Source organism: Amblyomma americanum, chromosome 9, assembly GCF_052857255.1.
Source record: "Amblyomma americanum isolate KBUSLIRL-KWMA chromosome 9, ASM5285725v1, whole genome shotgun sequence".
In the NCBI taxonomy this organism is placed as follows: domain Eukaryota; kingdom Metazoa; phylum Arthropoda; class Arachnida; order Ixodida; family Ixodidae; genus Amblyomma; species Amblyomma americanum.
The window spans coordinates 114460721-114513037 of NC_135505.1; the positions used below are offsets into that span (position 1 = coordinate 114460721).

A 52317-nucleotide genomic window follows, 5' to 3' on the forward strand; every position below is an offset into this window, starting at 1 on the left:
GAATTCGATTTCAATTTAACTTTTTTCTTCCGCTGCTGCCTCGGCTTCTGTTCGGTGAAGAGCTCATGGAAAGTGGAAGTAGGGGATATAGAGGGGGGGGAGGGGGGGGGGGGCTTCTGAAGTATAATGTTTGGTGGGTGAGTGCATGGTGCATTGCGTTTTTGAAGGGTGGGGGCTTCACTCATTCATTTAGACGACTCCGGCATTTGGCATTGCTCTGGCACTAAACGTATCAGCTTGTTAATGAGAGCGTTAATCAGGTGAGCCGGGCTGTCACTACTGTGCATCATGCGTTGTTCTGGAGGAAGTGCACTTGAACCTAATGAACGGATTTTTCGAATTTGGAAGAGAGTTCCATAAAACATTCACCCGGCCAACTTTGAATGACATGAGAATTTATCAAAAAATAAAACCATGCTCACTATCAGAATCGACCAATCAGATTGCGCCCAATGAAAGACAAATGGGTCTTAAAAGGATCTCATATAAAAGAAAGGGAATACGCTCTACATGTATCAATTAGTGCGGACACCTGAGCCATGTGGTGAGGCACTCAAAGGGGCTTGAAAGCAGAGAGAAAGAAATGGTCTTTGTAGTAGGGAGTTTCGCATTTTGGTAAATTTGACCACGTCGGTTTGCTTAACGCATACTGGCAACGCTGAGTACGGTGACATTTTTTTTGTTACCATTTCGCCTTCCTCAAAATACATCTGCCGCTGCCGAGAATTGATCCTGCGGCCTCCTACTCAGAGGCCAAGCTTGATATTGTCATAGCCACTGAGGCAGTGCGCCCGGTCCTTCCAGTAGGAGCTTAGAGACGGTAATTCTCACGCTTCCAGAAAAGGGTTGTAGCGCCGAAAAAGACAAGACATAGGAAGCGAGACGGGACAGGCGCCTCGCTTACTATATGCTTTCTCGCTTGCTATGTGTTGCCCTTTTCGGCGCTACAACCCTTTTCTGGAAACATGCAACAACTAGCCTTTCCAACAAGTTTTACTCAAGCCCGACGCATTTATCTTCCTCCTTCTTTCCACTTTCTTGTCCACTCGCTTGGTGTCGTGTTCCGCCGGGAGTGTCATGTCTTGTGTACAGCGCACTATGGCCTTTATCATGAGTAATAAATCGCTCTATTCAAAGTGTTCGGTTTCTTTCTCTGATTTTATTAAATTCTCACATGGGCATATTGCATGGTGATGCTGCAGGAAGATAATTATTTATTATTGAGTGGCTCGGTCCATGACCCTATTCCCAAACAATTCAACCCAGAAAAGCCAAACACCATGCCGGTAGAAATATTCTACCCATTAGAAAACCGGTGGCTACCCGGTGGCACATGGGATTTGAACCCGACACCTCTCGAATGCGAAGCGGATGCTCTGCCAGAAGGCCATTTGCCGTTATGGTCCTCCGGTTAACATGTCTCTGCTACCTGTCACGGCGGGGAGTTGGTACCGACACATGATGACATGACTAAGGTGGCAGGTGGACCAGCTGCTTTGCAGCTCGCAACGTCACCGACGATAACGACAACGCCGACGACGCCGGATTTCCCGCTGGACGGGAGCCGGGATTGATATGCATGCATAGAACGACTGCAGGAAACATTGTGTCATCTATGTACTATCGCGCTCAATGAGTAGCAACGCGCCGTCATCGACCGGAGCTGGCTCCCTCGTCTGCATCCTCCAACAATCACTCGGAATTCTGGGACGAACTGCCATTCCAGGAAACGACCACACTCCCTCTCAGGAAACAGCTTAGTATAACTGAAATGCATTCTATTTGACTTTGGTATTCTACTGCATCCCAACTACCATCGATAAGTTCATTATATATTTCCTGTTATTGGCCCAATTAAGAATTGGACGAAATAATTGAAACTGAATTCGCTTGCATGAAATTGAATTCAGCTTGGGAAATGGGTCTTTGACCCCACCTTGAGCAGTCGAAAATACCACGTGCCATGGCGCTCTTTGGGCGCAGATGCCTTTGCGCGATATTTATCACCAATTCTGAGGCCATAAAGTTACCCGCCTTATACTTTCAAGAACAAATAGTCATCACTTCATTCAAACTACGGTCAAACCTTCTCCGACCTACACTTGGGGGCCGCCATATTTCTGTACTACAGCTGCACTTCCAATTCCGAGAGTGCAAGCCAACCAAGAACTCATGCTGCATTAGGTTGGGAACTTTGCAGAACGTAGACGGGAGTGCAGCTTGGCGTGCGCTGCACTGACAAAACGAAGGCGAAAGTGCTGCACTCCTTGAACTGGTCACTCCTTGAACTGCATTCCTTGACCTTATTACTCAGCTTCGACAAAGCGCATAAAATTTTCTTGCTGGAGGAAATTCGTGAAGGGGCGTCCTTTAACATGACACGTGTACCGCGACTTTATTAGAGCCTCTTTCTGAGCACCGTAAGTCAGCCGTCTTGCACTGGGGCTTTTGCGCCGATTGTTTTTCCGTATTCCCCCATCTTGTACCCGGGCAGCCGCAGTGGCTAAGTGGTTTGATGCTCGACTACTGACCCGAAAGACGCGGGTTCAATCCCGGCCGCTGCGGTCGAATTTCGATAAAAGGGAAATTCTAGAGGCCCGTGTACTGTGCGATGTCAGTGCACGTTGAAGAACCCTAAGTGGTCGAAATTTCCGGTGCCCCTCACTACGGCGTCCCTCATAGACTGAGTCGCTTTGGGACGTTAAACCCCCGTAAACCATAAGTCATAAACTTCATTCGCACGAGTAAGAAAACCGACCGTCAGGTTTTGTATGTCATTACTCTGAGGACATGAGAACGCTACAGAGGAGAGTGGGCTTCTTTGTGGTTCGAAGGCTTGCCATGTGACATAAGAAGAGGCTGTCGAAAAGCTAGACTATGTCGTGAAGCCTATTCTCTTCAATAAACCTTAGCAGACTCCGGCTCTGAGCGTTGTCTGTTCACCACAAGGACCGGTGTTTCTCTCTTGCAGCCGTAAGTCCAACTTCCAGTAATCGTCTTCTTCTTGAGTCCTGCGTTTGTGGGCAAGTCTCCAAAAAGGGGCAAAGATCCACTTCAGCTGCCGGCGTGGAACACTTGGAACATGTGCTGGGCACTGCGTCTTCCTGATAGCCCCATCGCCACGTCACCGACGGGGTGAGGGCCGTCCCAGCCCTTATCCTTCTAAGGGATACCTTCTCCAATCTCGTTAAGCCATGAGAGAGGGAAAAAGTGCATTGGGATCGAAGCACGTGTACTTCTCCTTATAGATGACGACACGATGAGAAGAGCGGAGCGGAGATCAGAAGGGAGGCTGAGGCATTCGTATTTGGGGCTTGATGTGCAAGGACGTCTGAGTATCTTCTTGAGTCCAGTGTATACGAACGCATTTCTTTATTTTTATAAGAGCAAGCACGTATCTCGTGAGTGATGCTTAGTGTCTTTGTAATTCTTTACGCTGAAGAAGGGCGAAGGAAACGATGACGCTAAAGAAAGGCGTAGAAAACGACGAAAAAATACAAATTAAACTGCACATGAGGCTCACGGGGAGTAGAACAGGATAGAGCAAAAAAATATTTTAAGTAGACAGCTTAAGGTACAAAATTAAGAGTCAGACAGGCTAAACTAACCAACGATCAAGCATAAAGTTAAACTTTTAACCAGCTAAAAGAAAAAATGGAGAAAAACATCTAGCAAGAACACAAAGGTATAACCGAAGTGCGACTCAAACAGAAAGCGGACAACCAATTATATAAACATCAGAAAACATTATAGCCACGTTGGTACAAACAGGCTTAGCGTCAATAATAAAATAACACAAACCGACACCAAAAAAGGCAAACACAAGCAAGCGAGTACCAAGAAAACCTCAATGGATACTGCACCCAGAGAAGTCCAAAATAAACACAATCTATACTGTGTTATGTGTGACGTTTTGAGCAAGACGCAAAGATTGATACTCCGCGACTTGAGCGACGTTTCCGCTTCCAGGTTTCAGAGCACGTTGATGAACTCCGGGCCGTCGAAATTTACCCAGAGCCCACCGCTAGGGTGACCCCACAACCCTCAACTCTGCTTTGACACTTAAAAAAACAATCCAGTCTAATCAATCAATCTTGAGCGTTGGTATACCAACAGCGGCTAGACTCAACATGCGCATGGCATTTGCAAGCGCTGCCCTCGTCCACACACTGCTGTCTCTGACCAAGCGAGAATGCGCGTCTTGCCGCGCTACCTCCAATGCCAGCTGCGCTCTTCCTGCGTTCTTTACTTTCTCTTTTATTTCTTTTTCTCTTCCCAAGCTTCAAGCTCGTTCCGTAACGGCTCCCAGCAGCCGTTACGAACACATGTGCCGACGACGGGGACCGACGATGAGATGGCGAACCCCCGCTGGGTTCCGGAGCGGCTGTTTTCTGGGCCTCCAACACAATCGCGCGCTTCGCGGACTGGTCTTGTGTTCGCGGCGGCAACCTAAGTGTGTATCTTTCGGCAGCGTGGTTTTCGCAAAGAGAGGATACCCGGTCGCTGTCGCAGCACCGAAGTGCGAGGATCGGTGTTTCATTTCGACGATTGTCCGATGGACGCCAGCTTGAGTGAAGTCTTCAGTCTCCGATTTCGACTACTGAGTGCTTCGTAACACGTCGGCTCAGAGAAAGGAAGAATTGTGTGCTACTGCCGAAGGAGATGCGAGACTGTTTTCGCTGTGACTTTTGGAGCGTTCTAAGTGTACATAAAAACGAGGATGACATCTAGAGGTGAGTATTTAACAGCTTACTAGTGCAAGAACGTGACGAGTTGCTACAGTAATCCGGTCTGCGGTAGTGTCTATCGCCGGCGGGGACTGTTTAGATGCGTTCAAGGAAAAGGCTAGAACTGAATTGTGTTCTACTGTTTATTTACTTATTTCCAATTACTGCATGAAGCAGTGCTACACATGCAGGAAATGTTTGCACAATTTAAGATGTTAAACAAAGATTGAAAGTGCTAATATCAGTGCAGTAAACCACCAAAGCATGCAGGCGGTTCCATTGTTAGGTTTAGCAAGGGAGGAGAGACATTGTAAATTGTTTCGTCATGGCATAATGTGGCCGTATCGCTTTCGCACGGTTCAGTTTTGAAGAACGTTATGCTGCAAAAGATCACCATCATTCAAGATTGTGATTCATGACAACTATAATTCATATAGCTAGTGCGCGAACTATAATTTTAGCGATTTGTTGGCGCATCCGGAGTGGCTCCAACTCATTAATACGAGATAGGCTTCACTTGTATTTTTCAAGAATCCTAAAAACGGCGCCAACTACTAGAAATGCACCACCCGCATTGCTTGATGCAGATCACTGTCTAAATGTAATCATGCGTCTTTTTATGTGTGACAGAACACAAAAACTACATCGTGCTAGAATCATTACGTTTTAGCCATGTTTTGAAAATGCGGTCGCTGTCAGGAAGCACAGGGACTCTGCGGAGAGCTGCGTTTTGTCTTGTTGTTTTACTAACCCAAACGACACTGTAACATTCTACCGCCGCTTGCCATTGCTCGCTACATTAAAAACGAGACCACGGTATTCAAGCTGGGGATTGGACGTGAGCATTATAAGGAAGGCTAGACGTTTTTAGTGCGCTACGACTAAGAGCGTCGCTAATAAAAAAATTAACCCCAAATTTACTTCGTTAAACTAAATCCGACGAAGGTAAGCTAGTACAGCCACTTTGTTTAACCTTTTGTATCTTCTTTAATCTTGGTGATTGTGCTGCCGGGGTTAAATCAGGGTTTAAATTTAGGTCAACCAATTGTGTTGTTGTCGAGGAAGTCCGAAAGCATGCGTCTTTTCGGGTCTGCTTAGGCAGTAATGAGGAGCACAACAAAGACTTTCGTTATATCCATGTATTTCGTTATATTAGTTTTTGCTTATATCTGTTTTGTCTCTCCCATCTCTTCCTTACAAGAAGAATTTCAGACGCACGCACGCACGCACGCACGCACGCACGCACGCACGCACGCACGCACACACACACACACACACACACACACACACACACACACACACACACACACACACACACACACACACACACACACACACACACACACACACACACACACACACACACACACACACACGCACGCACGCACGCACACGCACGCACGCACGCACGCACACGCGCGCGCACACGCGCGCGCACACACACACACACACACACACACACACACACACACACACACACACACACACACACACACACACACACACACACACACACACACACACACACACACACACACACACACACACACACACACACACACACACACACACACACACACACACACACACACACACACACACACACACACACACACACACACACACACACGCGGAGGGGCGCAGGCTAAGGTACGGCTCAAGTACCCCGTCCACCCTTACAACTTCTAGTTTCTGATGATGATAGTGCATTTTTGTGGCGCAAGGGTATCTGCGGCCGAAGAGTGCCATGGCACAATGTATTTAGTCTGATAAGAACAGATGCCTTTGGAAACATTTTTCTATCGGCTCCAAATCTTCCCTACCCCATGCCTGACATTTACTGAAGTTCCCGGATTCGAACCCGACCGCGGCGGCTGCGTTTTTATGGGGGAAAACGCTAAGGCGCTCGTATGCTGTGCGATGTCAGTGCATGTTAAAGATCCCCAGGTGGTCGAAATTATTCCGGAGCCCTCCATTACGGCACCTCTTCCTTTCTTCTTTCACTCCCTCCATTATCCCTTCCCTTACGGCGCGGTTCAGGTGTCCAACGATGTATCACACAGATACTGCGCCATTTCCTTTCCCCAAAAACTAATTATTAATTATTATTTCATTTACTGAAGGGGACATGCTGGGCGTATCAAAGTACACAACTGCGCAACCCTGCACATCCCATTGTGCAACCGCTTTGAAGGGCGTTCGCTTGCAGGCTCTTTCAGGTGATGTCCCTCACCTTATTTCGCCAGAAGTATTTGGCCTTGGTTTGGGTAGAAGATAGTGTTCAATTGTTTTCTTTATCGCATCCCCGTATCTCGCCCCTTATACTGCTTTTGTTGAATTGAGAGTTGGCTAGAAAAGGAAATGGACAAAGACACATGCGCAATCAGGGTAACAGTATCGGTGCTTTGACATCAGACAGCCGATTATCGGCCGCAAAATTTTCTCACAGCTTTAAGTCTTTCTTTTTACCTTTCCCCAGCACAAAAGATAACAAATGCCGCTGAAGGCTGCAAAGCGATACGGCCCCAGTTGAGCTTTGCTGCGTGAGAGCACTCGAGAATACACTCCCCCTACCTCGGAATTTTCCTGGGGTAGCTCTGCTAGAGAGGTTGTAAGAAGCTCGCTGACACGTTCATCCCCGTAGCAGTAGTAGGTTTATGGGGGTTAACGTCCCAAAGCGACTCAGGCTATGAGGGACGCCGTAGTGAAGGGCTCCGGAAATATCGACAACCTGGGGTTCTTTAACGTGCACTGACATCGCACAGTACACGGGCCTCTAGAATTTCGCCTCCATCGAAATTCGACCGCCGCGGTCGGGTTCGAACCCGGGAACTCCGGATCAGTAGCCGAGCGCCATAACCACTGAGCCACCGCGGCGGCATCGTAGCAGTGGTACATAAGCTTGTTGTAGCAAAAGGCTCAATCATATCACTGCTACGGAGGAGGGGAAATTCTAGAGGTTTGTGTACTGTGTGATGTAAGTGCCCGTTAAAGACACCCCAGGTGGTCGAAATTTCCGGAGCCCTTCACTGCTGCTTCCCTCATAGCCAGAGTCGCTTTGGGACGTTAAACCCTTCATAACACAAAACATTGCTATGGAATCCTGTCATGGCCTTTCTGATCATTGAAGCTATACAGCAGTGCCGCTTTATCAGAGTGAGCAAGACCAATGTTTGCAGAGAAACACGGGCCTTCTCAGCAGACCGTACATCTATCGCTATAATTTCCTCGGCTTTGAGCAGGCCAATGGTCAGCGGATTTTTAGTTTGGTTTATGGGATTTAAAGTCCCAATGCGACTCAGGCTATGAGAGACGCTGTGGTGAAGGGCTCGGGATAATTTCCAGCATCTGGTGTTCTTTAGCGTGCACTGACATCGCACAGGACACGGGCTTCTAGCGTTTCGCCTCCGTCGAAATTCGAACACTGCAGCCGAGTAAATGTGTAGGCAAAGAGGCTACACCTTCGCTGCTCTGTTACAACAGAAAATCCCGCTTCTATCCCCAGGACCAGATCACCTTCGCTTACGAAAGGGCAGCAAGGCATTTTCATTCGAAAATATATTAGGTTCCATGTTTGTTTCCACTTAGAAAACAAGGTGTTCGTGCAAAGCACTGGTTTTTATACACCAATGTTTTACAGATAAATCCTATTTTTCAACATGTCTCATGCAGCGGCATATTTGGCAAGTGATCTTGCTATCTTCCCGTTGACGAAATTTAAAATCGACATCGAGGGCTGCTCGCTAAAGTGTATTTATCCATGGCAGCCATGCAGTCAGTACGTGTCAGATAAGTGCCAATGTGAGAGGGAACATTAGCATTAATCCTAATGCTAAAATCTGCACAGGCACGTTTACCGCAGAAGATTCCTGAAAAACACTTATTCTTTTTACTTCCAATCATCCAAACAGTTTGAGAATCCGAAACACGCCCAAACACATAGTAGCGACATTATAAACGCAACTGGCCTATATGCTATCAGCAATTAATAAAACGCAAGCCAGAGAACCGAAGTACCAACCCAAAAACACCAATATCCTGGAGAGGAAATACAAGAGAAGTAGATTAACGCCTTTAAACGATAGTCTTTGCGACTTGAGGTGACATTACCTTCCGCTAGAACAAATTTAGGCGAAGTTGAATTGCAAGTACATAAAAATTATGAGATACATTCTCAGGAATGAAATGTGCAGGATAGGCGTAGTTCTCTTTATGCAACTATGAGAATTTCGGAGCCAGTTCAGTACTGACGTGAAAAAAAAAGCAAATACGTACGCCAAGCAAAGAATGGGGCGAACATTAAAACCTGTTTCGATTTCGAGAACGGATCATGGCTAATAAAAACAAACAAGAGAATGCCTAGATAAAAAGCTCATTTATTACACGCCACAGTTGTTCCTGCGTGCGTAGGCCGGAGATTTGGGTCGCTGCGATTGTTTTTTGTTTGTAGACCGTCAGGGTTGCGATATACTGGCGTGGCATTTACTTGCTGTCTACCTCTTCCAAGTCGGTCTTTAGCTTCTAGGATTGCATTTGCTTCGGAAGCGGTTTGGGAGCAAAACTTCCTTTTTTTTTCACGTCATTAATATATCGTTTCAGTCCTGCTTCGAAATTTGCTGCTCTTCCCCATTGAGGCACAACCGATCCAGAACGATAATTGTCAGTTCAGCTGTCTCCATTCTCGAGATATGTTTACAGAGCTGCAAAGGACTCAGAAAACAACCAGCAGCCAACTCAATAACTTTGCAGCCGTTGCAGAAACGTACAAGTGACACGGCAGTGGCAATTACACGGGGCGTACTTAGGCTGACGAAGATGACGAACTACAAACAATGCTAATTTAGCAACGTCAAAACACTAACCTCGAACTCTCGTTCTTGCTTTATAATCTCATAATTGTGTGGTGAACTTAAGTACTAAGAAGGCGCATATAGTGACATGAACAACAAGTAAGGAGAATGCGCAAAAACAGTTTCTTTCGCTGCCCATGTCAGACTACGATAGTTGAAACGAACCGCGAAATGGGCTCTTTTTTTCTCTTCTACTTCACACAGAGTATATTGCAATCCGGAAAACAATGCCCAAGGGTCCTATAGTTGCCGAAGTATGTTCCGGGTAGTATCCCCAGGTTCATAGTTGCGACAACTTGCCTCTTTTTTTGTCACATGTTCCTTACTTCTATTTTTTTTGCCGGACGGCGAAGTATAAGATTGTGTTTAGTTGAAAGAGACCGGAGATACTCAAATGACAGCGGACTGTAACTCTTTGCTGGCCCTACCCTTCAGTCTGTCCTGAAGTTTTTTGACGGTTCCTTTTGCAGGACGCGATGGCTAGAAATCAAAAGAATAACCTAAAAACCAGAAATATTTTTTAAAAAAAGTGAAAAACAAAGAAACAGCACGAAAAATGTCGAAAGCGTGGACTGTTAGGGCTTTGGCAAGCCATTTTGAACCAACTCTGGCGTACCGAAGTGAACAGGACTACAGCGTGAAAGAATAGCCGGCAATAATTTTAGAAAAGCGTGCATTAATATACATGGCGACCCAGCACTACCTGAAGGTACGCACTAACATGCATGCAGTGATGGCGTAGAGGTAGAACATCCGCCTCGCGTGCAAGAGGACCGGGGTTCAAATCCTGGTGCCGCGCAATTCTCCACCGGGTTTAAAAAAAAAAAATCCGCGTGTTGATGGAATTGCATAACCAGGCCTGGAGTGCGGCCTGATCTCGGTGACGAAAAAAACGACAACGCACTCCCTCACCAGAGCAGGATTTGGCCACCCTGGTGTAGTACTTGGCCACAACCTTCTATGATCAAAGCAATTAACCCTCGGCCCTCAGTCCCCAGCGGCTGCAGAGCAACTGACCACGGCGGCGGTCAGACCTGTGACGCAGCGGAGGGTGCTAAGAATCTCTGGCTCCGGACAGGCCGCCATTGGAATCTGAACCTGGCAACGTTTAACGCTAGAACTTTAGCTAGTGAGGCTAGCCTAGCAGTGCTGTTTGAGGAACTAGCGGGAATTAAATGGGATGTGATAGGGCTTAGCGAAGTTAGGAGGACCGGTGAGGCGTATACAGTACTTAAGGACGGACACATACTGTGCTATCGCGGGTTAGAGGATAGACGAGAACTAGGTGTGGGTTTCCTCATTAATAAGGATATAGCTGGTAACGTAGAGGAGCTCTACAGTATTAACGAGAGGGTAGCAGCTATAGTAATTAGGCTGAATAGGAGGTACAAGCTCAAAGTGGTGCAGGCCTACGCACCCACATCCAGCCATGATGACCAGACCGTTGAAAGCTTCTATGAGGACGTAGAATCAGCAATGAATAAAGTAAAATCGCAGTACACTGTACTGATGGGCGACTTCAATGCGAAGGTGGGCAAGAAGCAGGCTGACGACCACGCAGTAGGTGACTATGGGATAGGCTCTAGAAATAGCAGGGGAGAGTTATTGGTCGAATTCGCGGATAGAAATAATTTACGGATCATGAATACCTTCTTCCGCAAACGAGAAAACAGGAAGTGGACCTGGAAGAGCCCCAATGGTGAGATTAAAAATGAAATCGACTTCATACTATGCGCTAAACCTGGCATCATTCAGGATGTGGCCGTCCTCGGAAGGGTGCGTTGCAGCGACCATAGAATGGTAAGGTCTAGAATTAGCTTAGACTTGAAGAGGGAACGGAAGAAGCTAGCGAAGAAGAAGACCATTAACGAGTTAGCCGTAAGAGGGAAAGCACAAGAGTTTAGGATAGCGCTGCAAAACAGATATTGGGCTTTAACTGAGGAAGATGATCTTGATGTTCATTCAATGCACGATAACCTGACATCAATAATTACGGAGTGCGCAGTAGAAGTAGGCGGTAGGACAGTTCGAAAAGATACCGGAAAGCTATCTCAGGTGACGAAAGATCTGATTAAGAAGCGCCAAAACATGAAGGCATCTAACACTACCGATAGAATAGAGCTAACGGAGCTATCAAAGTTAATAAATAAGCGCAAGGTAGCCGACATAAGGAAGTTTAATATGGAGAGAATCGAGCATGCTATAAAGAACGGAGGTAGCAACGGAGGTTGGAACGGAGGTTGGAAGAATGCAAACATTATCTTAATTCATAAGAAGGGAGACGCCAAGGACTTGAAAAATTACAGGCCGATCAGCTTACTATCCGTTGCCTACAAAGTATTTACTAAGGTAATCGCTAATAGAGTCAGGGCAACGTTAGACTTTAATCAACCAAATGATCAGGCAGGCTTTCGTAAAGGATATTCCACAATAGATCATATTCACACTATCAATCAGGTGATAGAGAAATGCGCAGAATATAACCAACCTCTCTATATAGCTTTCATTGATTACGAGAAAGCATTCGACTCAGTGGAAACCTCAGCAGTCATACAGGCATTGCGTAATCAGGGGGTAGAAGAGCCTTATGTCAAAATACTGGAAGATATATATAGCAACTGCACAGCTACTATAGTCCTCCATAAAGTCAGCAATAAAATTCCAATAAGGAAGGGTGTCAGGCAAGGAGACACGATCTCGCCAATGCTGTTCACCGCATGTTTGCAGGAGGTTTTTCGAAGCCTGAATTGGGAACAGTTGGGAATAAGAATAAATGGAGAATACCTAAATAATCTGCGATTTGCTGATGACATTGCCTTGCTGAGTCACTCAGGAGGTGAACTGCAAATCATGATCAACGAGTTAGACAGGCAGAGCAGATCGATGGGTCTAAAAATTAACATGCAGAAAACCAAGGTAATGTTCAACAGCCTAGCAAGGGAACAACAGTTCACAGTTGGCAGGGAGAGCCTAGAAATTGTCCCGGAATACGTCTACTTAGGGCAGGTAGTGACAGCTGATCCGGATCATGAGAGGGAGATAACTAGAAGGATAAGAATGGGGTGGAGCGCATATGGCAAATTCTCGCAGATCATGAGTGGCAGTTTACCAATTTCCCTCAAGAGGAAAGTGTACAACAGCATAATCTTACCGGTACTCACCTACGGGGCAGAAACGTGGAGGCTAACGAAAAGAGTTCAGCTTAAGTTAAGGACAACGCAGCGAGCCATGGAAAGAAAAATGATAGGTGTAACGTTAAGAGATCGGAAGCGGGCAGAGTGGGTGAGGGAACAAACACGGGTTAATGACATCCTAGTCGAAATCAAGAGAAAGAAATGGGCTTGGGCAGGGCATGTAATGCGAAGGCAGGATAACCGCTGGTCTTTAAGGGTAACGGAGTGGGTTCCAAGAGAAAGTAAGCGTAGCAGGGGGCGGCAGAAGGTTAGGTGGGCGGATGAGATTAAGAAGTTTGCAGGCAAAGGGTGGATGCAGCTGACAAAGGATAGGGTTAATTGGAGAGACATGAGAGAGGCCTTTGCCCTGCAGTGGGTGTAGTAAGGCTGATGATGATGATGATGATGATGACACACTAACAACATCAAGATCCTAAAGAACGGCTATCCTCTCATCAGAAAGGCATACAGAGGGTGTGCTCGTATATGCACTCCCTGATCTGCTCATCACTTTTGCTTCGTTACTGCAGGGTTTCACATAACACAGGAAAAAACAAAAACTAAATCCCAAGAAGGAGCTAACACGGAAACTGAGGTTGAGGAATAGGCTAGCAAGGCCGATAAGACAGCGGCCGATAAGACAAATATATTAGGAAGTGCATGTTTAAGCTAGCATACGCGGTAGCCTTTCCGATAAATCGACTTTCCAGAAACTTGATCCCATTTCCTGATATTATACGGTGATATGAAATGATGGCCGGGCGCACGGTTATGCGTGATTAAAAAAAATCAGAAACTGAAAAGGTTGTTACCATTGTGCAAGCCGAGATTCAGCGGAAGCTGTTTCCTGTGGAAAGTGCAATATTGTTAGTTTATTATTGCTTACCTTATACGGTACAGGGGGCATAGCGTCAGTGGGTTGGATTGCTCAGCGTAGCATGTTGCTACGGCGCATTCTAGTGACGTCATGCTTGACATCACTGCGTGCTGACCAATCAGCGTGTCGTGTTGCTACGTCAACGCCGACGGCGCAGCCCTTACAAATATGGTTTAAAGACAATCTAGAGACTTCTTAGGCTGTACTGCCTTCCTATAGATATTTATTTTTTTCTATTCATATTCTATAGACTGGCTATAGGCAAACGTCTAGTAAAAGTTAACGGCCATAAATGTATGTCAATAGACTGTCCATAGGATTTGTATTGCCTATAGACTGTTCCTTAGGGCTTGTCTATAGAGAGGCTATAGAATTTATAGACAGATGTATATGGACAGTCTATGGAGTGTCTAAAGAAATTTTTGCGAGGGAGAACCGGGAAACGTGCGGTTATACAGCTATCGCTGTAATATTGTTGGAAGTTAGCGCTTATGTGGTTGTCTTCTATCGCTTTGTAAATGATCTGCTTGTTCAATTATTTTTTAAATTTTAGGCAAACCGACATATTGAGGGGTTGAAAAAGGCCTAAAAAGAGCGCCAAACAGGCCAACACATCGGAAGTTTTTCTCTCTTTCTGCGCAGACAGCCACACATTCCAAGTGGTACCACTGGACGAAGCCGGCGTCGCTGCTGGGGAAGGCGAGGATGCCACCGCGACAGTCGGCGTCACTGTAGACGGCCGGTGGCGGCGCGCAAAGCGCTACTACGCTCAGCGGTGGAAGAAGAAAGATGACCACTTCACGTCCAAGTCCGCTATGTTGGGGCTTACGACTACCACAGCAGCGCTCACGGCCAACCTGCTCGGCATCGGCATTGTAGCCATGCCATTCGCTTTCGACGCAATAGGTAGTGCAGTTTTGCAGTTCATTTCGTACCAGGAATTTGGTAAACGAAAGCAGTGACAGAAGCGAGCTTCAATGCCCCTACCAGCATGTTTGGCCACAAACAAAGAGTAATTGCCAACGCTGGACAGTCATTGCACCGTCGTCCTCCTCCTCCTCCTCTTCCTCTTCTCTATCTATCTCTCCCCCCTCTATCATTGGATGTGGACGCAATAAGGGGGTAGGGGGTTCCCTCTGTCGTTTAGTCTGTCATAATTTCATAGCTAGGGGCGACTTAAAATTAGGTCACTGTCTTAACGGGAAACGCTGGCCTTAAAATGGTTTGGTTTGGTTTATAGGTGTCTAACGTCCCAAAGCAATTCAGGCTATGAGAGACGCCGTAGTGAAGGGCTCCGGAAATTTCGACCACCTGGGGTTCTTTAACGTGCACTGACATCGCATAGTACACAGGCGTCTAGAATTTCGCCTCCATCGAAATTCGACCGCCGCGGCCGGGATCAAACCCGCGTGTTTCGGGCCGGCAGCCGAGCGCCATAACCACACAGCCACCGCGGTGGCGCTGGCCTTCAAATGAAAATTTTGTTTTATAGACATATATTAATGAAATTAAATGTGTACGTATATGTAACTCTTGCCCCTGTTTTCAAAAATATACACTTGAGTACGTCTTAAATAGTTCACATATTATGGATAAATAACCAAAGCATAAATAAGTGACTTCTCACGGGTCGTTAAGACCACTTCTCACAAAATTTTGTGGTTACGATTGAAATGGAGCTTTAGATACTGACCTTCCATGCGAAGCTGTGCTTTCTATATTGTTATTAATTTGCATCATCATATTGAAATGTTCAGTTATGTCCAATCACCTTAATCACGAAATATAATCAGGTGACAGTACCGTTCACAAAATTTTATATGTTTGACTCAGCCATAAAAAACAGCGTAGCTCTATAGTTCAGTTCTTTCTAAATTGAACAACAGTATAAGATGAATCCAAATAGAACCAGAAAAACATGAGTAAAATTTCTGTAGGGCTCGCCATGTTGGCAAGAACACGTTGAGAAAATAGCTTTTGAAGTGTGTGCGCTAGCGATTTGAAGGTGTCGTAGAGGCCTGATAAAACGGGGCAATGCGTACGTTTCAAGAGGATTTCACAACAGTGAGTAATACCAGGACGTAGGAAAGAGCGCCAGCTTTAAAACAAGACAAAGATGAAGGCCATTAGGGACGCGGTTGCAGGAAGCGAAGGGTGGGAAGTTAAGTCACTTTTAGACTCGTTTTTGACCGACGTTGTCTGCACACACCAAATGCGTGTAAAAATAATGATGGCGAAACTCATATGTAGAAAATTAAAAAAAAGAAAAGGAAAAACAGCTACTCGAAACGGAATGTTTGTGGCCCGCTAAATGATGGAGGGTTTACAGGTGCCTAGTTGACAGGGAACTCCGATGTTGACCGGAGGTTCTAGAAAAGAAGCTGCTGGGAAAATAAACAGCTGGAATCTCAGTAATTACAGGTCGCGGCACAAGTTCTCAAGGCCAACCTATGAGGGGTGAAAGTTCATAATCGTTTCGTTTCAGAATTAAAGCCTACCACGAGTGGCTTCCATGGCATAGGCTGACGTGCCAATCTTGTGAATGGAATAGGGACCACTTGTTTCCAGCAATATAATCAGGATATACTTAGACATTAATAAACCAAAGGACCACGCGGGCTTTCGCAAAGGCTAATAGATAGTAGACCATATTCACATTACCAGTGATGTGGTAGAGGAAAGCGCACAATATAGCCATATAACCAGCCTCTAATAGTCTGAGTCGAAACCTGTCATGCTTGCATTGAGGAACAAGAGTGTAGAAGGGTCGTATGTAAAAACACTGGAAGACAAATATATAGGAAGTCGAGGGTTGGACGGAAACCCGTCTTGTCAGACACCGACCAAAATAAATATTAACACTTAAATGACGTTTCGTAAACGTTTAACAAAGTAGAGACTTTGTTAAAAGGTTGAAACAACACCAGCTTCGTCAAATGCACGCGCCGAGCATTCTGAAAGCAGGCAGCATGACAAAGATTGGAGCAACGCACGCATTTTAGAACAAAAAAGGATCTCCAAAGCCGTTTATATCTAGAATCCTTAATCACTCTGACAACCGAACACACTCCTAATCACACTGACGGGGCACTTCATAGTGCATACGAATGCTGCCTAGGGCACATTTTGAAGCTTAAATAGCCACCCTTTCACGTCTGTACCTGTTTTTGAACAAGGCTCCCGTGTGGGAGCCGAAACGTAATTTAAGTGTTCATTTTTATTTTGTTCGGCGTTCTGCCTTCTCCATAAATATATAAGCTACACAGCCACCACAGTCCTCCCTAAGGAAAGCAATAAAATCTGATTAAGGAAGGTGAAGGAAGGAGGGAGTTAAGTGTTAATGATGAATACTGCTGTAATATGCAATTCTCTGATGACTTTGGTTTGTTTGGTTTCAGGGGGCTTAACGTCCCAAACCGACTCAGGCTATGAAGGACACCATATGTAGGAAACCATAGGGCTCCGTATAATTTCGACTGCCTAGGGTTCTTTAACGTGTACTGACATCTCCGTATAATTTAGACTATCTAGGGTTCTCTAACGTGTACTGACATCGCACAGTACACGGGTTTCTAGCATTTCACCTTCATCGAAATGTGACCGCAGCGGCCGGGTGTGAACCCGCGTCTTTCTGGTCAGCAGCTGAGCACCATGACAACTGAGCCACCACGGCGGCTGCTGGTAACATTGCCTTGCAAAATAACTCTGGGGGCGCACTGCAAAGTATGGTCAATGATTTAGAGAGGCAAAGCAGCACGGTAGGTACAAAAATTAATATGCACAAAACCAAAGTAATCTTCAACAGTCTCGGAAGGAGACAGCAGTTTGCAGTTGGTAGTCAGGGGTTTGAAGTGCCAAGGGAATAGAAATACTTAAGGTAGGTAGTGACCACTGATCCGGACCACTTGGCTGAAGTAAAGAATAATGTGGTGGAGCGCATTTGGCAGGCACTCTGAGATCATGAATGCCAGTTTGCCACTATCCTTCAAGAAAAAAGTATATAACAGCTGCATCCAATCGGTGCCTTCCTAAGGTGCAGAGCTAACGAAACGGGTTCAACTTAAATTTAGGACAACGCAGCGAGCTGTGGAAAAGAAAATAATAGGCGTAAAGTTAATAGACAGGAAGAGGGCAGAGTGGGTCAGGGAACAAACGCGGGTTTACGACATCCTAGTCGAAATCAAGAAGAATAAATGGCCTCGGCAGGGTATGTAATGCGGAAGCAAGATAACAGATCGTTGTTAAAGATAACGGACTGGATTCCAAGAGAAAGTAAGCGTTGCCGGGGGCGGCAGAGATTCAGCTAGGTCAGCAGATAAGATTATGAAGCTTGAAGAGATAAGGTCATCCCAGCTGGCACAGGACCGTGTTAATTGTTGAAATATTGGAGGAGCCTTTGTGTTGCAGTGACTGTAATTAGGCTGATGGTACTTGAGTGCAAATGAATTCATATACGGTGATAGACCGGACGATATATAGAATGTAATACGTGATAATGTTGTTTCCGCCGTGGGTATAAGGTAACGAAATGTTTGAAGAAATTTCTGAGCATGGCAGAAAGGCGAAAAGCTGTGCACTGACTGAGTGCGGATAAATCGTTTAAAATCACAGGTTTTTAATACTCTTTTTGGATACGATGCAAATGCACGTTTTATGCGAATTTGGACTTATGACTAAATTTTTTAGGCCTATTCTCAAAACTAAAGCTGCATTCTTATGCGGGTAGTAACACATTTTTAGTCAAATTCTTCAGAATCAGACTAAAATATGGAATTCATGTGTCCCTCATATCATTCAGAAGAAGGTCCCGAGGTGAGTGATTGTATTGGGACATCCTGAATCAATATGTGCAATGAAACATGTGGCACCTTGCGCGGAATGAAATGAATACATTAGAACTGAGTATATACATACTATAATATTACCATGTATATATTGCATTATAAGGATTTTTTATCTATTATATTATGAAAAATATGTATATATTATATTATTAGGAAGCTAAAAGTTATAAATAGGAAAACAAAAATAATGTACCATTAGACAAAACTAGTGAAAGTGGTAACTTAATTTAAATAGGTGTCTCTAAGAGAGGAAGCTGCAGTACATTACAAGGGGGAAAAAGGAAAATAAAAATAAATAAAGCACTCTTACCAAAAACGAAGTTAATTTTATGCCGCCATGTTGAGTGCGAACAGAAGTTCGCAGTGGTGGTTTCCACTCCAAGTATCTGCATGAGGTTCAATATTACCGTTAAGGAATCCTTACTGTTAATCTATTTGTATGCTTCTCTTCCTGCAGGGTGGAGCGCCATCCTCATCGTTCCACTGTTTGCAGCTCTGGCCGTGTTCAACGCCGGAATGCTCAACGCCTGCTGCAAAATGATGGAAGAGCGCCGAAAAGAATACCGCAGGTTCCATTGGTACACGCATTACTTGGACATCACGTCCAAAGCGCTTGGGCCGGGAGTAGGGTGCGTATTTCATCCTGGGCGAGTTTCATTACCAGAACTGCCTGAGCCGTTGTACCCCTTTTCAAGGTCGCTGATGCCGGAATGGTTGACAACTGTCGTTATGTGATTACCACTGCAAAGACCAGCTGGCTTCAATCAATCAATCAATCAATCAATCAATCAATCAATCAATCAATCAATCAATCAATCAATCAATCAATCAATCAATCAATCAATCAATCAATCAATCAATCAGTCAGCCAGCCGGCCGGTCGGTCGGTCGGTCGGTCAGTCAGTCAGTCAGTCAGTCAGTCAGTCAGTCAGTCAGTCAGTCAGCCAGCCAGTCAGTCAATCAATCAATCAATCAATCAATCAATCAATCAATCAATCAATCAATCAATCAATCAATCAATCAATCAATCACGGCCAGTCGGTCAATCACGGCCAGTCGGTCAATCGATAAGTTAGTAAACCTTTCACTCCGTCATGATTCAATCAATATATGATGCAGCCACTACATTAGTCAAATAATTATTAAATTGAGTAATTACTTACTTCATGAAATAGTCATGCAATCGTAGCAAAAAGAGCATCAGCAGTCTTGCATTAGTAAATAAATAACCGAAATGATCAAATTAGAGATCCGGTCGGTCACACAAACCTTTATAAATCAAGGTATGGCATTCTTGGTAATTATTTTGAGAAGTCACTCCTGGTAACCGGTTGCCGTGAATGTAGTGCATGGTTCTGCTAATTCTTCTGAGGTAGAGAACCTGTTAGTCACCGGTATTTCTCTTTCGACAACAGGAAAATTGTAGCAGCAGTGCGCCTCCTATCCGTGGTGGGGCTACAAGCAGTGGCCACCGTGATCGCCTCCGAGGCCGTCACAGATTTCATGATGGCGGTTGTACCAATCCCATGGATGCACGGGTCGATGTACTGCACCTGCGTTGTCGTCTTCGGTGCGCTTGGTGCAGCCATCAATGGGCCGTGCAGCAGCGTCGAGAGATACTGGTGAGTCTCACAGTTGAGCGAAAGGTGGTCGCCGCTTGACAGTATCTATAAAGCACCGAAATCGTGTCAGTGCTAGGACAGCAGTTGTACCTACTCGCATCACAACTGTATGCGCATATCAGATCCGTGTCTTCCTGGAAAGCAGCCCGTCTGCCATTCGTCTAGTGACGTAGACACACACTGATGAGTGGGTAGATGTCAGGAGCGTCCCCTTCAGAATGTGAGGGTGGCGGTTTCCACCATGACTGTGGATTTCGCTGCTATAGGTGTTAAAAGGGCTCTGAAAAGGGCTCTCAAAAAGGTGCGGAATGCCTTCGATGTGAACGGACGCCTCAACACGAATATCCCCCCGCAAGAATTTCTTTAATGTGTTGTGTTGAAGTTTGATTGTAAAACATTTTATTCGCCGGGAAGAGCTTGGCAAGAAGTCGCGTTAAGTGGTCGAGAGTACATAGCCCTCGACGACTTTGTCAGCCCACTCCACCGCCAAAACTTGCGTTCTGGGGTCAGAGCTAGCCAGCACGGTCTCCCACCGCTCGAGAGAAGGAGCTGTAACTAGATCACCCGGAGGTGGCTCTATTTTGCAGTCCCACAGGATGTGATCGTAGGTAGCACGTTGGCCACAGTGTTTGCAGTTTGGGTTGTAAAGATCTGGATAAATGTGCGCGAGGAGTGATGGGGTGCGTATCGATCTCGTCTGTAGACGACGCCACGTAACCTCTTGTTCTTTAGTAAGTCTTTTGTCTGGAGGGGGGAAAATTCTCCTCTCTAGTTTAAAATGATTGGTGAGATCATGATATGTGATCATTGAGTCCTTCGTGAAATTCAGGGAGCCAGACTCATCCACTGCCCGGTCGACGAAACCTCGGGCTTTATTGTGGGCTGCCTCGTTTCCCGGATTCCCCGAATGGGCTGGGACCCATATCAATTCGGAATAATTTGGTGAGAATTTGGTTGCGTTAAGGATTCTAAGGGAGGTGTTTGTAATTCGCCCTTTAGCGAAATTATTGATACCCATTTTGGAATCGCTGAGGATGATGCTCCCTTGGGTATGTGCTAGGGCGAGGGCTATAGCCGCCTCTTCTGCCGTTTCAGAGGATTTCGTTTTGATTGTCGCCGAGACGATGTGGTCACCATTCTCGTTCACAACCACAACTGCAAAGGCATTGGTATTTTTGTATTCTGCCGCATCTACATAAAGTGTTGCAGCACACTGTCTGTATTTCTTATATAAGGCTTTGGCTCGTGCTTGTCTTCTACCCTCATGGTGTAAGGGGTGCATGTTTTTGGGGAGTGGTTTGATTAGTAGGGCCGTCCTATAGGCGCGGGGTAAGTCTACTTTAGCATCGTTATTCGTAGGTTGAAAGTTTATTCCGAGCCTGGTAAGAATACTCCTGCCAGTTCTGGAATTGGCTAATCGCGCTGTTTGAGCCATTAAATGGGCTTCTTTCAGTTCATTGTAGGTGTTATGTATTCCTAACCTCATAAGCCTTTCGGTTGAGGCATTTAGTGGGAGTCCTAACGCAGCCTTATAGGCCTGCCGTATCATGCTATCCAATTTGTCCTTTTCTGCTTTCGAAAATTTCAGATAAGGGGTGGCATAGAGTATCCTGCTCAGCGCAAAGGCCTGCACTAGGCGGCATAAATCTCTTTCCCTCACCCCTTGTCTGCGGTTAGCTATGCGGCGGAGTAATCGCGCCGTCGCTTCTACCGCGCGTTTTAGCTTAGTGAGTGTGTCAGTATTTTTTCCATTTGTTTGTAAATACAACCCCAGTATTCTCATGGTCTGTACCTCTTTGACAGATCGTCCATTAACATAGACGTTTATTTGCGGGGGGGATGTCGTGGTACGCCTACCTCTTTGTTTACGACGGATCACGAAGAGTTCAGATTTTTGCTCAGAACAAGTGAGGCCGGAATCCCATGCGCATGCCTCGATGATGTCCACTGCTGCTTGGAGTGTGTCTTCTATGTAGCCTTCGCATCCTTTGGTTACCCAAAGTGTGATGTCATCTGCATAGAACGTGTGATGTAGGTCTGGTATTTGTGCCAGTTTGGGGGGAATTTTGATGAGGGAGAGGTTAAAAAGGAAAGGGGACAGGACGGAGCCCTGTGGCGTTCCTTTACTTCCTAGTTTGATTGGGGCAGACACTATTGTTCCGACCGTTATCACTGCTGTTCTGTTAGTGAGGAAGGATCGGATGTAGTTGTACGTCCTTTCTCCGGGGTTGATTTCTGACAAGTTTGTCAAGATGGCTTTGTGGGTGACGTTGTCGAAAGCTTTAACAAGGTCTAAACCCAATATTGCTTTCGTTCCTGTTCCCTCGTCAGCTTCAATTATGTCCTTGTTAAGCTGCAAGAGAATGTCCTGGGTAGATAGTTGGGCCCTGAATCCTAACATTGTTTCAGGTAGGAGGTTCATGTCCTCCGCATAGTTTTGGAGCCTATTGAGGATGACATGCTCCATGAGTTTGCCTAGGCATGAAGTTAATGAAATTGGCCGTAGATTCTCAGTGCTGAGTTTCTTACCCGCTTTAGGAATAAAAGTGATTTTCGCGTGTTTCCACTCTGGTGGTATGTTGCCTGCATGCCAGTATTTGTTCATAAGGTCTGTAACCGCCGCGATCGACGTTGCGTCTAAGTTCCTGAGAGTCTTATTTGTAACTTTGTCTGGTCCTGCCGCAGATGTTGTCCGCAGTTTTCCAATTGCGTACCAGACCTCTGCGTCTGTGATGTCTGCGTCTAAATTTGGATTAGGAGTCCCCCGGTAGTCTGGTTGTGTGGTACTATCATCCGTGTTTAGATAACGTTCTGCTAGCTCTTTGATTAGGTCTTCAGTTGTACCCTCATATTTATGTATGAGTCTGTACAGTTGACTTTGTTGCACGGGACGTGTTTGTTCTGGATCGAGCAGGTGTCTTAGAAGATGCCATGTCTTCTTATTTCCGAGCTGTCCATTGACGCTTTCACATATTTGGTTCCATTGTTGTGTTTGGAGAGTAAGTGTATGTTCCTCGATTCGCCTCTCGATTTCAGCGACCTTTTTGCGTAGTCGCTTGTTGTGTTTTTGCTGCTTCCAGCGTTTTTGGAGGCCTTTTTGTGCCTGCCACAGGTGTAACAGTTTTGAGTCTGCAATCTGCTCCTCCTTCTCAACTGGCACCACAACGCTAGTGGAGCTGACATCCTCATTCAGGGAGATAACCCAGTCGCTAAGGTTAGAGATCTCCTTTGGAGCTGTTTTGTCGCGAAGTTGCCTGAACTTGTCCCAATCCGTGGTTCGTATTTCTTTTGCTTTGTTTTTAAGTTTTGTCGTGGGGAACGTGATGCTAAGGATGAAGTGATCACTGCCAAGGTTTTGCCCGGTGTTGACCCACTTTGCGTCCTTGACGTTTTTAGAGAGGGATAAGTCTGGAGATGTGTCTACACATACACTGTTACCCATGCGTGTGTGGTCGCTTGGGTTGTTTAGCGTTGTGAGCCCTAGTGACTGTATGATTTGCCAGAGCAGGTTCCCTTTCGGAGTTGCTTTGGTATATCCCCATGCTGGGTGTTGAGCGTTGAAGTCTCCCACAATTAATAGTTGAGCCCTAGCAGCCAGCTTTACTGTGTTTATCAACAAGTGTGGGAGTCCATTGCCTTTGTTTCTGGGAGGGTTGTATACATTAAGGATGAAGAGATTTGAGCCTCCTTTTTGCCTTGGTACTATCTCAAGTAGGGTGTAATCTTCTTCCGAATCATTTATAAAATGTTGAATTGCGGTGATATTTCTATGCACCAGAGTGGCTGTGAAGGAGCCGGCTGCGTTACTAGTATCATAATGAGGTGGCAGATATGCTTTATAGCCTGGCAGTGTAGCCCTGCCGCTAGCTTCTTGCAATGCAATCACGTCTGGGGTTGGAACAGACGGTGCTTGTTGGATGTGGAGCTGCAAGTGGGCCCGCTTGCGGCGGAAGCCTCTGCAGTTCCATTGCCAAATTTCAAATTTTTGGCGTGGTGCCATGTTGGGTTATAGATGGTTGTGGCGTCGTGGACAGAAGCTGAGTTATCCTTAGTTTAATTTGAATGCGAGCGCCTTCGCGCCTATTCCTGTCCTCACGTTACCTTTTGCACGTTCTATTGTAGGCAGCTCCTCACGCGGGAATTTCCCGGGGGGGGGGGGGGGGGGGCGAGGTTCCTGATCCACAGGAGCGAGCTCCTGTGTGGCGGCGGCCAAAGTAGCTGCGTGACGCCTGAAATAATTTAACCAATGGTCATATCTGAACTGAATTACACAGTAGCATGCGACGGATGTGGGCGATTCTTCAAACGCCGACTCCCAGCATCTCCTTGAATTGCTTTAATATTGCTATTATAATGCGGGTCTAAATTCTCCCCGAAACCACAGGCGACACCTGACAAAAAGAACGAACTAATGACACACCCTCGAGCGCAGCAAGGGGCACGTAAAAGGCTTTGGCCCCTTCGTTGCAGGTGCACAGCAGTGGCTTTACCACCTCTCCTGGTTCTCCTGTCGCTCCTACTCATGAACTAATGACATGCCCAGAAATGACATTTGTCTATATGAGTAATGCGAACAGCTCTAGCCGCTTCATTGCATCTGCAACCATTTTCATTGCTGCCATTGTCCGTCTTCCTGACGGTCTGATGGCATGCTCAAAAGGGGCGCAGCACATGATGCTGGCTAGATGCTTCGGTCTCTTCGTTGCAAGAGCTGTGCTGTCACTTTGTCACTGTTTCTCATGCTGCTGTCATCGTTGCTCACTAACTAGCGGCATGGCCCATAGTTTAACATGAAACATGTAAAAGGCTCTTATGGTTACGTTACAGGTGCAGCGCCGTGGCATTGCCTCTGCCGCTGGTTCTCCTGTCGCTCCTGCTTGCTGGCATCGCCGACAGATTCGAGTCGCCGCCGATTCAAATGCCGAGGAGCCTGACCCCGAGCGGCATGTTCAGTGTGTTGAGTGCCGGAAGAATGTCGGATGAGACGTCGGCCGAGACCTTCTTCGTCGGCCTGGGCGTCATTGCGTTCAACTACGCCAGCGTTGCCGGCTTCACGCACATTCGGCGAGACATGCTGACGCCGGCAAGCTTCAAGCGTGCGGCCTCCTACAGTGTCACCGGTGAGCCCTGTAGCTGCTGGCCACTGCACTAGGATGGATGCTTTCGGCGCACTTGTATATCTTCTGCAATAGTCTTTGTTAGTTTATTAATGCTATAGCATTAAAAAACCCATCGGGAAGCAAGCTTTGGTCCGCACAGCGTCACCATACTTTTCCAAGTTTTAAGTGCCTTCTGTACGCCATGTTTTCCCATGTCTGTCATGCTGTTAATGCCGTCGGGTATAGCTTTTGCCTTCTCTCTGTCCATATGGTTTCTTCTACTTTTTGCCACAGAATGCAGAGGTTGGCAGTTAATCGATTGTTTTTCCTTTTTTTTTGCACATGATTGGGTCTTCCTTCATGCTTCGAAGCCAAAGAATTAGGCGCTTGGCGTCAGTAGAGCATCCTGCAGCCATTATCGACTGGTGCTGTTCAGTTATTAATGCGCTTTCGCAATTTCGCCTCCACGTGGCGGGTCTAAACACAGACTTCGCACCTCACGAAGCTGCCACAGAAGTCCATGTATTCTATCGAAGTTCTATGTATGAACTTAGGACAATGTGGCGAACTACGGAAACGAAAATGATAGGCTTAATGTTAAGAGACCAGGTGAGGCAGTGTGAGTCAGGGAATAAAAACGAGTTAATGACATCCTAGTCGAAATCAAGAGGACGAAATGGGCCTGGGCAGGGCATGTAATACGAAGGCAAGATAACCAGTGGGTCTTAAAGGTAACGGACTAGACTCCAAGAGATAATGCAAGCGTAGCAGGGGATGGCAGAAAGTGAGGTTGGCGGAAGAGATTAGGAAATATGCGAGGATAAAGTGTTGGCAGCAGGCACAGGGTAGGGTTGCTTGGAGGGGTACAGGAGAAGTGCTTGTCATCCATTCGACGTTCTTTGGCTGATGATGATGGTTATACGAGGCTATCTTATTCTTTTTATCCTACTATTTCAGCTTTTTCCGCTTATATTTTTCTCCTAAGAGCACCTGAATAACATGAATAATCCATCTTCCTATCTACATGTCCTTGAAGCCACTGTATAGGACCCTACTTTATCAGAAAGAACAAGCTTTAAAAATTTGATTATGAATACCCCATTTTTTTCTATTACAAGCACACTTTTTCATATGATCATATTAGTTTTCAACTTGTATAATATCTAAGTGTTTTCTGACTTCACGAAACAAAAAACAAAGAAATTACTTTTTTTTGCATACTGGTTGTCCTAATTCGTGTTGGAGGAATTTGTGCGTCCTACGTGGCCATGTGTGTGAGATAGCGTAAGGTCATTCGTATTATTTATGGATGTTCACATGCGGTGTCCGTGCACAAAGGAATATGCAGGCTGAGGGATTTGTAAAAATTAATTGGCACGAAAGAGAAAGATGTAAACACGTAATATATGTCTACAATAATGTTTACGGTATCGATGTGCGTTACTGAACCACAGGAGTTCGAGACTATTGCACAGCCCTCCATTGCATTGTACGGGCTACTCGATATCCAAGTTTTTTTTTGTTTTTTTTTTGGCACGCAAAGCCCTATTAACACGACCTAACTCCCGATGCTCTGGGCGTCAGTCCTCGTCGAACTGAAGCTCGGCTCTTGCCAGCACCGCTAGTACGTTTCTGTCGGAGTGAAGTTCCCAATCCCGGAATTTATAGTCACGCCTGTGCGCTCACGTGTCAAGTGGGGGAGTTGAAGAAAGGGAATCAAAAGAGGAATTATTAGGGTGTTCTGTCGCCTGAGACAGCCTAAGAGAGACATCTTCGATTTGCAAAGCAGTGGATTAATCATCAGGTTAAACACTGGTACCGTGGATTTAACTGTAACATGTGGTATACAAAAACCTTGGCAAGGTACCAGCAAGCGCAATGTAACCCAGCCTTGACTAGGTACAAGGTACAAGAAATGAAAAGGTACTCCAGCCATGGTACATCTTCTGGAGACTGGAATCGCTGCTTAGGCCAATTTTATGACGTGGCCAGCTACATTTTATTACTGAACCCATCACACTTTTCGTGCAATATCATCGGTTTTCACTGACGTTCTCGCACAAGTGTTTAAGTAATGCTTTGCACAAAAAATCAGCACCTTTCTGTAAAAAGGATTCAGTTTACAGGTTTTTTGGTTGTTTTCAAGATGTTCTATTTTCTATAACCACACTGGCACAAATGTCTGGCAGTTAGTTTTGGTTTAGTTCGTTACTCCTGCTCAGAATACGATTGCTCGTTCGTTTGTTTTATTGAGGGGTGGGACATGAAAGTAACATAAATTCAATTCTTGGTACGAAGTTCGCGATCGGCGTTGTATTAATTGCTTGAGCGATCGGGTCCCAGTCACGGCCTGCGCATTTCGATTAAGGCGAAATTGAAAGGCTATCGTATGCTAGGTCAGTGCCCCTAAAAAATTCAGGTGGTACAAATTAGCCTAGAGCCCCCTACAACGGTGATTCTCTCACGCTCCTTTAAGCCCTTCTTTCTTCTTTCCCTCGCAGTGTGGTTGAGGTGTCCACCTCGAGTGATGCAGTTAAGGCGTCTTACCTTCATTCAACATCCACCAACGAAATATTGGGGGAGAAAGACGCGAATTAAATGTAAATAAGCTAGGTTAGGATAAGGTCGCCCCAACTGGCACACGACAGGGTTAATTAGAGTTCATTGCGAGAGGCCTTTGTCCTGGTGTAGACGTAGGGCTAGCCAACGTGACGCTCCTTTTTCTGATGATGAAATAGGGTAGGAATCAAAAGAAAAACTGGCACAGAGAAAAAAGCATAATATGAAACGAACGCAGCTCAGCCAGGAGACCTAATTAGCCTAAAAAACCTGGCTCCGCTGGGCTCCTGGTGTGTTTTAGACACATGTCGAAACTGAGACATAAATGTTGGTCTTTTTTTAATTGTCTTCAGACTATATTATTCATTTGGCGGGAAATTAGTAAATCATCATCATCATCATCATCATCATCATCATCATCATCATCATCATCACCCTTAAGGGCCAACAGATATCTTCTCTTCGCATCACATGCGCTGCCCAAGCCCATTTATTCCTCTTGATTTCGACTAGGATGTCATTAACCCGCGTTTGTTCCCTCACCCACTCTGCCCGCTTCCGGTCTCGTAACGTTACACCTATCACTTTTCTTTCCATGGCTCGTTGCGTTGTGAACTTAAGCTGAACCCTTTTCGTTAGCCTCCACGTTTTGTGCCCCGTAGGTGAGTACCGGTAAGATAAAGCTGTTGTACACTTTCCTCTTGAGAGAAATTGGTAAACTGCCACTCATGATCTGCGAGAACCTGCCATATGCGCTCCACCCCATTCTTATCCTTCTAGTTATCTCCCTCTCATGATCCGGATCAGCTGTCACTACCTGCCTAAGTAGGCGTAATCCTTCAAACTAGTAAATGTTGGTGGTGGATTGTTTATCTTCATCCACTTGTGATTAAACTAACTAATATGTAGTTTGAATTTCCAATGTTCGCCCGATTGCCACTTTTCTCTGTTGCTTGCCAAGGATTCACGGTTGCCTGCCTGCTTGTGGGAGCGATGGGCTACGGCGCATTCGGCTCTCGCCTGAATGGGAACGTCGTGCTCACTTTCACCTCGCCAAAGACGCGGCTGGCAGCCGACTTTTTCGCCTCCATATGCTACCTGCCCACGACGAACCTCATCTCGCAGATTCTCGAAGAGCGCGAGAGCTTCGAAGACTACGGAAAGAGTGAGTACTGAGTAGCCCCGACCTCTGAGTATACGGGAATGTGGAAGAAGTGTTCACGTTGGTCTGGCGCCTTCAAGATGTTTCGTGTCCGGTTTAAAGCCTGCGCATCCAGTTGCCCCTACAGGAATAAAAAGATGAAGCAATGAGCTTATTCAAGATATAGTAGAGCGTTCTTGCGGGCTGGTTGGTTCGTTCCATATAAAAGGTAGGACTGCGCGAATTGGACGGGACAGGTGAATTAGGATGTGTTTGTCGTTTTCGTTCCTCTTTCACCTGTCTTGTTCCATTCGCGCAGTCCTACCTTTATTCAAGATAACAACCGATGAACGTTTAGGCCTTAAGACGGCATTCAAGTAGAAAGATGATGTAACGGTGGAGCCTGAAAGGCAATGGAGAGATGAGATCGGATAATTTGCCACCGCGGTTAAAGGACAAAACTAGATAAATGTTAGTAGGAGAGGCCTTTGCATTCGAAGAGACGTAGCCAAGCTTCTGGTGAGGAATTATTAGCTCTTGACGTTTGTTGTTGTCTAAATTTTGCCTTTTATAATGTAAATGGGTCTTTTATTCCTGTACGAAAGCTTTTCTGTTCGAATTGTGCTTCGGTTCGAATAGTGCTAAAAACGACACAGTCTGCTCCCCCTGTATGGCAGGTGATGTACGCTGCTTGTGAATCAGTGTAAACATGGTAGGCGCAAGGAGCCGGATCCTGTCTTCTTACTACTTGAGTATTGGCAAGGCGTATGGCGATGAGCTCGAGATTAGTTAGTGTGTTCCTCGGGAATCCGTCGAACTACAGTGGTATCTGAGAGTCGTGCCAAGCTACGGCGGCGCCATATTGAAAATGAGTGGCGTCTTGTATAGTTGGATGGCCCCTTCCGGGACTAGACTGTATGACACCTTCTCGTGACGTTTAGCGGCATATTTGCACATTTGGAAATTAGCTGAACTCCTCTTTTTTAGTAATCGCGTAACAGTTACTAAATCAGTCAGTTCCCATGGGGGGCAGAAGACGAGAGAGACTCTAAATTGTCAACATTGTAGCCTCATGCCCGCAGGATATGGCAGCCAGCCGCTGTTGTGGAGACATGGACATGCTGGGCTTGCAATTGCTGCTCTGCCACATTCTGCAGGGCACTGGTTTTGCTACGTGCGTGCAGGCCCACTATCGGGCAGTACTGCGGCAGACCAGTAACCAGGCGCACCGCATTGCGAATGATTGGAGAAGGTGTTGGGTCGCGTTAAGCAGCATGTACGAATTAGCGTACACAATTTTTGGTGTTGTGAGTGCCAGGGCTATCTGACGAAGCCCCACATCTTTGATTCCCCACCCACGCGCAGAGACGCGGCGCAAAAGGTGCGAAGCTCGATGGCAACTAAGCAACCTGCTATGAAGCCAGGCACCTTCACTTTCGTCAGTAAGCATGCCGAGTATGCGGATTGTTTGTTTCCGGCAAATGACTATGTTCCCTAAATGGAGAGAGATAAGGTTCCGTTAGGCCTCGGCTAGCCGCCGCGGAACGTTTATGACAGGCACGTACTCGTCTTCTCCGGGGAGGTTTTCATAATAATAATAATAATAATAATAATAATAATAATAATAATAATAATAATAATAATAATAATAATAATAATAATAATAATAATAATAATAATAATAATAATAATTGGCTTTTGGGGAAAGGAAATGGCGCAGTATCTGTCCCATATATCGTTGGACACCTGAACCGCGCCGTAAGGGAAGGGATAAATGAGGGAGTGAAAGAAGAAAGGAAAAAAGAGGTGCCGTAGTGGAGGGCTCCGCAATAATTTCGACCACGTGGAGATCCTTAACGTGCACTGACATCGCACAGCACACGGGCGCCTTAGCGTTTTTCCTCCATACAAACTCAGCCGCCGCGGTCGGGTTCGAACCTGGGAGCTCCGGATCAATAGCCGGGCGCTCTAACCACTGAGCCACCGCGGCCGGTATGTTTTCATGCCACACTCTTGATATAGTCGTGGACGGCACTGAGGCTTGTCTGTAAGGCTAGTTCTTGCTCCGCTGGGGATCCCGAGTTGGTCCACAGCATTACATCGTCCGCATACACGGCAAAATTAAGACCGGGTGTCGACGTTAGCATTGGTGGAAGACCTGACATAGCAATGTTAAAAACAGTCGGCGATATGTCAGCGCCTTGGGGGACGCCATTTTGCTAACGTTGCCATTCACCCTGAGTGTCCCAAACTATTTTTGAGAAAGTTCTGTCCCCAAGAAAGTATGAGTCGTGATGAGAACTTCTCCGGTCTTGCCCATTGGCCTGACCTTAATTATCTTGCACGAGCAGCACCTGAGGTTGGTCATGAGCTGTTCGCTTGTTAACCAGTTGCCAAGGCGTATGACACCGCGTATCCGGCCTGGGCGAATGGTTGCATCAGCCTATATAGTTGTCGCCTTTCCAGAAATTAAAGAGACCGAAGTCCGAGAAGATGGTCTCTGACATGCGTATGCGATATGTCGACTCCAAACTTAAACTTATTATTGCCTTCAAGAGGCCGTACTTGAAAGAGTGAGTGAAAATGAATTTTTTGAACTTCATCGGCAATGGGTCCGTGCAGCCAATCAATGTGCGGGGAGTGTGCGTAGTTGTCCAGATGACGTTAGCTTAGTTATCACAGTGTGTTTAACACTGATTAAATCGGCAGCTGTAGCTTTGTTCCTTCGCCTAACATGCTGCCAATCATCCTCTTCAGAATGGTCATTATCAGCAAGATCAATTCTGCCCGATGTGGTGACCATGGCCGCCGAGGCAGAGTCCCGCGATCGAAAATGCGCATCCGTGTAGCCAGCATTTATAGCTGTCTTAGGGCGGCCAAGTTTTAGGCTGTTTCGTTTATTAACAAAGCGAGCGTTTTCTTGCGCTATCTGAGAAGTGCCTAACCCCGTCCCAGGTCACTTGGAAAATTTCGAAAATGCAGAGGTGCAAGATCCTACCTGAGAAGGGCTAGTTCCAGGCGTGTTTTCCGTGGAAAGAACAGAAAAGGGATTCAAGACGGGTATCGCCGCAGTCACACGGCTGGAATCCTCATCCGTCATGCTTGCGTCGGCGTCAAGCACAGCAGATTGCGCCGCGTTATCTGCGCCGCCGCGGAGCGATGTGGCCGAGGTGTCTTGGCGATGCTGCCCGGGAGCCATGTTGGCGGAATCGGCGGTAGGCGTATCCGATGTATCGGCATGGTTTCCCTGGGTACTCTTCGACGCGGAAGTGTTAAAACCGTGGTCCACAGGTGGCGAGGAACACGATGACCGTGACCTATCCATTTGTGAGAGCCCAGCACAAAAACGTCCGGGCCAAAAAGCTTCAAAAATTCGGAGCGATGCGAACGTGCATCTGGTCGAGATGGCTGCTTGCAGCGCCACCTCTGGGATATATTTATTTAATGAGTTTTTTCTGCACTTTCTAAGCTGGACGCCAAGACTGTTGCTGTGGATCAGTTGTCCAAACCTAGTCCTGCTATATCTCAGCAACATTTTCAACAGGTTACCATTTTGGAATGGTGTGTGCTTAGACCAACAGGAAACTGAGCGAGTTGATTTGAAGAAATAAACAACAGAAGTGTTTTCACTGCATTGAGACATAGTTAGGAGTGTTTACCTTCGTTGTTTACATCTTCGGACTGCTTAATATGATTGACTGCTTAACTTAATATATTTCTTGTGTATGTGTTTGTCGGGCACCGTGGCCAAAATCTCATATTCGCCACTTCACTAGTGGCCAACACAACAGTAAATATGTATGGCTACGCGGCTCGAGGGATGCCAGTTTTCAATTGGGTTTGTAGCCTCATTTGAAATCGCCCCACCACAAACTTACACCGCGTTATATTCACGACAAAGTTAACGGTGCCAATAAGATGCCACGGCTCATAGGCCCCAGGATCCGTTCTTGCTGATCTGTGCTGTACAGAGAAAGCTTCATGAAAGGAGATGAAAGAGTTGTCCTGAAGCGGAATATTGTTCATGGTTCCTGCTCTTCACAGCCAGGTTGTGAAAGGATTCGTCGGATTTCGTGACGATGGAAACGGAGAGATGATTAGAACGAGGTTAATGACTACAGAAAATAAACTTTTGCTTTTGTCTTTTTTTCTTTCAAACAATACATTAGGCATTGGTAGACATGTAGCAGCCGATGGTATTTGCCTACGATCGCTAAATAATTTAAAATTGAATTTCTTCTTGAAACTGTTCCGGTTTCGGTTTCATTAACCGAACAGTGGTTGTGACGTGTAGTTGTTATTATTATTATTAGTTGAACTTTAGGTCACGTGAGCCACAAGAAACGGGAATATAATTGATGATGCGTCGTTTGGTGTAATTCTAGCTCTTGAAGCAGGCTAGTGGAAGTGCAGTAGCTACTTAAAGCAACTTATAAATGTTTGTATTGCAGTTTTTTCATGCCTCATGTGTGACATAAAGTTCATCTGCACGTCACAGCCATTCATTCGGTTGATGAAACCGAAACCGTACAGGATGAGAGAACAAATTAATTTATAAATTATTTAGCGGTAGCAGGCGAATGACGCGCGATGATCTATGTACAGTAATTTCTACCGGATCAGTTTAAAGAAGAAAATAACCAATAAAATTAGGCGTCTATAGTCTTGCAGGCTTGTCCTTAGTGAAAAGCCAAGGCCCATCGAGCGTAGGAAGCCGAGCAAAAGTCGAATAACGAGGAAGTAGATAACAAGTCAAGGAACAGTTATATGAAGCTTCGCACCGCGGAACCACCACATTTAAGTGTAATTGACATTTGTGCCTTTTAACTGGCGTTGTCACTCCTCCAGTTGTGGGGTATAGCCATACCGGCGAATAGACCTGGCTACCCTCTCCGCCTTCCTTTTTTAAGGACACCTCATAGGAGGAAAAAGCGCTGCCGTGTGTCATAAAAATCTCGGACTGATAGAGCAGATGTGACGTCACGACGCCGCCATCAGGACACGTGACGAGGAAGCGGGACGTTGTTATGGCGTCGCCGACGGGAATGGACGTCACTTCCGCAAAAGGCATCAATGGGTTCTTATGCTGTCGCACTGCCGACAAATGTGTTTATTTCTCCCTGAGGTTTTTTCTCTGTCCCTTCCCTTACGGCGCGGTTCAGGTGTCCGCCGATATATGAGACAGATTCCTTCCCCATTTTTTCCCCAAAAACCAATTATTATTTTTTTCTCTCTCTCATTCCTCCTCTTACCCAGTCGAATGAAACAACGGAACCTCAAAAATACCATAAAATGTTTTACAGTTCTATGGTAACGGCATATTTTTTGTTTTGTCGTATTTTTCTGTAGTACTGTTCTCTAGTCTATAGTTTCGTAGTACTTTCTTGTATTAACTACACAAAATTCTGTTGTCATATTAAAAATTTCTGTTAAGCTTTTGTTCAAAAGCCGAGGAGAAAATCGATTGTGACTACAAAAACTTTTCTGTTGGCCAGATGTTTAGAAAAATCTGCAAAGGTGGAGTAAATCTGTAATAAGGGAGCCAATTAGGCCTACTCATTGGAATACTCCCAAGCGACCACAGAAAGTTCGTAGTCAATTAAGTCCTTGTCCGGGGTTGGAACCTGGGGACCACCACTTCACGGGAGCGGTCGCTCTACCAACTACCAACTGACCAGCAGTCGCTTACCTTTGTAGCCGCACGGCTGCGCTTGGGTGGATGCCAATGAGTAATTTGCTCCGTTATTACAAACTTTTCTGTTCTGTTCTTCTCCGGGGTCACGATACAGCTCGAGTCTAATGTACCACACATGTGTATTGTTTCTTTCAGGGACCGTGTGGAAACGCGCTAAGATCGCGTCTCCGCTGATGGCGTGTGCCTGCCTGCTTGCTCTGGCCGTGCCGCACGCGGGGCTCCTGATGGCTCTCGTCGGGTCCCTGCTCTTGTGTCCCATAGCCTTCGTGCTGCCTCCCATCTTCTACGCCGGCCTCTGCAGGGGCTCCCCGCAGTGGCCCGAGAGGTATCGCAAGTGGTACCTCTCTTTCTGTGGTCCTCTCTTGGTTTGTGGTGTCTGTTTTTTTTTTCTGCGAGAACTTAATGAGTTCGGACTCTTTGCTCGGCAAAAGCCATCATTGTCGTACTATGTCGTAATCGAAAACCTGCTGGTCGATGGCAGTGTTCTGAAGGTGACTTTGCTGCCTCGTGAAGGGTGAGAAAATCTGGGCGTTTCTTTATCTGTTTCAAAGAATTGAGAACAAAAACATGGCGAAGTTTTAGTGAACTCTTTCCTGGAAGCCGCAATCCCTGTGATAAATATGATGCCACCGATAGCTGTCTCACACAAGCAATCGCCTATTCATCTTTGCCTGGCTGGTGTGCTCGCTGTAATATTTATGTGCTTTTGTGAATGAGACTCAGCCATTGCGAACGGTCGCTCGATGCTGGAATACTTACGTGCGCAACTGTTCTTGTGCGCGTCACACCATGCTTGACATCATTGAATTCAGGCGAAATAAACTTTTAATTACGCATTTCTTCCAATTTCAGGCGCCTAAATTACGGGATTGGTAAATGAAGAACCTTGTAACGGCGCGCTTTTGTATCATCTACATGTACCCTAACTGTTTTTGTTTTGTGGGAACGGGCTCAAGTATAGAAAGATTAAGGGAGAAAAAAGAAACACCAAACCAGCCAAATAATAACCCTCCAGTATGATAGAAGAGCCTAATATCCGGAATATTAGTGTGGTGTCCTGCAAAGGCTTACGGTCGAAATAAACAGGTCGTTTTATTTGACTTTCATTTTTTTAGAGCGGCCTATGAATAAAATAATGCACCCTCTAGCGGAGAGGTCTGGTGACATCAAAAGACCGAAACAGACACAAAGCAAGTGCACATGAAAGGAACTAGAATAAGTGACAGCTATGTACAATAATAGAAGAGAGCAGGAGTCGAATATAGAACGTCAACGGACTCAAAAATAGAAACAGTACTGCGTGTTGGGAAAACACGTGCATGACATAGATTAATAAGAATGATTGGTTTATGGTTTATGGGGGGTTTAGCGTACCAAAGCGACTCAGGCTATGAGAGACGCCGTAGTGAAGGGCTCCGGAAATTTCGACCACCTGGGGTTCTTTAACGTGCACTGACATCGCACAGTACACGGGCCTCTAGAATTTCGCCTCCAGCGAAAGTCGACCGCCGCGGCCGGGATCGAACTCGAGTCTTTCGGGCCAGCAGCCGAGCGCCATAACCACTCAGCTACCGCGGCGGCCTAATAAGAATCAGTATCCATTTCGTGATAAAGCAGTTATAATAAAATTGGCTGTGGTTTAGCTCTGGTTAACCCTAGTCGAATTGCGAAAGCTTAGTTTCCTCGGCACGTCGTCTACGCAGCATCTCATTCCGACGCTCTCGAGAACTCAAAGCGGTCTCTTCCGCAGTTGAAGAGTCACTCCGGGACGTGGCACGACTTCTTCTAGCCGCATCTTCGCTACGACGCTTCTCGAGTCGTCAGGCGCGTTCTTCTGGAGTCTCTTGAGCGCGTTGTCTCTTCCTCGCTTCGTTCTGTCGTTGTTGCACGGCAGCGGCGTCGACGGCGGCGCCATCTGTCGGAGCGCGGCTGCGGTGTTGCTAGGCAACGGCGGCTCAAGGTCGTTCGTCGGCCACGGCATAAGGGCATACGGCTGAAGTGCGACCACGCGACGAGCCGAGCTGGCTGCTGGCTAGCGTAGTGTTGCTTTCGCAGCAAAAGAAAATCGACCAATCCTGATAATGGTGACGGCAGACGATTTCCGTCATTGCATGCATGGCTGCATCGTGTGAAAATACACGTGCTTTCGAAAGCATCAGGCAAAGCAACCCCTCCATGCACGTAACTAGTCGAAAAAGCCAAATTTTGTTGCGCCACAGCGCCAAGGATAATCTCGTTTTCAAAATTCTAAAAATTGATATGGCTATTACTAATGATCGGCTACTAATCTCTAATTGCAACTAGGCGGCTAACCCTAATAGTTAAATAGTTAATTACTGGAAATTAGTTAAGCAGCTGGCTAGTTAAGACGAGTCACCGGTTTTCTGGCCTTCGCCAACCCTGGCATTACCATGCCGGAAGAGCAATATTTTGCCTCAAAAATGCAATTTTTGAAAATTACTTGGACTTCCTTGTAACACCTGGTATATTAATGTCAGTTTCTAAGGGTTGTCCGAGCCCTGCAGGAGTTACCGACAGGATCCCGTAATAATAATGGTGTAAAGTATATAGATGAGGGCAGAGGGTCCCGCGCCGTTGGCATATAAAGTCCCTTAGTTCCTCTAGGCTCTACGAGATCACTCTTTGCTGAGCAGCCCATTTTCACGTGTTATTTGAACTTGTTATGCGGGTATGAACCGGCGCCTTGATGACAAAGCCGTACCACTCGTCTGACATTCTCTCGTTTTTCTTTTGTTCACTCGATCGATGGCGCGTTCGTTCTTTGATGCTTCCTGCTCCAGACACTGCACGCCCGGTCTCTTGCCAGCATTAAAAAAAATTGCTGATGGCCTAGCGGTGTTAGGCCAGCATATATGTAGTGAAAGCGTGGAGACTTCTGCATCGGAAGAATGTATTCACTAGATGCGCCTTTATTCATGACTAAAGCTTGAGCCTTCGTGGCGGAGGGGTAGGGTCTCCGCCTCAAACGTCAAAGGCCCTGGTTCGATTCTGAGCCACGGCACAGGTTCTTTTTATTCAGTGAGTGCGTGGGGGGTTTCAGTGGCTGCCATAGATGCCGCCACCGAATACGTTGGTTAGCGGTTAAGCGCAGGCTCTGTTAAGGCGCGTTTATACTCCGGCGTAACGCGCGCGCTGCATGGCGACGTAACGTCGACCAAAACGAGACCCTCTATACTCCAACTGCGCTTGACCGCCGACGCGTTCGGCGGCTTCGGCGCACTCTGACCACACTGGCGGAGACTTGGAGCAAGTCTCTATTTCGCGCCGAGTGCGCCAGCCGCCGCCGGCCCGGTCAGACCGGTTCGGCTCCGCGGCGAGGCGCGTGTTGTGACGTCATGTGCCTCCTCGGAGCACCGCCACGGAGAAATCGCACGTTCGCGGCCAGTAAAGCTTTCGCTTTAAAAAACGCTTATGACGCATGCATGTCGTGGTGGCACTCAACAAAAAGCAACAAGCCTGGCGACATAGTATGCGGCTTTTATGGCAATGAGATAGTTCGTGTATGTTTTTGTTTTCTACCGAGGATGTTTCACAGCTTGGCCGATAGAAGCTGTGATCGCAGGCCCAGTTTGGAGCAGCGTGAATGGCACTTTACCTGGACGCTGCCGTCCAGCGTGTTCCGCTTGTTTTGACCCCAACTATATATCTCCCATTGTGTGGGAAAGAGCGAAAAAAAAACTCCTGAACAATTTTCTTTTTCGTTTTGCAGTTGGTCAGAATAGATCTGAAGGTTTCTTACCCGTGACGGTGAAGAAAGCTAGGAGAAATGTAACGTGCTATGCTGGTGCCGAATAAATTGGTCTTGATAGCTTCCTCTTCAGGATGTCTACTGTGGAGTAGACTTAGGTCTGACAAGTTAAATGACAAGAGGCGAAATATGCGTATGAAACTGCCTAGTGACTTTATATCGCCTTATGTTATCTCACATCGCAGGCCACTCAGCAGGAATCTGAAGATCGCCATGGCGTTAGCCATGACCATCGGCATCGTGGTGCATATTGGGGGCACCGTGACGGCCATCATGAAAATAGTGAAGCACTTCGAACTGGACCGGCAGTCCTGTCTGAGGGGCTTCTGCTACGAGAAGCAGTTCGAGCTGACGCCGCCGCTGCAAGCCTACCTACAGTTACTGAGACATATCGTCGCCGGTACAGAACATGGACGCGACGTCGGAAAGTGCATCGACATGGATACCTGAATGGTTACTCTCGTAGAAGGATCCTGCGCACGAGAGTGACACTTGTGAGCGGATGGGAAGTGGTTCAGGACTGCGGTTTAAATGCGTCGTTCGAAGAGTCTTGATGAGACATCGGACGCTCTGGTTGAGCAGTTTAGGCGCTCTGTTATCGTCCTCGCAAGGTCTGGGGTTCGATACTTGGTGGTAGCGGACAGATGTCGATGTTCGAGAAAAAAAAAGAACACTCGCACATCTATGCTTGGGCGGAAATTTAAGAGTCACGGATGTTTGGAACAAGTTCAAAGCATTCGACAATTACAGCATTACTAATATTGCCAGAGTGCGATTCTCGACAAAATGAAATACATTTCTTAACTTATTTCTCTTCGGTGGTTTTGACCGCACGGTGTGAAGGAAACCCTTAGCAGGAACCCAACCTTCTGTCCCAGCATCAAAGCCATGGTATATCTGTGACTGACCCATTATGCCAGGTCTTCAGAAAACCAAGTATCAAGTGTTTCGCTAACCAGTGGCTTGCTTGAAAGTATTAATTTTAAACACGCAGGTGTGTCATACAATTATTAATCGTTGTCTCCTGTTAATGTAGGATCCTCGGAGCGGCTGCATATTTACCCCCAGTGACTATTGTTAAAATTGTTCAAAGAATATAAGGAACATGCTTTTTATTCTTTGTCAAGAATAAAAAAAACAGTTGGCAGCTATCTTCGAGATGGCGCAGGTCCTGAAAGTGATGCTCTCAAATCACACCTCCCCCTGCACCCAAATTAAAGATCAAATATACCACGCTATCAGGCATGGTGGTGGAGTGTTTTACTAAAGTGGTCGAAAAATTCTAGCGCCAGGAATTTTCAGCTCCTCACTTTAACACATTGCTCCTGTCACAAACTTACCGCAGTCCCTCCTGGAACGGAGGCTAAGAAGACTAGTATTACGAAGGCTTAGCCTAACTATATATCGACTGATGCCAGTCATATTCAGTTAGAATGGTTCTGACCTACCGCCTGTGGACTAATTATTTTTCTGCAAACGCAGAGGGCTTCGACTAAAATGGTGTCATCATGCGAAGCAATGAAGCTGCAGGGAGAAAGTTGCTTGCGCTGGGGCCTCACTCTAGTAGTTCTGATTTATTCCTGGGGTGTGCGCTTACTAGAACGATCAATGCAGCTTAGTGTGCTCCCTACCACAACTTAGAAAATACTTTCATGGCAGGTTACTTGGATTTGCTGCTTAGTGGAATGCTGATGGTATATTGCTGACCTTCACTGCCCTTGAGTATATATACAAGTTCATTCCAATTATAGCTCGGAAGAGAAGCAGTTATATCAAGGTACGAGCAAAAAAACTGAACACGTCGCTGGCGCCAGTACTTACGCTCACTTATCGATTTCCTCTGTTCAATTTTTCATCGCTATAATTTCCGTGCTTTCTCTTCCCTATTTCTTTCCGCCCTTTACCCTCATTCAGTCCCATTTATTTTTAATTTAACATCCCTGCCTTTCTCTCCTCTTCTTTATCTACCTATCTATCATTTATTTTTAACGATGTTGGGAATTCTCGTGCTAGTGTTGCCTTTTTTTATTTTCCGGCCATGTTTTGCCATTAAACGCTGTGTGCCGAGTATTGAACATACGCATTCGCAAAGTTCTTTTGATGTTCTCCACTTAAACTATTTAAGTCCTTTCTCGCTTCATGCTTGGCTCCAGTTCCACATAATTCGAGATCACCTGAAATAACAAAAGTTGCCAGCGCCGCGGCTGATATTTTCGATTTCCATTAAAGGTTACGTCGTTTGTGTCCAGTCTTGTCTCCTTTCTTATTTGTCCATTTTACAGTGTCCGATTTTCGAACACAAGTGGTGTGTGCTTAACAACTTTCACGACTTGTTTCTTTTTGTGCTGTGTGTCTTTCTTGTAGTCTGCAAATTAAGAATTCATTAGTCAGCGCAGGTGCCCCAATGTCCGCGTCGTCGACAGACTGAAACTTCATTTCGCGAACAAATGAGTCCATTATTCAATCGCCGATATTTCCCGTCACCGAAATTTTTTGCATACTTTTTTTGCGCGCATGTCTCTTCTGGTGTATTGCTTTTAACATTTTAAAATTGGCGCTCGGAGATAGAATAGTTTATATATTTGCCCAGTGCACTCAGTTTAAACGCCAAAAATCGGAGTTCACAAAATATGCAAGGATGCTTCGCATAACTTCTGTTAGTCATGAGGAGCACGAAGAGTTCCGGAATGCAGAGTGAATTATTACGCAATATCCTCTCTTGTGATTTCAGACTTTAAGGCTAATAAAGGCACATTTCAAGGATGAAAAAAAAATGATGACAAAGAAGCCGTAACACAGCTTCCTTTTTCGGAGATCGTAAGACAATAACGGTTTCGACTTCCCTGCTTAATAATAATAATAATAATAATAATAATAATAATAATAATAATAATAATAATAATAATAATAATAATAATAATAATAATAATAATAATAATAATAATAATAATAATTGCTTTTGGGGGAAAAGAAATGGCGCAGTATCTGTCTCATATATCGTTGGACACCTGAACCACACCCTGCTTGCAGCTGATGTTAGATATTTATTTTGGAGCCAGAAATTATGTGTAAACAAAGTTGCCTAACGTTATGATAATAGAAGGCGAATGAACTCCAGATCATTCTTTGAAACTAGCGAATTCAGAGTGTTTGCGATTAGGGCAGATATCTGTGCACATATGTCTATTTTCACACATCACAATTCCTGACACTCCGCGCAATCACGCGCGTCGACTATATATTTTGGAACACACCACATTTTTGAAGGAGAAATAGTTTCTGAAACCAATTCTTAATTTATAGTAAGATTTTACTACAACAATTATTTTAGTATCACCGTCGGTTTTCTATGGTAGTCCTAACTACTCGATGCGAGTGATGGACAACATTTAAAATAAAGATTTTTCAACATCTCGGAAGAATGAATTCGTACCTGTAATTTTTCATAACAGCACGTACAGTATCTTATAGTTCATCATCATCATCATCATCATCATCATAATCACCATCATCGTCATCAGCCTGACTACGCCCACAGCAGGGCAAATACCTCTTCCCATGTCTCTCCAATTAACCGTGTCCTTTGCCAGCTGCGCCCAGCGTATACGCCTGCGAACTTCTTACTCTCATCCGCCCACCTAACCTTCTGCCGCCCCCTGCTACGCTCACTTTCTCTTGGAATCCACTCCGTTATCCTTAAGGACCAGCGGTTACCTTTCCTTCGCATTACATGCCCTTCCCAAGCCCATTTCTTCCTCTTGATTTTGACTAGGATGCCATTGACACGCGTTTGTTCCCTCGGTTACTTTGCCATCTTCCGGTTTATTAACGTTACACCTTTCATTTTTCTTTCCATGGCTCGCTGCGTTGTCCTAACTTAAGCTGAACCCTTTTCATTATCCTTCACGTTTCTGTCCCGCAGGTGAGTATCCCAGAGTTGCCTCGCAATTAAAATTGATGTCTAGTAATCGTGGACACGATTGCATTGCTACATGCAGGAACTTGGTACGTTTATCTGGGAAAAGGGCCAAAACTGAACACATGCCACACTGTAAACAGATATATTTGAATTTACCCCTGCCGGGAGGCGTGAACTTCGTATTAAGCTTAACTCACTTGTTGCCGAAAGTGTGAATTTGGCTTCTAAAATACACCGGCGGCGCAATGCTCCCCACGGCGCGCAGATGAAATTCCTTTAACGAGACGTTTTTTCCTCTCATTAATGACTGCAATTCAAGTCAATGTTTGGTTTTAGCAAAGTATCAGAATTATAAAAGAAGTTTATGGAGGGTTATCGAGAAAACTTGCCTTTTACAACTGGGATTGATGTTCTCACTTAGCGACGTATGCGTGGCGAGTAGGGTTTGGACTTTTCTGTTTTTATTTTTTTTCAAGATGCTAAGGACTTTTCGGTGTGTTTATTTCCGAACGCGCTTCGTTTTTTTTTTTGCGAATATTATTTTCCACAAATGGATTATTGATTTCTTCCGGTGATGCGATGCCGCAATCCTGTGCGGTGAAAAGTCACTTAAAGCCTCTCTCGACGTTTATATCAGCATGAAAAGTCTAGTTAGTAATTAACCTGCTAATCGTAGTGCTTGGAGCTATTCTTGGAGTAGAACTTGCTGTCATCATGGAAAGAGTAAATCAATTTAAAGGAGATAGACAGCAGACAAAACCGCATGTAGAAGTTTACTCCTAACAACTAGGTTGACATGCTATGGGTGGGTTGTCGCGCGGGGTTGAGCTAGAGGGTGCGGTGTCACGTGATCTGCATGCAAATGGAAAGATTTAACTGCCGCTTAATCGCTGGTAGCGAGGAGGTTTACTTTTTCGTGATGCCCACCAATGGTATCGCGTCATTGTGTTACATGCAGTTGATTAACATATATAACCGACTAATTGATCTAGGCGGGTGATGACAGAGAAGAAATTGCTCTCAGTTAGCTAGGAGCTAGGCGGCGAGGAGGTGGTATTTCCGGTCTGATGGGCATCCAGAGGTAATATTCTAGGTGGCCTAGAATATTACGGAGCACGCTTTTAGGTCTTTAAAATTTGGTCACGCGTCCCGAAGAGACGATATTATGGTTTCCTTGGTTTATATACGTGAGCGCACCAGCTGCACGTGCAAGCGCGCATATTAAGTGCATGCTAATTTTTCCTAATTAAAGCATGAAAAGAGTTTGTTCTCGAAAAGCACACTCCGTAATATTGACACGAGGATTGGAAGTAGAAGAAAGGGATCGCAGCCTCTAGAAGTAGACGACGCTGAAGTGTAGGTCCGTTTCTCTGGTGCCCTCGTTCAGCCGCTGCAGTTCCTTTTCAGTGTAACAACTGTTACACATCTGGTGGAGCAGTGCTGGGTACGCTTCCCGACCTGCGTACGCCTACGAGATAAAGACGGCACTCACACCGGTCCATCAGCGCCCAAGCCGTCGCCTCCGCGGTGAGACACCTGAGTTCGGGCCTCTTGACAACCCGACGAGGAATACGCAGCCTCGACCGACGGTCCCACCGGAAATGGCCACAGACAGTAGGTTCCAGGCGCCCATCCTCTACCACACGCCGCGAACACCGCCATCTTTTCACGGCGACGTGTACGAAGATGCGGAAGACTGGCTGGACATCTTCGAGCGGGTCGCCCGCTACAACGGTTGGAGCGACGACCAAGTTTTACATACCAAGTTTTACAAACTTAATTTGTATTCTACGGAAGGAGCCAATAAATGTATCACTCCGCTAGGACATGGTACGAGAACCACGAGAGCAACCTGTCCACCTGGGAGACATTTCGCCAAAATCTCATAGCTACATTCCCCAACGCAGACCACCGGGAGAAAGCTGAAGCTGCGCTTCGCTCCCGTAACCAGCGGACTAACGAAAGCGTCCGCATGTATGTAGAGAACATGACGCGCCTCTTCAAGCGTGCTGACCCATCCATGGCGGAGGAGACGAAGCTTCGCCACCTCATGCGCGGGGTCAAGCAGGAACTTTTCGCCGGTCTTGTGCGCAGTCCACCGCTTACTGTTGCCGAATTCCTCACGGAAGCGACTACCATGGAGACGACGCTCCTGCAACGAGCCCGGCAATACAATCGGGATGTAAGCACGCTTGGGCCCGCTGTTTCTTCGATGCCGCTAGGGAGTGATGGGGCCGTTTTACGGGACCTAATCAGGTCGATCGTCAGGGAGGAATTACAAGCCCTCCAGCTGCCTCCTAGCGCGCCGTCTGTTACATCGCTGTCTGAAGTCGTCCGGGACGAGGTGCGCCTAGCAGCACAGCAGCAACAACTGCCTGAGATCCAAAGACAGACTGAGGTCAGACCAACCTATGCATCTGTCCTCTGCCGGGCCCCAACGCCAGGCTACGACGTGAATACCGCGACTCACGCAGCGCAGCAGTCTGGTCTTTCCCGTGTGCCTGCTCGACCAGCTTATCAGCGGCCACGGAAGTGTGAAGTGTGGCGTGCACCGGACCGGCGGCCCCTTTGCTACCACTGTGGTGAGGCGGGACATCTTTACAGGGCCTGCCCGTACCGCCGAGTGGGTCTGCGTGGTTTCGCGCCCGACGACCCTTGCCCCCGGAATAGCGAACGACCATTCGAAATTGAAGCTCATCTGTCGGCCCGTCAGAGGCCTGGGACATACGGTCGCTACGATCCTAGGTCGTCATCTCCGCTGCGTTACCGTTCCCCAAGCCCTCGCCTAGACGCCGGCTACCCTGAGCGGCGTTCTCCCAGTCCACGCCGGGAAAACTAATTCCAGCGGTCTCCGGAGGCAAGGCCGCTGCTGTCGGGAAAACTGAAGATCCTCCGCCGCCGATATACCGATACGCCGATTCCTCACCGGGGCAGGGTAGCGACAGCATCCGACGCGCTACTTCTGATTTGCGTGTGACGATTGACGGAACTGACACCATCGCTTTACTTGATACTGTGGCTGACTATTCCGTGATGAGCCACACCCTCGCCCAGGAATTGAGCAAAGTTTTGACACCATGGTTGGGCCCTAGCATTCGCACGGCTGGAGGTCACCTCATTAGCCCGGCCGGAAGGTGCACAGCCCGAGTCGGCATCCGCGGTTTCGTCTACGTGGGCGAATTCGTCGTGTTGAGCGAGTGTTCGAGAGATTTGATCCTGGGCCTCGACTTTCTACAGGCAAACGGTGCTGTGATCGATCTACACGAGGGCACCAGAGAAACGGACCTACACTTCAGCGTCGTCTACTTCTAGAGGCTGCGATCTCTTTCTCCTTCTACTTCCAATCCTCGTGTCACCCCCCCTCGATGCTATGCTACCCGTGGACCCCCCTGACAGTGAGAGTGAACTTGTTGTCGACGTCGCCACCTGTGTTCAGCGCGCGGAAGAAGCACGGCAACTGGCCAGACACCGCATTCACCGTCAGCAGCAGATCGATGCTGACCGCTACAACCTTGGACGCCGCTACGTTACCTACCACCCAGGCGACTATGTGTGGGTTTGGACGCCCGTTCGTCGTCGCGGGCTGTCCGAAAAGTTACTACGCCGCTACTTCGGCCCTTACCTTGTTGTCCGCCGCCTCAGCGTTGTAACGTACGAAGTTGCACCAGCCTCGCCAGCTCGTTCATCGCACAACGACAAGCGCAGCGACGTTGTGCATCTGGTGCGAATGAAGCCGTACTACGAGCGACCCCCCGAGTGACTTTCCGGCTGCATGTAGTCATATTCAGTGATGTCAGACTCGTGGTGTACCTCTTGAACACTTTTTCTCCCCGCTGTTCGGTCTGACGGTAACACCGCATCGGGGCAATGCTCCTGAAGAGGGGGCAGTGACACGAGGATTGGAAGTAGAAGAAGAAAGAGATCGTAGCCTCTAGAAGTAGGCGACGCTGAAGTGTAGGTCCGTTTCTCTGGTGCCCTCGTTCAGCCGCTGCAGTTCCTTTTCAGTGTAACAACTGTTACAATATGATGGCCGGGACTGTACTAGTGAAGCAATACCTCAAATGACGCATCGAGAGGGGGGGGGGGGGGGGGGGCGAGGCTCCCCAGCTCAATACAAGGAATTATTTTAGACCCCCCCCCACCCAAGAAAAAATTCCTGGCTACGTGCCTTCTTTGAACATAACACCGTCTCATCACGCCCGTGCATTCCTTACTTACTGGTTTTCAGCTCTCACTTACTGTTACGAGGACTCGACAGACCGCTAAGTATGCCTTGCACGGCGAGAATACCGACCTTTTCCGTTTAAAACCGAATGTCTAAAAATAAATTCGGCGTACTTTTATCTTTTTTGAGGGGGATTTAAAACAGAAAAGTCCTATCACAAGCTACGCGGGACGTCGTAGTGGAGGGCTCCGGATTTATATAGACCACTTGAGGTTCTTTATAGTGCGCTGACTTCGCACACTACACAGGCGTTTCACATTTCGCCTCCATCGAAATACGGCCGTCGAAGCCGGGTTCTAACCCGTGGCATTGGGATCAGCAGTAAATGCCATGGCCACTTAATGCGCCTGGCTCAGTAGGATTCTCTTAAGCTTTGTGCAACTCATATACAGGTCGGTTCAATACGAATAAAGGAAACCCACTATCTATTTTCACATGAACATTACTCCACAAGTAAAGCTAAGCACATTTTTTCTTTGTTCTTAATAGTTTTTCTATGTTCAGAAAACATGCGCAAGACATTTTCAACTCTAGTATACAAATCAGAACACCATCCTTTCATGTGAGCGAACTCCTCATTTTCTTACATACCGGAGCTATCTGTAAGCTCACATTCGGGAACTGCTTTATTCAATATGGAATGGCTGTTTTCCTACATCCGGTACAAAAAACAAACGCCTGAATAAAGAGAAGTTTTTGAGCTCACACACAGAAAAGATTAGCTGCGGTTTAACTACTGTTGAACCTGGTTAGAGAGCGGGAGCTGTGGTGTATCGGGCAACTACACGCGGCTTGGCCTCTGTAACGTTCAGCGCGTTCGGCACACTGGATAGGCAGCGCGCCCACCCTGCCACCCTGGCAGGTGGTAGTTAAAATAATGGTTGATCGCGAGAGGTTGGTCTGCCTATATGTTCCCCCCAGAATTACGTCACAAGGGCAGTTTTCATCACGCGACTTCGCGAGATTGTCACGTGACCATTCTACCACCCTCAACCGGCGAATCGAAAGGTCGGAAGTCAAGGTCAAAGGTCAGGTTGTGCGACGCCATGGTGGACCACATACGGCTTATAGCTACACTTGACCTCTGGCTCACCTGAAGGTCAACCGGCAACGCACGGTGAAATCGGCTTTACCTAGCGCAGTGAAGATTTCGCTTCAGAAGTGAACATAGCTCTCTTGTCATGTACGACCGACATATAGCTGCTTCTACGCTACTTGGACAGCGAGAGCTGTTAATGGGCCGTCAGGCTGGCTAACGCCGACGACGATAGAGTTGTCCGCTCTTGTCGCCCGCGGTCACGTGACCACGTGTGCGCTTGGAACTTCAAGCGCGCAGTCGACGACGAAACTGTGCGAGGAGCCGCGAGGAGCCGTGGGCCATTGGCGCCGGCTAAATAACAGCTGCACCGGCAAACACAGTTCATAGATTCACTACTGATATGACTCGCTGAACTTTAACGGGATGAAGGCATTCTGGGTAATCGTCGAAGTCACCTTAAGATATAAATAATCCGCAAATACACTGCATAATAATGTTATTTTAAAGCTCCTTCAATGTGTTTCTCACTACAACGTACATAGATGGACTCGAAGAGGTGAATGCTATCGGTTCCTCGCGATGAATCCATTTGATAGCCCCTAAAATGTTTGCCTCCAAGCGCCTTTCTTCAAAATTATGACGCTATATATATATATATATATATATATATATATATATATATATATATATATATATATATATATGAAGGAAGCCAAATGTCACCGAAACCAAGGTGCATAGGGAAATGTATAATTTCTTTTTTAATGTGCAGCGCTGATCAGTAAGATAATAATACTTCGATTAATATATCGCTCAAAGAAAATTACTTATAACGCAGCAGAAAAAACAACCATGCCGCCGGTGGGATCCGAACCCACAACCTCCGAATATCGCGTCCGGTGCTCTTACCAACTGAGCTACGGCGACGGCTGTCCAATCTGCTGCTTTCGTGGGTATTTATGTTTTGCGGGTAAGCGAACCTTGAAGGTGTTAACCAGCGCCACCCTCGTCCATAGCGGTGAACGTAGCACGTCCTGTAATATATATATATATATATATATATATATATATATATATATATATATATATATATATATATATATATATATATATATATATATATATATGTGTGTGTGTGTGTGTGTGTGTGTGTGTGTGTGTGTGTGTGTGTGTGTGTGTGTGTGTGTGTGTGTGTGTGTGTGTGTGTGTGTTCCTTCGTGAGCTTATTGCTTTCGCTTGATTCTGTTTTGCGGAGACTGCGAGTGAGTGGGTAAGCGCAAGAATGAAGGAACTGATAGCATGCAGAATCGAATATCGGAGATCCCAGAAACTCTGCCGAAAACCAGATACGGCGCTAGTTCATTCTATTCGCCAAACACACTAGGAAAGCGCCTTACGATCAAGCTGTATGCTTTCGCACGTTGTTTCTTGTGGCATTTATTTTCAATTTTCTTCGACTTGTGTTTCTTTAAGAGATAACAAAAAAAGGTTTCAGGTATACCCTAGGCTGGCATACAGGAGGTGATCCGAAGCGCATCCGGCAATTCCGCCGACTCAAGTGCTTATATAGCCTGGCCACGTAGCGCACAAGACAGACGCGGTTGAGACTTGTACCGAACACTTGCGAAAGCATCTCCGAGAGTAAATGCGAGGTGAAGGGCGCCGTAGCGAGAGCACGTCCTCCGGGGCACGTGTGAGTGTTCTTCAAGCCCGGTACGGACGGGCGACGCCTCCGACCGGAGATTGCGCGCAAGATACGCATCTGCGTGCCGGAGGGACGCAATTGCTTTTAACCTTTTTCCCCGCTAAGCAATCTTGTTACACATTCCTTCCAGCTTTAACCGGGAAAGGTTTATTCCACGTTGCTGAACAGAGCTCGTGCTTTTTCGCTTAGAGGGCGTGGCTCATTTACTATTAGACAATTGATTTTGATTGGTTCCTCAGATCATGAATTGTAGTTTACCAATATCCCCCAAGAGAGAAGTATACAACAGCTGTATCTTACCGGTACTCACCTACGGGGCAGGAATTTTGGAGGCTAGCGAAAAGGGTTCAGATTAAGTTAAGTACAACGCAGCGAGCCATGGAAAGGAAAACGATAGGTGTAACGTTAGGAGACCGGAAGCGGGCGGAGTGGGTGAGGGAACAAACGCGGGTTAATCGCATCCTAGTCGAAATCAAGAGAAAGAAATGGGCTTGGGCAGGGCATGTAATGGGAAGGCAAGATAACTGCTGGTCCGTAAGGACAACGGAGTGTATCCCAAGAGAAGGCAAGCGTAGCAGGGGGCGGCAGAAGGTTAGGTGGGCGGATGAGATTAATAACTTTGCGGGGATAGAGTGGCCACAGCTGGCAAAGAACGGGGTTAATTGGAGAGACATGGGAGATGCCTTTGCCCTTCAGTGGGCGTAGTCAGGCTGATGATAATGATGATGAGGTACCTAATGCTTATGGCGCTGTGATGTTAAGTGAAAGGTGGAAGCAAGGAAGAAGGAAAAGATTACGAGAAGCCGTTACGTCACAGGCACCAATCTTACCCTACTTTAGCCTTACTTCAGAATTATTGTATATGTACTGGTGTTATTTTATTCGGACGAGTGCATTGTTATTATGACTGTTTCCTCTTGCCTGGCTCGACTTTAACTGTGTATGCATTTTTGTTATTTTTATTCGATGAGTGAATTTCTGTCATTTTTGTTGCCTTATATCGCAATAATTCTATCTTCTATCTGCTCTCCGAGATTGGAGTTTCTTTACAAGGTTGTAATTGTTTACTGTACTCTATCGTTTTTTTTAAATAAGCAATGCCGCTGTACCGCTGTCTAGTGCATATAGATGGGAATGGCTTCTCTTTCAAGCTATCGTCCATAGCAGCTTTTGCTGCCGGCCTGCAGTTTCTTGCACACTGTATAAAATAACTAAAGACATTAATATTATTGTTTGTTTTGTTTTCTCTTGTACTCCTCGTCAATTAATTTCCTGCAATGTGGTCTTTTGTTGGTATATATCTCTTAAATAGCAGCTTGATTCCTTTTCTTTCATGTCGCAACTGCATGTATATATCTTACCATCAGACTGTGTCTGAAATGGTTTTATTTTGGCCCAAGTCCAACAAACCTCAAGTTGGCTTTGGCGGGCTCACCTTTTTGAGAAGTTGTATGTGAAATTTCTGCAATAAACATTGTTATTATGGTTACAATCCGAAGCTGGACGTGAGGGCTCCCCTCGTTAGTTGACCGCCGTCTCAAAGCTCTTGCGCCGGCGGCGAAGACAAACGCGTCGCACCGGGGTCGCCGGCAACTGACGCACGCGCACATGATACAGACAACGCCGCTGTGATCAACTACTAGCTGCAGTATCGGCCAGCAACTCCCAGTAGTCCTTAGAAAAACACGTGACTTACTACACATTTTTTATCGTTCAGCTCGAATAGCGAGGGAGGCCTTTTCTAAGCTTCTCTTCCTCGTTCAGTATGGGCTTCCATCCCGGCCGATGCCATGGTTAGGAAACTCCATTAGATATAAGCTTCGGTTTCAACTACCTCAGCGCTCTTGATGGCTGGAGGAGAACTCGCGCTTGTCAACGAATAATTCCTGCCCACGCAGCAGTGGTGTATTATTTTTAATGCGCTTAATAATTTGCCAGAATGAGTTTAAGTCATTGCGCCTAATACGTTTTTGCTTTTTCCTTTTATTCTTCTCCGCCCCCAAAGCACAGTTTGTGTTTTGGATGGCGAGAGCCAGTGCGCATGCGCGCGCTGTGGCGGTTGCTACCAGTCAAACTTTCTTAGTGTTACACGTTTTCAGCATACCGGAGACGTGCTACAGGAGACGTATACCGGTTTACCGGAAACCGGCTGTGCACGCGCAGTGGCTCCCCCTCACAATAACAATGCCACTGCGCATGCGCGAGTGGGGTCCGGTAAACCGGTATACGTCTCCTGTAGTACGTCTCCGGTACGCTAAAAACGTCTAATACCTAGAGGGAAAGCAGGTAGCGCTGCACTTCGCACACCGTGGATAGGCGGTGGAATTCCGTTAAGATATGAGGTTTCGTGTTTGGCTTGGCTATCGTTGGGCATGAACTATGTCTTTCGCCATAACAATACGCTAATCTCGCGGCAAACCTCAAAGAAATTCGGGGAAAGTTTTCATGCCGGCCTAACGCTTGCTTTAAAGTCATGGCAGAAGCGAAAAACGCGATAATAAATAAATTTCGTTTGCGCGCAGACGGGCCACTCGGCGGAGGTGCCGATTCCTAGGCAGAATCCACTTCTTCGGCCCAAAACTATAGCCAATTAAGCCAGAGAAGAAACCTCGTTTTTCCCGGCAGTGCAAAAGTCCCGCCGCATACGGATCACAAGAGCGGTTTTCCCAGGAGATGTGGCAAGGGGCACTCCCTTCTATGTGGGCATGCCCATGCGTATTAAAACAGGTAGGCCTGTGGGGCGTATCAAGTGGCACAGTGTGCTTAATGGAGGGTGGGGAAGGTGTATTTTTGTGCACTATATGTGGCGATGGAAAGAAGTGGGTTCGGAGTGGCCTCTAGAGATTGCTTTGAGTAAACCAGGGTCAAAATTCGTCCGGAGTCCTCAACAACGGTGTCTCTTATAGGTAGAAATGCAGCAACGGTCCGCTTAACTCCATCAATATACATACCTACCCACGTACGTATACCTGTTATCCTGCCTGCCTGCCTGTGTGTCTGTGGTAGAGAGAGGGTAGGAAGGTGGAACTGTTGGCACAAAACAAACAAAATTAACAAATGTGTAGGTGGTGAG

The 52317-nt window shown here is 46.5% G+C and overlaps 1 protein-coding gene across 4 annotated transcripts; it reads left to right on the forward strand.

Annotated features, from left to right (window-relative positions):
- The first annotated feature begins 4284 nt into the window (after positions 1-4284).
- LOC144104142 (uncharacterized) lies at positions 4285-40604 on the forward strand. Of its 4 annotated transcripts, none has more exons than XM_077636973.1 (8): positions 4285-4733; positions 14270-14533; positions 18929-19100; positions 19887-20093; positions 24921-25213; positions 28713-28916; positions 34723-34912; positions 38542-40604. In XM_077636973.1, exons 1-8 carry the CDS (start codon positions 4721-4723, stop codon positions 38804-38806), a joined length of 1608 nt encoding a protein of 535 aa, XP_077493099.1. In that variant the 5' UTR covers positions 4285-4720; the 3' UTR covers positions 38807-40604. The 4 variants fall into 4 exon arrangements, with proteins under 4 accessions (XP_077493099.1, XP_077493098.1, XP_077493101.1 ...); XM_077636972.1 differs by having other exon boundaries at positions 4298-4733; positions 34723-34924; XM_077636975.1 differs by lacking the exon at positions 28713-28916 and having other exon boundaries at positions 4458-4733.
- The last annotated feature ends 11713 nt before the right edge of the window (positions 40605-52317 follow it).

Excerpts from the sequence above, each read along its gene's own strand:
- LOC144104142 (XM_077636972.1), top strand. Across the intron at positions 19,101-19,886 it reads GCGCTTGGGCCGGGAGTAGG|GAAAATTGTAGCAGCAGTGC; the intron begins GTGCGTATTTCA and ends TTTCGACAACAG. Across the intron at positions 20,094-24,920 it reads AGCAGCGTCGAGAGATACTG|GTGCAGCGCCGTGGCATTGC; the intron begins GTGAGTCTCACA and ends GTTACGTTACAG.